This window comes from Arachis ipaensis, chromosome B5 (genome assembly GCF_059453495.1).
Source record: "Arachis ipaensis isolate K30076 ecotype BB chromosome B5, ASM5945349v1, whole genome shotgun sequence".
NCBI classification, from domain to species: domain Eukaryota; kingdom Viridiplantae; phylum Streptophyta; class Magnoliopsida; order Fabales; family Fabaceae; genus Arachis; species Arachis ipaensis.
In genome coordinates, this window is record NC_142440.1 from 57,209,597 (window position 1) to 57,281,685 (window position 72,089).

At 38.2% G+C, this 72,089-nt stretch overlaps 2 protein-coding genes and 1 non-coding gene across 3 annotated transcripts; 2 read left to right on the top strand and 1 right to left on the bottom strand.

Annotated features, from left to right (window-relative positions):
• Nucleotides 1-10,706: 10,706 nt before the first annotated feature.
• On the bottom strand, nt 10,707-11,111 carry LOC107640666 (uncharacterized). Its single transcript, XM_016344172.1, has one exon. It carries the CDS (start codon nt 11,109-11,111, stop codon nt 10,707-10,709), a length of 405 nt encoding a protein of 134 aa, XP_016199658.1.
• Nucleotides 11,112-12,862: 1,751 nt separating this feature from the next.
• Nucleotides 12,863-16,354, top strand: LOC107643665 (PLASMODESMATA CALLOSE-BINDING PROTEIN 2). Its single transcript, XM_016347374.3, has 4 exons — nt 12,863-13,182; nt 13,496-13,741; nt 13,870-13,906; nt 15,505-16,354. The coding sequence occupies exons 1-4, from the start codon at nt 13,128-13,130 to the stop codon at nt 15,860-15,862; spliced, it is 696 nt and encodes a 231-aa protein (XP_016202860.1). The 5' UTR covers nt 12,863-13,127; the 3' UTR covers nt 15,863-16,354.
• Nucleotides 16,355-56,176: 39,822 nt separating this feature from the next.
• LOC148564286 (small nucleolar RNA R71) lies at nt 56,177-56,284 on the top strand. The gene has a single exon (XR_015883875.1). It is a non-coding gene; the product is annotated as a small nucleolar RNA R71 (small nucleolar RNA).
• Nucleotides 56,285-72,089: the final 15,805 nt, after the last annotated feature.

The window sequence follows — 72,089 nt, forward strand, 5'->3', positions numbered from 1 at the left end:
AATCCACATCATCTCCCTTTCTTCATCATGGACCTAAGTAGAAATGAGCAGTCCAGAAGGTCTCTGGGGTCATATGCTAACCCCATTACAGCTACATATGGGAGTAGCATCTATATACCTCCCATCAAAGCAAGCAGTTTTGAGCTAAATCCTCAGCTCATCATTATGGTGCAGCAAAATTGACAGTATTCCGGTCTTCCACAAGAAGAACCTACTGAGTTTCTGGCACAGTTCTTACAAATTACTGACACAGTACGTGATAAAGAAGTGAATCAGGATGTCTACAGATTATTACTGTTTCCATTTGCTGTAAAAGATCAAGCTAAGAGGTGGTTAAACAACCAACCCACAGCAAGCATAAAAACATGGAGACAGTTATCAGACAAATTCCTGAATCAATTTTACCCTCCAAAATGGATGACACAGCTGAGGCTGGACATCCAAGGCTTTATATAAGAGGATCATGAATCCCTTTATAATGCCTGGGAAAGGTACAGAGGGATGCTAAGGAAATGCCCCTCTGAAATATTTTCAGAGTGGGTAACGTTAGACATCTTTTACTATGGGCTTACAGAAAGAACTCAAATGTCTCTAGACTACTCAGCTGGTGGATCTATACACATGAGAAAGACGATTGAAGAAGCTCAAGAACTCATAGATACGGTTGCTAGAAATCAACATTTGTAGTCAAGTAGTGAGTCTTCCATAAAAGAAGAGGCTAGGGCAGTAACTACTGTTCCTAATCCTCAAGAACAGATTGTTGAACTTAATCAGCAATTACTCCTTATGACAAAACAATTAGCAGAATTTAAAGAGATGCTCCAAGACACTAAAAATGCTAACAAGAATATGAAAGCATAATTGAATCAGACAAGACAGCAGCTATCTAAACAGATAACAGAAGAATGCCAAGCCGTTCAACTAAGGAGCGGGAAGACATTGAATAAATTAGCTCAAAATAGCAGAAAGCCAAGAAAGGAACAACTAACAGAGGATGACCAAACCACTGTCCAAAATCCCTCTGAGGACAGTAAGAGCCCAGAGAGGAATAATTCTGGCGTTCAAATGCCAGAAAAGGGTGAAAGATTGGCATCAAACGCCCAGTGGATGCCCACTTCTGGCGTTCAAACGCCAAAAAAGGGAGAAAAGTTGGTGTTGAACGCCCATTCCTTGCCCAGCTCTGGCGTTCAAACGCCAAAAAAGGGTGGGAAGTTGGCGCTAAACGCCCATCCAGCACCCAATCCTGGCATTCAAACACCAATGAGGGATCAGACACCTGCAAGTGGTGATAGTAACCCCTCTAAGAAGGCTTCTCCAACCACCTCTGTAGGGAATAAACTTGCAGCAACTAAGGTTGAAGAATATAAAGCCAAGATGCCTTATCCTCGGAAACTCTGCCAAGCAGAATAGGATAAATAATTTGCCTGCTTTGCAGACTATCTCAGGACTCTTGAGATAAAGATCCCGTTTGCAAAGGCACTTGAGCAAATACCCTCTTATGCTAAGTTCATGAAAGAGATCTTAAGTCATAAGAAGGATTGGAGAGATACTAAAAAGGTGTTTCTCACTGAAGAATGCAGTGTATTCATTCTAAAAAGCTTACTAGAGAAACTTAAATATCCAGGAAGCTTTATGATACCATTCACATTAGAGGGTGCTTATACCAAGACAGCTCTATGTGACCTTGGAGCAAGTATCAACCTAATACCTGCATCCACCATCAGAATGCTTGGCTTGACTGAAGAGGTCAAACCAACCCGGATATGTCTTCAACTTGTTGATGGCTCCATTAAATACCCATCAGGCATAATTGAGGACATGATTGTCAAGGTTGGGCCGTTTGCCTTTCCCACTGACGTTGTAGTGTTAGAAATGGAGGAGCACAAGAGTGCAACTCTCATTCTAGGAAGACCTTTCCTAGCAACTGGACGAACTCTTATTAATGTACAAAAAAGGGGAAGTGACCCTGAGAGTCAATGAGGATGAGTTCAAGTTAAATGCTGTCAAAGCTATGCAGCATCCAGACACATCAAATGACTGCACGAGCACTGATATTATTGACTCTTTGGTGGAAGAGATCAATATGACTAAAAGTCTCGAATCAGAGCTAGAGGACATCTTTAAAGATGTTCAGCCTGATCTGGAGAAATTAGAGGAAATAAAAGAACCTCTGAAAATTCCTCAGGAAGAGGAGAAACCTCCTAAACTCGAGCTCAAACCACTACCACCATCCCTAAAATATATATTTCTGGGAGAGGGTGACACTTTTCCAGTGATCATAAGCTCTGCTTTAAATCCACAGGAAGAGAAAGCACTAATTCAAGTGCTAAGGACACACAAGACAGCTCTTGGGTGGTCCATAAGTGATCTTAAGGGCATTAGCCCAGCAAGATGCATGCACAAGATCCTATTGGAGGATGATGCTAAGCCAGTGGTTCAACCGCAGAGGCGGCTAAATCCAGCCATGAAGGAGGTAGTGCAGAAAGAGGTCATTAAGTTACTAGAGGCTGGGATTATTTATCATATTTCTGATAGGCCCTGGGTAAGCCCTGTCCAAGTTGTACCCAAAAAGGGAGGTATAACAGTGGTTCACAATGAAAAGAATGAACTGGTTCCTACAAGAACAGTTACAGGGTGGCGTATGTGTATCGACTACAGAAGGCTCAATACAGCCACCCGAAAGGATCATTTTCCTTTACCATTCATAGACCAGATGCTAGAGAGACTAGCAGGTCATGACTATTACTGCTTTTTGGATGGCTATTCAGGTTACAACCAAATTGCAGTAGATCCTCAGAACCAAGAGAAAACAGCATTCACATGTCCTTCTGGAGTATTTGCCTACAGAAGGATGCCTTTTGGTCTGTGCAATGCACCTGCAACCTTTCAGAGGTGCATGCTCTCTATCTTCTCTGATATGGTAGAGAAATTTTTGAAAGTCTTCATGGATGACTTTTCAGTATTTGGAGACTCATTCAACTCCTGTCTTGACCATTTAGCACTTGTTCTGAAAAGATGCCAAGAGACCAACCTAGTTTTAAACTGGAAAAAATGTCACTTTATGGTGACTGAAGGAATTGTCCTTGGGCATAAAATTTCAAACAAGGGAATAGAGGTGGATCAAGCTAAAGTGGAGGTAATTGAAAAATTACCACCACCTGCCAATGTTAAAGCAATCAGAAGCTTTCTAGGGCATGCAGGATTCTATAGGAAGTTTATAAAGGATTTTTTAAAAATTGCAAAATCTCTGAGCAATCTGCTAGCTGCTGACATGCCATTTGTGTTTGACACAGAGTGTCTGTAGGTGTTTGAAACTCTGAAAGCTAAGCTGGTTACCGCACCAGTTATTTCTGCACCAGACTGGACATTACCATTTGAACTAATGTGTGATGTCAGTGACCATGCCATTGGTGCAGTATTAGGACAAAGGCATAACAAACTTCTGCACGCCATTTACTATGCCAGCCGTGTTCTAAATGACGCACAGAAAAACTACACAACCATAGAAAAAGAGTTGCTTGCAGTGGTTTATGCCATTGACAAGTTTAGATCTTATTTTGTAGGTTCAAAAGTGATTGTGTATACTGACCATGCTGCTCTTAAATATTTACTCACAAAGCAGGATTCAAAACCCAGGCTCATAAGATGGGTGTTGCTTCTGCTAGAGTTTGATATAGAAATAAGAGACCGAAAAGGGACAGAAAACCAGGTAGCTGATCACCTGTCCCGGATAGAACCAGTAGCAGGGGCGTCCCTCCCTCCTACTGAGATCTCTGAGACCTTTCTGGATGAGCTACTCTTTGCCATTCAGGAAGCACCATGGTTTGCAGACATTGCAAATTATAAAGCTGTGAGATTCATACCCAAGGAGCACAGCAGGCAGCAAACGAAAAAACTAATTTCTGATGCAAAGTACTAGTTGTGGGATGAACTGTATCTCTTCAAGAGATGTGCAGACGGAATGATCCACAGATGCGTTCCTAGAGAAGAGGCACAGAAGATCCTATGGCATTGCCATGGATCACAATATGGAAGACATTTCGGAGGTGAGCGAACAGCCACTAAGGTCCTCCAATGTGGCTTCTACTGGCCTACTCTCTATAGAGATTCCCGAGAGTTTGTGCGTAACTGTGACAGTTGCCAGAGGGCTGGTAACTTGCCTCATGGTTATGCCATGCCTCAACAAGGGATCTTAGAGATTGACTTCATGGGTCTTTTCCCACCATCATACTCAAACACTTACATTCTGGTGGCAGTAGACTACGTATCTAAATAGGTAGAAGCAATTGCCACACCCACTAATGATACTAAGACCGTGCTGAAATTCCTCCAGAAACATATCTTCAGCAGATTTGGCGTCACCAGAGTACTAATCAGTGACGGGGGCACTCATTTTTGCAATAAACAGCTTTACTCTGCTATGGTCCGATATGAAATTAGCCACAAAGTAGCAACTCCATATCATCCACAGACAAATGGGCAGGCTGAAGTCTCTAATAGAGAACTAAAAAGAATCCTGGAACGGACTGTAATTACCCGTAGAAAGGATTGGGCAAAAAGCTTGGATGATGCTCTGTGGGCATACAGAACAGCATTCAAGACTCCTATAGGAACCTCTCCATACCAGCTTGTGTATGGCAAGGCCTGTCATCTGCCCGTGGAACTGGAACATAAGGCCTACTAGGTAACCAGATTCCTAAACCTGGACGCTAAGTTAGCTGGAGAGAAAAGATTGCTCTAGCTGAATGAGCTAGAGGAATTCAGACTCAATGCTTTTGAAAATGCAAAAATTTATAAGGAGAAAGCAAAAAGGTGGCATCACAAGAAACTGTCATCTAGAGTCTTTGAACGAGGACAGAAGGTTCTGCTGTTTAACTCTAGGCTCAGACTATTCCCCGGGAAATTGAAATCCCGGTGGAGGGGACCATATGTGATTACAAGTGTGTCACCATATGGATATGTTGAGCTTCAGGATACTGACTCTGACAAAAAGTTCATTGTTAATGGACAGAGAATCAAACATTATCTTGAAAGCAATTTTGAGCAAGAATGCTCAAAACTGAGGCTTGAATAAAGCTCAGTCAAGGTCCAGCTAAAGACTATAAAGAAGCGCTTGCTGGGAGGCAACCCAGCCATTAGCAAGTTATTTGTTAATATTTAGGAGTTTGATATAAATTGCCTTCAAGGTTAATCATCAAATTGTAGGAATTCACAGAGTTACAGAAGGATTCAGTGCAAAAAGCAGAGAAAATGAGCTCACTGGCAAGAAAACGCCAGTAAAGGGTATTTTGGGCGTTAAACGCCAGAATGGATACCATTCTAGGCGTTTAACGCCAGAAAGTATACCATTTTGGGTGTTAAATGCCAGAATGGGTGCCATTCTGGGCGTTTAACGCCATACTTGCAGCATCCTGGGCGTTCAGAAAAATGCCCAATGACAAAGGGGTTTCTGGCGTTTAACACCAGCCAGGGTACCTGGCTGGGCGTTAAACGTCCACATTGGCCAATATATAAGCGTTAAACGCCAGAAAGGCAGGGGGAGAGGATCTTGTTTTCCACTTCAAAATTTTTCAAATTTTCATGTTTTGACTCATAATTTTCTGTATAAACATGTTACAAATTTTCATCATTCACCTTCAATTTTCAAAAATTCAACAATTTTCTAAATCCCCTTTCAAATTTCTTTCAAATCCTTCCCAAATCTTCTTCAAAGACTCAAGTATCTTCTCAATTTCTTTCCAAATCTTTTCTAACTCATCATATCATCTCTTAATTCTTAGATGCATCAACAAATTTTCAGATTTAACCTCTTTATATCTTTTCCATTTAAAAATCTCATCTTTTTCATATCATGGTTTTATTTTTTCACCAATCATATCTTTATGTCATATCTTTTTCAAATTTTCGAAATCCCTCCCCTCCACTTATACGGCCATCCCCATCTCTCCACCATTCGAATTTGCCTCCCCTTCTGTCTCTCTCCTTTCCTTTCTTTTTCTTGAGGGCAAGCAAACCTCTAAGTTTGGTGTGTTTTTTCGTGATCACTGAGCTAAGACTCATTAAAATCATGGCTCCTAAGGGAAAACAAACCAATTCAAGAGGCAAGAAAGAGAATACTCCAAAGAGTCTTTGGAATCAAGAGAGGTTCTTAACCAAAGAACATGCAGACCATTACCACAAAATAATGGGTCTGAGGTCAGTGATCCCAAAAGTTAAATTCGATCTGAAAGAAGACGAATATTCCGAGATCCAAGAGCAAATTCGAAACAGAGGAAGGGAAATTCTAGCTAATCCTGAGACAAAGGTTGGAAGAAACATGGTTCGGGAATTTTACTCAAATCTGTGGCTGACAGATAAGCAGAGAATAACTGGAACCGCCTTTCATACCTACAGAACTATGGTCAGAGGGAGGATTATTTACTTCCACCTGGACAAAATAAGAGAGGTCTTCAAACTGCCTTAACTACAAGATGATCCAGAATCCTTTAATAGGAGAATGGTGAGAGTAGATAAGGGGTTGGACCAAGTTCTAGAGGACATATGCCTCCCTGGAACTAAGTGGATAACCAATTCAAAAGGTGTCCCAAACCAACTCAAGAGAGGAGATCTCAAACCAGTCACAAGAGGCTGGTTGGACTTCATTGGGCATTCTATACTGCCCACTAGCAACCGCTCTGAGGTTACTGTCAAAAAAGCAGTGATGATTCATTGTATTATGCTGGAAAATGAAGTGGAGATTCATCATATGATTTCTTGTGAGATATACATAATTACAAACAAGAACTCCACTGAAGCCAAACTGGCTTACCCAAGCTTAATTTCTCTGCTATGTAAAGATGCTGGGGTGAGGATGGGGTAGATGAATTCATCCCAATCGAACACCCAATCACCAAGAAGTCAATGGAAGGACAACAAGTGCAAGATAACTCCATCAAAAGGAGAGAGCAGGAGTTCCTCCCAGAAATCCCTGAAATTGACTACTGGACCCGCCTAGAAGCATCTGTCACCAAGCTGCAAGAAGCTGTAGATCAACTTAAGAAAGAACACCAGAATCAAAACTGCATGCTCTGCAAGCTGCTTAAGGAACAGGAGAAGCAGGGGCGTGAGCTACAGGAGCTGAAGCGCCAGAAGCTCTCCCTTGAAGGACCAAATACCCCACAGATTGAAGGAGCATCCACTTCTCAAAATCAAGGTTGTTGAGTCCTAACTCTGTGATAACCTTTATTATTAGGAATCTATTTTAAGAGTCATTTAGTTTTCTGTTTTTAATTTTCTGTCTTCTATTATTATTGGTCTGCTCTTATATTTATTTTTAAGTCTTATTTTCCATGATTAATAAAATTTAAAGTTTATGTCTTAAAGCTATGAATGTCCTATGAATCCATCACCTTTGTTAAATGAAAAATGTTTTAATCATAATCTAAAAAGGTTCACCCAGTTATGTGTCTGTGGCATTTATGTATCCGGTGGTAATACTGGAAAATAAAATGCTTAGGGTCACGGCCAAGACTCATAAAGTAGTTGTGTTCAAGAATTAACATACGGAACTAGGAGAATCAATAACACTATCTGAATTCTGAGTTCCTATAGATGCCAATCATTCTGAACTTCAAAGGATAAAGTGAGATGCCAAAACTGTTCAGAAGCAAAAGGCTAAGAGCCCCGCTCATCTAATTAAGACTGATCTTCATAGATATTTTTAGAATTCATTGTATATTCTATTATTTTTATCCTACTTTGTTTTTAGTTGCTTGGGGACAAGCAACAATTTAAGTTTGGTGTTGTGATGAGCGGATAATTTATACGCTTTTTGGCATTATTTTTAGTATGTTTTTAGTATATTTTAGTTAGTTTTTATTATGTTTTTATTACTTTTTATTCAAAAATTATATTTCTGGATTTTACTATGATTTGGTGTGTTTTTCTGGGATTTCAGGTATTTTCTGGCTGAAATTTAGGGACCTGAGCAAAAATCTGATTCAGAGGCTGAAAAAGGACTACAGATGCTGTTGGATTCTGACCTCCCTGCACTCGAAGTAGATTTTCTGGAGCTACAGATACCCAATTGGCGCGCTCTCAATTGCGTTGGAAATTAGGCATCTTGGGCTTTCCAGAAATATATAATAGTACATAGTTTGTCTGAGATTTGATGGCCCAAACCGACGTTCCAAGTCAGCATAAAAATTCTGGCGTCAAAACACCAAAACTGGCATAAAAGCTGGAGTTAAACACCCAAACTGGCACAAAAGCTGGCGTTCAACTCCAAGAAAAGTCTCTACATGTGAAAGCTTTAATGCTCAGCCCAAGCACATACCAAGTGGGCCCGGAAGTGGATTCTGCATCATTTACTAATTTCTATAAACCCTAGGCTACTAGTTTTCTATAAATAGGACCTTTTGCTATTGTATTTACACACCTCATGACACTTTACACGTTTCATATTGTATCTTTGATGGCATGAGTCTCTAAACTCCATGGTTGGGGATGAGGAGCTCTGCTGTGTCTCGATGAATTAATGCAATTACTACTGTTTTCATTTCTATCACGCTTGTTTCTATTCTAAGATATTCACTCGCATTTCAACCTGATGAATGTGATGATCTATGACACTCATCATTATTCTCATCTATAAACGCGTGCCTGATAACCACCTCCGTTCTATCTGCAGTAGCTTGGGTTCATATCTCTTGGGTTTCTAATCTAAGGTTGGAACCTTCGTGGTATAGGCTAGAATTATTGGCGGCCATTTCTGAGATCCGAAAAGTCTAAACCTTATCTGTGGTATTCCGAGTAGGATCTAGGAAAGGATGACTGTGACGAGCTTCAAACTCACGAGTGTTGGGCATAGTGACAAATGCAAAAGGATCAATGGATCCTATTCCAACATGAGTGAGAACCGACAGATGATTAGCCGTGCGGTGACAGCGCATTTGGACCATTTTCACTAAGAGGACAGATGGTAGCCATTGACAACGGTGATCCACCAACATACAGCTTGCCATGGAAGGAGCCTTGCGTGTGTGAAGAAGAAGACAGTAGGAAAGCAGAGATTCAAAAGACAGAGCATCTCCAAAACCTCAACATGTTCTCCATTACTGCATAACAAGTAATTATTTCATGTTCTTTTATGTTTTACAATTAAAACTAAGAATCATTACTGATATCCTGACTAAGAATTACAAGATAACCATAGCTTGCTTCAAGCCGACAATCTCTGTGGGATCGACCCTTACTCACGTAAGGTATTACTTGGACGACCGAGTGCACTTGCTGGTTAGTTGTGCGGAATTACAAAAGTGTGATTGTAATTTCGTGCACCACCAGGTTGTAGCCTGTTTCTGACATTTAACTCTGATTCGCAACATGTTTCTGGTGTTTAACTCCAGAATAGGACAGAAAATTGGCATTTGAACACCAGTTTGCGTCATCAAAACTCGGGCAAAGTATGGATTATTATATATTGCTGGAAAGCCCTAGATGTCTACTTTCCAACGCAATTGAGAGAGCACCAATCAGGTTTCTGTAGCTCCATAAAATCCATTTAGAGTGCAGGGAGGTCAGAATCTAACAACATCTGCAGTCCTTCTTCAGCCTCTAATCAGATTTTTGCTCAAGTCCCGCAATTTCAGCCAGAAATTACCTGAAATCACAGAAAAAACACACAAACTCATAGTAAAGCCCGGAAATGTAATTTTTATTTAAAAACTAATAAAAATATACTAAAAACTAACTAAATCATACTAAAAACTATGTAAAAACAATGCCAAAAAGCGTATAAATTATCCGCTCATCAGCTGACATCGACTACAATGTAATTAATGCTTAATGTCTTTGACTTGGCACCCTTCCCAAAAGTAGTGTATAAGGAGATGTACCCGAGGGATTGGATTGGTGTGTCTCCCAGCCCAAATAGGTTGTCCGGGTAGGCCTTTAGATCTTTTGCTTCCAACCCAAGCTTATCGAAAGTGGATTTGAACAGGATATCTACCGAGCTGTCCTAGTCTATTAGGGTTCTGTGGAGGTTGGCGTTTGCTAGGATCATCGTTATCACCATGGGGTCGTCATGTCCAAGTGTTGTTCCTTTAGCATCTTCTTTGGTAAATGAGATGGTGAGCAAGTCAGGTAGTTTGGCTCCCTCCCCGACTTGGTACACCTCCTTGAGGTGCCTTTTTCGTGATGATTTCGACATCCCTCCCCCAGCGAATCCCCCGTTGATCATGTGTATGTGTCGCTCAGGGGTCTGAGGTGGATGCTCTCTTCGTCCTTCCTGTTCCTCTCTCCTTATCTTCTTCGGGTCATCCGACCTATTAGCCAAGTACCTGTCTAACTGGTCTTCTCTCACCAGTTTTTCTATAACATTCTTTAAGTTGTAACATTCATTAGTGCAATGTCCGTAGAGCTTGTGGTACTCATAGTATTCTATCCGGCTTCCTCCTTTTGTGTTTGATCAAACGAAGAGGAGGAAGTTTCTCAGTGTGGCATACTTCTCGGTAGACATCTACTAGGGAAACTCTAAGGGGAGTATAATTGTGATACTTACAGGGCTTTTCTATATTTTACTCCTCCTTCTTTTTAGGCTCCTTCTCCTCTTCCTGGGCATCGTAGAGCAGATTTGGCCGAGGGATAAGTTCCCTGAGTCAGGAATTCTCCTCCATGTTGATGTATTTTTTCTCCCTTTCTTGGACTTCATTTAGGAAAACCGGGTGTCACTTGGATATTGATTGGGAGAAGGGTCCCTCTTTGAGGCCATTGACTAGTCCCATGATCATGACTTCAGTGGGTAGACTCTGGATCTCCAAGCACAGTTTGTTGAACCCTTCTATGTAGTCGCGGAGGGTTTTTCCGACCTCTTGTTTGATTCCTAACAAGCTCGGTGCATGTTTCGCTTTATCCTTCTGGATGGAGAACCTGGTCAGGAACTTCTGGGACAGGTCATCGAAGCTAATTACCGACTTAGGGGGTAACATGTCGAACCACTTCATAGCCGCTTTGGTCAGAATGGTTGAGAATGCTTTGCAGCGGGTGGCGTCAAAGGCATTGGCCAGGTACATCCTGCTTTTGAAGTTGTTGAGGTGGTGCCTAGGGTCGGTCATTCCGTCGTTGAGGTCCATGTCGAGTGTTTTAAAGTTCCTGGGTACTTTGGCTCACATGATCTCTTCTGAGAATGGGTCTTCTTCTCCCAAAGGGCTGTCTTCCCGACTTGTTCGATTAGTTCGGTTCCGAAGATCGGTTTCCAACTTTAGGAGCTTTTCCTCTAATTCCCTCCGTTGCCTTACTTCTATTCGTAACTCTCTTTCGGCCTCTCGCTGTTGCTTAGCCTGGTATTCGAGTTGCTTTAGCCGATCTCGCTGGCCTCGGACGAGACCCAGTATTTCTGCTGTTTGTGAGGATTCTTCTTTTTTAGGGTGACAGACTTCCGAATGAATCCACTTTGGCTGTGGGTTGGCCGATGGTCCTTCCCCGTGAGGATCATGCGTCTGGTGTGGTGGAGGTAGTATATTGGCGTTGCCCTCTAGTTGGGGTTAGCTTCAGATTCAGAGGCTGTGTGGCCGTCTTCATGCTAATGGTTTGCCATTCTCAAAAGGTGAGTTCCAGGTCCCCGGCAACTGTCAATGTTCCGAGGGTTACCTGAAACGTTGATTTGGACCTGAACGTGAGGTCCAGATCCCTTAATATGGCTAAGTTTCTTGTGAGGAAGTGGGGGGTAATACTTGTAAGAGACTCCGATGCTTAAGTTAGTAAGAGGTTTAGGCAGGTTTTTAGTAGATTAGAATGTAAACTATACCTGAGGGGTGTTAGTGTATTTAGAGTAGAGCAGATGACCTCTTTGATTGTGGTAGTTCTATCTTATCTGGTGGATAACCATTCCTTATATCTTGGGAGTTTGTGGGAGCTTATCTTTTTTGGGGAAGATAGGGGTTCCAGTCGAGGCTTCTGGAGGTGGTTACTTGCTTTGGACTGGTAATGTTGAGCTCTTTGGTCGATGTCTGACCTTTTTAAAGAGGTCGGGTGTGTTTGTGAAGGCCACCTTTATTGGTGGACCTTTTTGTTTATTGGGTCTGACTTTGCTTATTGGGTTAGGATATGAACATATTATTTTTTTAAATATATAAATTTGAGGATTATATTTGTTTTTTTTTTAATTTTAGAATATACAAATCTGACTCTCATATTTGTATTTTGGTGTTCAAAAAATTTTTAAATATACTAATTGGACCATTTGATTTTTTTTTATAGTGAACAAAATTATTTCACTACAGATCGAACCTTTTGATTTGTACTCTATAAAATTTAAGAGTCTAATTTTTTATTTAAAATAAAAAATTAAAATTCATAAAAAAAAATACTAATTAACCATAGTACTAAGTTAATTTTTTTTATTTCTAAAAAAATAGCCTCTAGTTAAAGATATTTTCATCATTATATAACATGATTTAATTTATTAATAATATGATTCAGAAGCAGGTAAATACGTGCTTGACAAATTTGACGAAATCTAAATTTTAAATATATCACATAAAAAGTTTTGATATATATTAATCACAAAAGATTAATAAAAAAGAAAATAAAAAAAAAAGAAACATCCCTCGTACCAATATAGACTTGTAGAGGACAGTGGTCCATGTTCACAGGGCCAACCCTAAACCAAGTTGAGTTACCCACGAGTTTAGGACCGTTCGAAAATAATGACAAAATATTCCATTGATAAAATACATAATTTTTAATTAAAGATAAGTTAATACATACTATTATCATATTATTTACTATTAGTATAACAAAAAGCTTGTACATCATACAATTCCCAATAACACTGTTCCCCCCGTTAAGCATACATAAAGTAAATTAGTTAGCATTCAATATTAATATTAATATATCCGATTTTATTTAATGCATATAGTGCATAAATGTGCAACACATAAGATGGCTTGAAAAGTGTACCCAACACCTCACTCACCTTTTTTCTTGTCCAGAATTCTCCATTCTCAAAGCTGCTACCTGTCTTCCCCTTTCATATCTCCCTTCCTTCTTCATACTGAAATAACCCTCCTCTCTCTTCAACTTCATCCAATTTTCCTCACTTATATCTGCTTGAATATATTATCTTCATCATATACTAATAGTCACTAATGATGGCTATTTTGATGTACTTTGTGGTTTTTCTGGCCATGGCTGGTCATTCAAGTAAGCACCCTCTGGATTTTAATTTGTATTTGTTATTTAATTAATTATTACTTAATTAGTTTCAAGAAGTCTCAAATATTTTTGTTCTAAGGAAGTATTTTAATTTCTCTTTAGATGGATTGTCATTTATAAACATTATTTTCTCTTTTTCTTAATAATTTTTTTTAATTCTATAATATATAATCTTCCTATGGTTAAATACGGGAAAAAATGTATGCATCTAATTTTCCTTGAAGAAAATAAAAAGGTAGCATTTTTCATGTGACTGAACTAACTTATTATTATTATTTTCCCCAATTTTGTTTCCCCTCAGGAGGAGCTCTTTACTGTGTATGCAAAGATGGTGTTGGAGATCAAGCTCTTCAAAAAGCAATAGATTATGCATGTGGTGCTGGTGCTGATTGCACTCCTATTCTCCAAAATGGACCATGTTACCAACCCAACACTATTAAAGATCATTGCAACTATGCAGTTAATAGTTATTTCCAGAAAAAGGGTCAAGCCCAAGGAAGTTGTGATTTTTCTGGAGCTGCTACTACAAGCCCAACCGCACCTCCTAGTAAGCTATTCTACTAATTTTGCTACCAACCTATTTGCTTGATTCAATCATTTTGTTGCATCGTTTTGTTCAATTTTCACATTCTTCTAATATTTCCCCCCCTCCTGTGTGATCTTTGTCATCTACAGCTTCATCATCATCATGTGTTTTCCCCACAGGTCCTGGGTAAGTTTTAAGTTATTTTACTTTTTTTGCGTATTGTTAATATTATAGATCATTGTTAGATCTTGCTTGTTTTTCATAATGTGTTATTTAAATTTAATTTATTTTATTTCTTCCTATAATTACTACTACTGTAGATCATTAGATCTTGCTTGTTTGCCCGCCCCCCCCCCCCCCCCCTTTTTTTTTATCCCACTCTTTATTTATCGCATTTTTTTCTTTTTGGACTCGGCTTCGATTTTAGCACTTTGCAAAAGGTAGCTGCTCTTAGAAGTTAGAAGGGATTAATGTTTTGTTTCATAGCGGTGAAATATCTTGTAATTTGTTTTGTATTCTCTTTTTCTCCGTTTTTTGGTACAACTTCTCTCTCCCTTTATTGTTATCCTTTGTTTTTTTTTCTTTGTACTACACTTTTTCAGTTTACATTAGCCAAAAGGCCAGTTTCTTTTTCCATTTTTCTTTTCTGGGTGGGGTGGGCCGGGTTTTTGAGGAGTGGGGGGAGGGGTGGGTTGGTTCATGTTTTCATCCACCACCTCCGGATCAAGTTCAAGATTTACAATACAAGCCATGGCATGTTTCATGATAGCTGATTGCTCCTATTGAGATACGATGGCTGTCATGACAATGATGTCGCACAACTATTATAGGTAGCGTTTGGAATAGAGAGAGACTGAGAGACTGAAATAAGTCTCAATATTGTGTTTAGTGTAAAGTGAGAGACAAAGATCGATATAAGAATGAAAATCTAATTTAATTTGCACAAAGAATAAAGTTGGAATTAATTAATTGAAATAGAGGTATTTTTAGGTATAAAATATTATTAAAAATTCAGTCTCCATCTTTAAAAATTCTAGTCCCCTGTGTCTCCACTTTTTGGAGGTACCGACTGAAATTTTAGTATCAATTTTTAGACCAACAAATATGATACTGAATCTCAATCTCTCAGTCTCCGTTCCAATACTTTAAAACAAACGGTACCATTTTGTGCAACTGTGCTCTTCGCTTTGCTAGATGTTTTAGTATTCGAGATCTGTATGTGTCCATATAATAATGATTAATTAAACAGATCCTATGCTTAGTGCATATGATGACATAATTAACCTCTGTCCAACCATATGTTATGCCATTACATTTCTTTTCCTCTTTCTTTTTTGGTATCGAGATGCACAAATAGTTCAATTTTAGCCACATTTATATACTTAAATATTAGTATACATATTGCTTCGTAATTTGTTTTAATTCATGTCCAATTTTTCTTCTGTAAAATTGCTTCAATTAAGTATCAGTATCATACCAGTATCAGAGTTATTTGTGGACAAAGATAGAATTTATTTACTTGTATATAATTTTTTCTTTTTGTGGGTTTGCTCATATGCTATGAGACTTTACCTCTAATTTGACCCATATTTGACTATGATGGATGAGTATTCAAACAAAAATGATTACATTTACAAGGGTCTCGGGCCTTGCATTAAATATACTAAATTATACTGAACCATTTCTTACTCAGACCAACACTGTATTAGTTACCAATGTATTTAATTTTGTGCTGCATGGTAGAACATACCCACTATTGATTTTTCGTTGACTTAAATTTGCAGCAACACTGGAATAGGTACTGGTACAACTCCAACCTCCACTACACCAGGCACATCACCAACCACCATAACTCCAACCACCCCAACAAGTGCAACTCCAGGTTCAACCACTGGCACTGGCACCGGTACAGGCACTGGAACGGGAACTGGCACCGGAATTGGAACTGGCACCGGAACCGGAGCCGGGACAACCACTGGGAGCCCTAATAATGTGTTTGGAATTAGTCCATCATCATCTTCAACTGGAGCAGGTGGATACAATGACTCAAGTGATGGAGGGCTTCATTTGACAGGCACTAGTAACATTATGTTGTTACTATTAACCCTAGTTGCTGCCTTCTTGAGGGTCCAAATATCTTAATGGTACAGTGAGTTACTAGTAGAATTAAGAAAAAATGAAAAAAGTTGTGGCGGGTTTGATCTGTCGATGAGATTTCGCCACGTTAGGATTTAGTTTATGAATGTAATTCAACATTTGGGGAATGGAATCATCCAGAAGCATAAACATCCCTCCACTTTCGGCCCTCGTCTTTTTTTTTTTCCGGCCCCAGCCCCGGCCCCAGCCCTTTTTACTCAATGTGAAAAGGGTAGGAAAAAAAGGTGTAGGGAATTTGATTCCTTTTTCAATGGTGAATATATTTGATACATGACTAGTAATGGGGGTGCTTGGGGCGTCTAGACTGTAGAACCTATCAGTTTCCATATGTATATTATTATGGTATTTTCTGTTTTGTATGCCTATGAGAGGTACTTTTTTTTTTCTTTTCTTTCCTTTTCCAACATCATTGCTGGATAATGTGGTTACATGATTTACATGATATATATATATATACACACCAGTCTCTCACGAAAATTTAAAGTTCAAAGTTCAGAATCCAAATGGAACAAATTATAACACAAAACTCAATCCTCTTTGGAAAAGGTTACTCAAAATGACGAACTTTCTCCCAATCATAATTAATATCCTTATTTTTATGCGATTATTCTAAATTTTGTTTAAGTAACTAAAGATATTTTAAATTTTACCTCATAATCTTTTAAAGATAAGTGTAGCAGTGAAAGCGTTCATACGTTGGTCATCCCAGTGAGTAGGGGTGGCAAGTGGAGAAGCCCGTCACGTCTCGCCCCGCCTAACTGGGGTGGCAAGTGGAGAAGTCCGTCACGTCTCGCCCCGCCTAACTGCGGGCTGGCAGCCTGCCAAAGCTTCTCTTTTATTTTTTTTTACACTATTAATTACTAAATAATATATATAATTTCACAACCATATTAATAAATTTATAATTTCTAAAGGCATAAAAAATTATATTTTTTATATTCACAAACATTAAATTCTATGTAATTATAAATATCTAATAAACATAATGATAAACCAAGTTTTCATCTAAAACATAATTATATTTCTCTCCAAAGCAAAATAAATATAATCCAAAACATAATTATAAATATTGTCTCCAAAGCAACATAAACATAATCCAAAACATTCACTTTTTATCTTCGTACTCTTGTAAGTTGGGTTGGAAGAAGTTGGGTTTTGGCAAAAAAATTGCAAAAATACTCCCTTGCCCAAGAAAACTAAGTCCGCGGAAAAGCCCGCCCCGCCAAAGCTCGTAGTTTAAGCGGTGCGGGTTAGGCGGGCTTTTGCTCTTTGGCGGTCTCAATTTTTCAGCCCGGCTCGCATTTTTTGGCAGGTTACGCGTACCGGCACGGCGAGTTTAGACCCGTTTGCCTCCCCTACCAGTGAGCAAGCCTGGTAATAAGTCCTCCTTGAAGGTAGTAAATCTATTGGTCAACTAGGATTGTCCTGTAACATAGGTCTTTGAAAAGATATAATAGCTTGGATTTTAAAACATTTAACTGAATTAAACAGAAGAAAGAAAAGTTCAATAATAGCAAGAAGTAATGATAATGAAGCCTCCGGTTCATCATCAGAATTACAGGTAGTAAAGTTAGAAGAAAAGTTTTATAATTGGTCTGTACCCTTTATAAGTGAAAACAAAGTCTATAAAGCATTTGGAAGAGGGAAAGAGACTGATAGCCGGAGACTGAGAAACAAAGATTGGAATAAGTTTTAGTATTATGTTTGGTGTAAAGTGGACGATAAAGACTGAAATAAGAATGAAGTTCTAATTTAATTTGTACAAAGGATAAAATTAGAATTAATTAATTAAAATAAGGGTATTTTAGGTATAAAATATTATTAAAGTTTCAGTCTCCAATCCCAAAAATTTTAGTCCCACTTTTTGGAGGTATTAAAATACTGAAATTTTGGAGACAGAGAATGAAATTTTCGTACCAGTCTCTAGGCCAACAAACATGACACCGAATCTCAGTCTTCTAGTCTCCGTCCTAGTATCTTAAAACAAACGCTAAAAGACAAGCATTTTGGGAACAAAAAGATAATGAAATAGATATGTTAGAATATAGCTACCCAGAAAATAGTAAGAACCATATTATAAATATTCTAGAAGAAAAAAAACTGAAAAAACACCATGAAAAAGATTATAATTTTATTCATATAGGACTTATCCAAGTAGCCGCCAAGCCTATCTTTAGGCTAGGATTCAATATTCCTATTTGAATGATTTTACGAGATACAAAATTCAAAAAATTAGAGATTGCTAATTGTTATACTAGAAAGTAATTGTCATGATGGTCTAGTACTTTTTCATTGTTCTCCAAACTTTCCATGAGTATTAAAAATAAATATACCTCTAAAACTCTTAAATTATATATTAAGACACCCAAAGATATCATAAATAAAAAATATGTTCCTTTTGAAATAATTTATAAAATATATTATAAAATTACAAGAGTAAATTATAATTTTAGAGCTAGAAGAGAATCATCAAAAGATGAAACTATTATTATTCATGCTAATCTAAGAAGATCCTTTGTTCAAACACCTAAAAAGCTTCAACAGGAAGAACTGATGCAGAATATTCCTGAAGAATAGATTCTTGAGGATGCTTTAACAACTCTTCCCCCCCTATTTATAGCGAACAATACCTTTTATTATTTTACAAATTTATTCCTAATTTTTGCAAATCTGCTTGCCCGTTCTGTGGGTTAATTTAGGGACTTTGTCCTAGATTTAATGTCTTTTGTCGTTGTTTTTGAAAATCTGATAGCTAGTTTTATAATTCTGCTGGCATTGTATTGGTATTATATTGGTAACATTTGTTGTGTTCTGCGTGTGATGTCTTCGTTAATTTTAGAACTTCTTTGACACCTCTTCTTTTATTGTTGAATATGTATCTGATTTTCTGATTTGGGACTTTTTTTTAATTTTCAAACGGGTCTTGGGTATTTAATATGTATTGTCCTAGGCTGGAGTGAACTTCTTCATCTTCATTTGCTGGGATTGCTTTTAAAGAATTATGAATTTCTTCTTCTAAGGTAGCCGCTGCAAGGGCAGCCATCATCTGTTTTTTGTGTGCTAAGAAACGAGTCTCTTTTTCGTATGATATTTTGTCAAACCCTAAACTATGACTCGGGGATTATGATCTTTTTTGAGATATGGTCATCCGGTTATCAATGACCCTTTTACTAATTAGCTTAAGGTCAAATTTATTGCACCATTTTACTTTTATATTTCGGATTAAATATTGTACACTCGGATCTTCATATCCTGCGGAGTCATATTTTCATGTCATTATCAAACATATTTCCATAATAGGAATGAAGAAAATTAGCTTGTATCCATCTAAAAATGATGTCTTATTTTTAAAATATTCATAGGCCATGTTAGCCTTCTTAGGAAAAATAGCTTCTATCGGTCCGAATTCTTTGAACCATATTTAGAACCACCTAGAAAACTATAGAGAAATTCCCTTGCGGAGCTATATAAACCATGAATGTGGGTTTGGAGATAGATACATGATAAACCACCATGCATCTGTATAATCATTGTAAGAATAATTCTACGGGCTCGAATTTTCTGGTGAAATTTTTACAGTAGAAGGGAGATTTTTTCCATTCTAACAGAGTTATTACTTTGGTGATTTTGATTTTGGGTATATTGTCTCTTTGGTAGTTGGGTATTTATTGTGGGTTAGTTCAATTAATCCTGTATCAACCTGAATGAACTCATAGAAGGTTCGAGGTTTTTAGATATTTGCTGGTGGGTAATGGAAAGTATTTGGAAATACTCTTTGAACCATTCTTTTTCTAAGGCCATTATTTTTATGGGCATGTATTTTTGACGATAAGGATGTTCTTCAGATAGTGGTTTGGTTTTAAAAAGATCACATCATTGTAATAATGCATATCTATTAATTATGGGTACTTCATATAAGCTTTTATTTGATGCATATGATTTTTCGTCTTTAACAACCTGTAACATTGTCAAAGGTTTAATTAATTGTTTAGCTGGTAACGAAGTCATTGGTTGGTCAAGTGGTTGATCATAATCTTCACTGCTTACTTATTGCTTGCTCATTTCTTTCTTATAAAAATCTCTTGCTAGAAAACTAGGCAATGCATTTGATTCACCTTTAATATGTTCAATAATAAAACCAAAACATGATAATATAACCTGTCACCTGGTAAATATTTGTCTAGAAACTAGATTTTTAACATCATTTTTTAATACACTAGGTGAAGCTTTGCAATCAGTTTTGATTAAGAAGGACTTGTTAAAAAGATCTTCTTGAAATCGTAAAACACATAAGACAATGGCTAATATTTCTTTTTTAATAGTTGCATAATGTTTCTGAGCCGAATTCCATACTCTAGAATGATATTTAACTATTTATTCTTTTGATGAGTTTGGAAGAACCTATTTGAGTATTTCTCCATATCCTAATTCTGAGGCATCTGTCTCAACTATTAAGCTTGCCTTCGGGTCTGGTATACTTAAACAACGGATTTCCTTGACTATGGTTTTAACTTTTCGAATTATTTTGGATATGCCTTCTGTCCAAGGAGGAAATTGTTTTCTTAAGCTCCTATATAAATGTTCACATAAGGTTCTTATTCCTAGTAAAAATTCTGCTACATAATTAAGACATCCTAAAAATCCTTATAGCTGTTTTTTGTCGATAATTTCATCTGAAAATTTACTTGCAAATTCAAAAGATCCTTTGATTGGAGTGATTGTTCCTTGAAAAATTTCATATCCTAAAAATTTTACTTTTGTTATGAATATTTTCATTTTCTTTTCAGATAAGACAAGACCATTCTCTTTTATAATATTTGATAAATTTTTCTAAGTGTTGAATGTGCTGGTTAATTCTTTTAGAGTACACAAGTACATTGACTAAGTAAACTATGACAAAGTCTATATATGAGTAAAAAATATTATTCACAATTTTTTCAGACTCACTTGGTGTATTTTTTAGTCCCTAAGACATTACATTCCATTCATAGTATCCAAAAGATACTATAAAGATTGTTTTATATCTATCCTCATTTTTTACGGATATTTGATAATATCCAAATTTTAAATCAAATTTAGAAAGAAAAGTAGCATTACATAATCTTTTAATTAAGCCAATTTTGTTTGGCTGGGGATATCTTATCCATTTTAAGGCTTTATTTAGAGACTTGTAGTTAATTACTAACCTGGAAGCTCTTATTTCTATTTCTCTTTGTCTAAGTATTCTTGGATTTCTTTCTTACAGTAGTTCAAAAACTCTTTTTTTATTTAAATATGTTTTGATTTAGTGAAAATATCTTTTTCTTGAAAATTATCCTCATATGGTAAAGATACTTCATATAGTTTTCTATAATGAAAAGCTGTTGGATTAGACTACACAAATCTTTTTTAATTCTTTCTTCTAACTCTTTTATTAGAACTTGAATTTTTTGAGTTTCTAGTTGTTGTTTTATTCTTTTATATACAATCTCTTCATTTAGGAAGTTAATGTTTCTTTTTTCTTTCTATTATATTGAGAAATAGCTACCTATTGTAATAGGTTAAGTTCTCTTTCTTTAGATTTTTTGTATGAACTCAAATAAAATAGGTTAGTTTTGTATGCAATAATTGGTTACTCCATCTATATCTACCGTAAAAGGATATAGCAGCAGAGTAAAAAGGTTACCTAATATAACTTGTTGAGATATTCTTTTTTCTTGGAAAATATAGTTGAAAAGCATACTTTGTCTTTACCAATCTTTGCTCTAAAAATCTTGTAATTTATAGTCATTTTATCATTTTCTTCTTTGACAATGGTTTCGATCATTTTCTCATAATATTTGCTAGGTATTAATCCTCTTTATATATAGTTTATATCTATTTCTGAGTCTACCATGGCTATAAATTTAAACTTTTCTTTTCTGATTATTATTACTATAGGAGTATACCATGTTTGATTAACTAATAATGTCAGTTCATTAATATAGGTTTGGGGAGCTACAACTTTTTCTTCTCCAATTAATTCTAGTCATTCCTTTCTCTTTGGTAAGTTTACTATGTTTTCTCCTTCTAATTTTATTATCTTGTAGTCAAGAGAAATATCTTGTTGTTTTACCTAAAAAATTTTGATTTTTAATATTTTTATTTCTTCTTGTAGATGTTTTAAAGAGGTTTCTTCTTTAGGGATTCTAAACCTATTGTATATCTCTTTAATTTCTACTTGCCTTATCTTTTATTTAACTTGTTCTTCTTTTCTAATCAAATCATTTAATTGGAATATAAATTCGTCTTTTAAAGGTGAATCGTTTAATTTATCTATTATAGATATTAGAGTATTTGTTTATTCTCTGATTAATATATTTACTAACTTTTCTTGAGTTCTTGTGGTTATATTGAGGAATTTTACACAACTATCACAATTACATATTCTTGGTGCTAAACATGAGTTTTATTCTAATTCTGAAAAATTTGAAGATGTTATGTCTAGTTGTTGTATAAAGGTTTCTGTAACACCCTAACTATTAAAGTTCACGCTTCCAGCTGTGCCACTCTAATAGCTCGGACATTATGACGACTCTTATACTATTTAATACAAAAATATGAGTTTTTTTAAAACTTTAAACCGTAATATTGTAATACCCTAACTACCAAAGCTCCCGCTTCCGGCTGCGCGACTCTGATAGCTCAGACATTACGACGACACTTATACTATTTAATACTAAAATATGAGCCTGTTTAAAACTTTAAACCGTAATACCGCTCCCAAAAATATTTTCGCTATACAACGTACATCCATACATACCATACAACTTACAGAAACTCATAAAGAGTACATCCATATATATATATATATATATGCATAAATATATATAAATAACATTACAAGCATTAACCAATACAATTCCTATCCCTTTTACAGAATATATCAAGATAAAGGCGAGGGTACAATAAATAATCTAAAGCAACATAGAGCATTTCAACAACAATTAAATAAACTCTTCGTGACTTCTGCGCCCATATCCTGAAAGGGAAAAAATGTAGGGGGGTGAGAACATCATCCTCGAAAGGGTTCTTAGTAGAGGCTTTTTGGGAATTACTGTAATAGGATACGTGAAGATAAACCGTACCAGTGATTAATAACCGTCTTATGCCTCCTTTTCAAAAATAACGGTTTACAATAAAAGTAAAGTCTAAAAATCCTTTCCGAAAGAAGAACTGTTCAATTCTCAAAATCTCAAAAGCCTTTCAAAAAATGTTTATCTATGCTTTACCAAAATAGCCTTTCATATTTTTCCAAACCAGAAACACAAAACCGAAATCAACCATCGGTTCATCTCATTTCAACCACGGCCCTAGGCCCCAAACAGTCCTACCATCAACCAATCACCACAGTCCAACAGAGTCTCAGTAGCAAACACAAATAGGAAGATGCAAGCACAAACAAACAGTTATTGCAAGTAGAACAATTAGCAATTATTCACATAGGCAAACCAAGTATAATATGCACACCCAAACAATGTCACATAGATGCATATGATGCATGCCTGTCCCTAGTGGCTGATGATATCATCTGTCGGTTACCAAGCCAACCCGACGTGTCCAGTAGCTAACCCGGACACAGTCTCTCTGTTGCGTATTATTATCATTAGAAGGTATCTGCGCCGTGTCGCCATTAGAGGGTATCTGCACCCTGTCGCCATTAGAGGGTATCTGCGCCCTGTCGCCATTAGAGGGTATCGGTGCCCTGTCACCCTTACAACCAGAGAGAAAACACAAGCATTTTCACATACAACATTCATCTCGGCCATCCGGCTCACGGTTCAATTCAGAACCAGCCAATTTATCAATAAATACAGCCCTTCGGCTTAAACTCATAATTCATAATCAGCCATGCAGCCCATAACTCATTCGACAACCAACCATAAATCAATATCATACACAGCCATTCCGGTCCATAACAAATAGCACTTCCACCATTCAACATCATCAAATTCATAAAACCGGCATTTAAGCCATAAATCACTTTTCTCAAGCCATTTCACTTTGAAATCAAATTTCAACTCTTTTCAGCTTTGGCTTTAAAGATCTCATTTCTCAAATCATCTCAGGCTCATAAGCCAAACTTACTCAAAGTGAGTTCCCTTTTTAAAACAAAGCCGCTCTCGGCATCCTCTTTCCAAAACTTCCAAAACCATGGAAAGTTAAAGATTCACTTTGGGAACATTCAAAATCACCCATCCCACAATGGGATTTTATAACAAAGTTTCTCGGCAGAGTCCCAAGTCTTTAGGGGAGAATAACATAACTCATTTCGCCAAGTTCATTTAAATTCATTAAAAACCTTGGCTTCCTGATTTGAGTAATAAAATAGGATCTAAGCCAAACCGAGTCATATAATCTTTCACTTCTTTCAAATCCATTTCCTTTAGTTAAGCAAAACCAGCTTCAACCCCCATGATAAATTCTAGAACGTTTCAACGACTCAAAATTGTTTTAGTCTTGCAAGAATTCAGAATTCAAAGAGTACTTAAAACCTTTCTCAAAACATTTTAAAATGAAACTTGTCAATAGACATTCAGATTCTTTCAAAGTCATTGAAACTCCTTTAATTGAAACTCTCAAGTCAAATTCAAAGGCATAGCCATTGTCACAATTGAAACAGCTTTTAAAATATAAGTTTCATCTAAATAACTTTCTCCCAAAAGAGATACAATGCTTTTCTTAAGAAGCAAGGCTAAATCACAATTTCCTCTTTAATAATTCATTTCAAAAGCATGAATCATCCTTTTCTTGATAATTCAAATAAAAAAGTAGAACTCTTTAAGTCATCATTTTTCCCGACAACCTTTCAATAAAGACTCGGGTTTTATAGAAATTTTGGCAGCACCTCCCCTAAAACTTGGACTTTGCCACCCGGTTCGGGTCCCAACTAAACCGTTTCACAATCCTTTTCAACAGCTCAAAACCAGAAATCAATTCAAAAGCAAGCTAAATGCCCCAGTAAAATATCTCAAGGAAACCATTTCAAAATTAACTCAATATCAACCGATTTAACCAATTCCCAAAGTTTAAAAGGATCAGTTCAGCAATAAATCATTTATCAAAACCAAATCAATTAAAGCAACCCAGGCTGAATTTCAAGAGTATTCTATCTTTCACATCATCAAAGTAATTGACTCACTTCAAACCAATTCTCAATGGATTAAACTCATATTTCAAATCATTAAAGAATCAATTTCCAAACATTACATTTCACAAAGCCGCACAACAGTTCAGCCAAACAAACATTCATAAGCTTTCGAGACAATCAAATAATACATAAGGCTGATACAATCACCAAATACACATTTTCTCACATTAGTATCCATATGTAATAATTCCAATACATAAAGTATAGTTTTGGAAAGCACCCCTAGCTCAAAATGCAAATTCCATAATCCAAACGTCTCACAGAGTCCTTTCCGCCTCAACCCGAACTGACGGCAATCAAAACCTCAGCTCCCAGTCACGTTCGCAAAAACCATAGCAATACTAATCGCAACATACAATAATCAGGATTCAACTCCACGTAATTAAAACTCATTCATTAACCGAACACAACAGAATACTAACGCGAGGCTTTTCCGAAATATAAATACTTACTGAACTAGCAAAACAAAGCAGCTGCGATTTCGAACAGGCCCGGCAACAGCTCCGGCGGCGGCCAGAAGCTTTGGTGGATCAACTAAAAAAAACCGCACAGCATCAAAATCTTTTCGAAACCCAAAATGACAAAAACCACAAATTTAACACCCTTACCGCAAGGTCGCAACTCGCAGAAATCACTGAACATAGCAGCTCCATCAATGGCAGCTCATACCGCAGCGACCCAGGCAGCAGCATCAGCTAAACAGCAGCTCCGATGATGCTATTCCAGTGAGTTTCCTTACTTTGGCAGTAACACGGCGACTCAGAATCAGCATAGCCGTACGCAATCATCAACGGTGACTCGGTTAGCAACCACCATAGCACCCTGGCCTCAGCAGCAGCTTCCAAAGGCAATGGCGGCGGCAGGGGAATCCGGTGGCATGAATCCCTTTTCTGACGTAGCGGCTCAATGGCCGACCGGTTTCTCCCTCGCGTTCTGTTCTTCCCGCACTGCTCTCTCCTCGCCGGCGACAGTGACGGAGGCAATCCTCAACAGCGGAGGCAGCAAGGCCAACTCAACTGCAGCAGAGCTCGACACACCTCTCCCCTGATTTCTCGCTCCCTCTTCTAGCCACGGTTCACGGTGGCGATAGCAGCGCCGTTGGAAGACATGGAAGCAGCGGCGACAGCAGCGCCGTCCTCCACTCCCGCGCGTGCACTCTCGGCTCGTGGGTCACCAAGGACAGCAACGACGGTGCAACCTCAGGGAGCGACGGCGCTTCCCTCCGCGGACCCTCTCTCTCTCTCTCTCTCTCCACACGCGGGGAACTCCTTTCCTTCTCCCTCAAATTCGTTTCTTCCATCCTTCATCTTGCAGCTGCTGCTGTGGTAGTATTGGTTTGAGGAAAGGGGGAAAGCAATTGCGTTGCTGCTGCTAGGTTGGGTGAGGAGGAAACCGGTTCATGGGTTAGGGTTTTTGAGAAAATTAGGATTAGGGGTATTTTAGTAATTTCTAATAAAATTGTGGATAATATAGTAATTGAACCCTAATTTAAATCCAACACTAATTGCATATAGAAAATATTATTTTCTCATCAATCTTACAAATTATTTTCCATTAAAAGTCCAAATCAAAATAATTGGAAATAATATAATTAAACCCTTTATTTTCCAAAGTAACAGTATTAATATTTAGAATATTAATTATCTAACCCAAATCATATAAAAATTCTTATTATTTCATAACTACCAACTTTATAATATAATTATAGAAAATAATCCAATAATTGTAAAATTGGATAATAATCTCAATTTATTTCAAATTCAATAAATCAAAACTTGCTTTAATTTTCTTTAATAGAGAAGTTTCTGAAATTAAAGCTACAGAAACACTGAATTTGAAATTAGCTAATGATAGCCCTCTTTCAAAGGTTTTGGGTCTTACATTCTACCCACCTTATGAAAATTTTCGCCCTCGAAAATTGATACAAAATGAAAGAAATTTCTTAACAGTTCACCCTTGAACACATTTAAGGAATAAGCAAAAATATCTCAAAATATAAACATATATCCGGTTTCCAAATACTTGGATGGTCGTATGCATAAGGATACAAAGGTACGAGTATAGTTGCAAAGCGAACATTACAAGACAGGCTCAATGCAAAAAGGTGATATGGTTCAACATGTAGAAGAATAAGGCATCAAAGGCTATAAAACAGCATAGGGTTAAAACGATGTGCTCAACATTCGCACACTGATCTCATATCAACCTCAAAGCTTCAACTTTCCAACTCCATCAAGCACTTTTTAATCCCCATATCCGATCATAAGCCTGACAACCGCAAACCCGTTCGCAAGGAAAAAAACACCCACAACTCATAACGTTGCACACCTACCGCTTCAACTTCCGTATACCCATATCACGTCTTAAAGAACTAACGCATCACGTTACTATGTCTACAAGTCGCACGTGATATCAAAACAATTCTCAAGTCTACTCAGAAGGATACCAGATTCAGAAAGGAAAGGCATATGTCAAGAATAATACTCATAGATTTGGGAGAATGTATCCAATCCAGATAAACAAAGACACTCAACCAATGAAGTTTGCTAGAAATAAATCGATTGACAACTTCAAAGATAACCCTTGTATCAAAGAAATCCAACAGGACCAATAAGAAGAAAATTCAGCGCATTATTTTGAAACAAACTCAAGTTGAGTCGAGGAAGCATGAGGTTTACAGAAGAGAATATTTCAAACCCAAGACAAAGCTCACAGATCTCAAGAGCATGATTAAAAATACTTCTGAATACATTGTTCATGAAAGAGTCGAAAGCTTGCAAAAATCACTTTGCAGTCTGAAAGAGAAGTTGAACAACAAGCCTTCTTCAAGAGAGATAAAAGCATAAGCGTGGTTTTGCTTTAATACCATTTCATGTTGAAATAGATTATGTAGAGTTTTAAAAACAAAATGCACACAAGTTTGGCTAAGAGCTAAAATATTTTCTCAAATATTTTAGAAAGATAATTAGGTGTACAGCCTAACCAAAAGAAGTTCATAAAAACTCGGAAGTAATCAAATGCTTGTTCAAAAATCCTCAAAGTTCATATTCAAACAAGCGTGTATAACATTTATAGCAAGGACGAAAGAGGAAGTTAAACTCTTTTTAGAAAAGAAACTCCGGGGTAAAAATTTGCTTACAACTTGGTAAAGGAAATAAGTGGTGCGTTACAAACGAACCGATTTCCACTAAACAAGGAAGCTTTCCAAAACCTCATTTAAAATAGCGCATGCCAACTTTAAATTAACTTCGTCAAAATTGAACAATGGTTTCAATCTCAATCAAGCAACAGAAAATAATTTCCGTTTCGTATTTCTTCAAAGAGAATTCAAAACTTCTTTAAAAGTTCAAAACAAGACTCCAAAAGTGTTCTTGAAATCACCATCTCAGATGAACATTCAAGAAGTTTAAGATGTACTAAAAAGGAGTCAAGCCATGCAAGAAAGGATCTTAAACCAAGATAGTTCAAACAAGATCCACTAGGCATGAAACATCAAACAAGCTTTCAATTGATTCAAAAGAGTACAAAAGTCATAGGAAAATACAACCCAATCATTAGTAATTTTCCCAAGAATAAATCTTTGACTAAAAACTCTTGTAAAGACAATGAGAGGATAAATGATGCACTATTTTTGAAATGAATCAAACTAACTCATAAGAATGAGATTCACCAGAGAAAGGAAAGTTGAGATTGATTGTAGTGTTCCCAAAAGGTAGATGTATAATTAAAAACAGAATCACGTATGACATTCATAGAGGTGAAAAGCTTATGAAGGAACGAGTTCGCTCATAAGAAAGCCATGAGTCCAACATTTTCAAAAGAACAATAATGGCATAAACCATGTAGTATGCTAAACCAAATTCCAGTCAAATAAATTAGGTAAAGTTTATCAAACAAACTCAGCCGGGATAAAAGCGAAAAATCCTTTCTTTCCAGAATTTTGAAAAATACCCAAATACATAATCAAATGAAGATGTGCACTGGAGCTATAGTAGAATTACTAGAAAGTCAATTTACTTTTAAAGTAAGTGCAGTTCCGTAAACCAGTAAAAGTACAGGCGAAGTATTAGAGATAAATTGTTAAACTGTATAAGAAATCTTCAAAGTTCCACATATAGATAAGTGTATATCTAGTCAACAGCAACTTTTATAAAAATTTCAAAATTGGTTGTAATCACTGTCAAGTAAGAGAAAAACTGATCAACAATTTCTCAAAGAATGGACTCAGAACCCGGAGTTAAAAGGCACAGCGCATTAAGACAAGTTCAAAGCTATATCGAAGAATACCTAAATCAAAAAGAACTCAAATAGAGGAAGATAGACGCAACAAGGATTCCAAACAAGCATATGCAATTAAGATCAAACAAGAATGCATATGAATAGAGGAATAGAGTTGAAAAATCAAACTACTTTTCAAAAGGATTAGCAAACAAGAACTTCAAATTAGGACATGAAAGAACAGGTTGACTCGAATAGAATTCAAGACACACAACTGAATAGCCTCGAGAAATAGTTTCCAACGTTCCCAAAACTCGTGATTCGCTTTACTCAAAACTCGCATATCATCTATGATAACACATCAGTGCTTTCATATACATGATTCACTAGTATTAAGCCGGCCAAACTTAATATCAGGAATCATGCAACTCGAAACTAACGGCGTTAATCAATAGATCGTCATGTGCATAAAGCTCTAATTCTCGTCATTCGACAAGACCTATTACATGACAATTACTCAGAGTATGCAATCGAAGCATAGTCGGTCCATTCCTCAGGCTCTACAGGAAAGACCGCTTTGATACCATAATGTAATACCCTAACTACCAAAGCTCCCGCTTCCGGCTGCGCGACTCTGATAGCTCGGACATTACGACGACACTTATACTATTTAATACTAAAATATGAGCCTGTTTAAAACTTTAAACCGTAATACCGCTCCCAAAAATACTTTCGCTATACAACGTACATCCATACATACCATACAACTTACAGAAACTCATAAAAAGTACATCCATATATATATGCATAAATATATATAAATAACATTACAAGCATTAACCAATACAATTCCTATCCCTCTTACAGAATATATCAAGATAAAGGTGAGGGTACAATAAATAATCTAAAGCAACACAGAGCATTTCAACAACAATTAAATAAACTCTTCGTGACTTCTGCGCCCATATCCTGAAAGGGGAAAAATGTAGGGGGGTGAGAACATCATCCTCGAAAGGGTTCTCAGTAGAGGCTTTTTGGGAATTACTGTAATAGGATACGTGAAGATAAACCGTACCAGTGATTAATAACCGTCTTATGCCTCCTTTTCAAAAACAATGGTTTACAATAAAAGTAAAGTCTAAAAATCCTTTCTGAAAGAAGAACCGTTCAATTCTCAAAAACTCAAAAGCCTTTCAGAAAATGTTTATCTATGCTGTACCAAAATAGCTTTGCATATTTTTCCAAACTAGAAACACAAAACCGAAATCAACCATCGGTTCATCTCATTTCAACCACGGCCCTAGGCCCCAAACAGTCCGACCATCAACCAATCACCACAGTCCAACAGAATCCCAGTAGCAAACACAAATAGGAAGATGCAAGCACAAACAAACAGTTATTGCAAGTAGAACAATTAGCAATTATTCACATAGGCAAACCAAGTATAATATGCACACATAAATAATGTCACATAGATGCATATGATGCATGCTTGTCCCTAGTGGCTAATGATATCATCTGTCGGTTACCAAGCCAACCCAACGTGTCCGGTAGCTAACCCGGACACAGTCTCTCTGTTGCGTATTATTATCATTAGAGGGTATCTGCGCCCTGTCGCCATTACAACCAGAGATAAAACACAAGCATTTTCACATACAACATTCATCTCGGCCATCCGGCTCACGGTTCAATCCAGAACCAGCCAATTTATCAATAAATACAGCCCTTCGGCTTAAACTCATAATTCATAATCAGCCATGCGGCCCATAACTCATTCGACAACCAACCATAAATCAATATCATACACAGCCATTCCGGTCCATAACAAACAGCACTTCCACCATTCAACATCATCAAATTCATAAAACCGGCATTTAAGCCATAAATCACTTTTCTCAAGCCATTTCACTTTGAAATCAAATTTCAACTCTTTTCAGCTTTGGCTTTAAAGATCTCATTTCTCAAATCATCTCAGGCTCATAAGCCAAACTTACTCAAAGTGAGTTCCCTTTTTAAAACAAAGCCGCTCTCGGCATCCTCTTTCCAAAACTTCCAAAACCATGGAAAGTTAAAGATTCACTTTGGGAACATTCAAAATCACCCATCCCACAATGGGATTTTATAACAAAGTTTCTTGGCAGAGTCCCAAGTCTTTAGGGGAGAATAACATAACTCATTTCGCCAAGTTCATTTAAATTCATTAAAAACCTTGGCTTCCTGATTTGAGTAATAAAATAGGATCTAAGCCAAACCGAGTCATATAATCTTTCACTTCTTTCAAATCCGTTTCCTTTACTTAGGCAAAACCAGCTTCAACCCCCATGATAAATTCTAGAACGTTTCAACGACTCAAAATTATTTTAGTCTTGCAAGAATTCAGAATTCAAAGAGTACTTAAAACCTTTCTCAAAACATTTTAAAATGAAACTTGTCAATAGACATTCAGATTCTTTCAAAGTCATTGAAACTCCTTTAATTGAAACTCTCAAGTCAAATTCAAAGGCATAGCCATTGTCACAATTGAAACAGCTTTTAAAATATAAGTTTCATCTAAATAACTTTCTCCCAAAAGAGATACAATGCTTTTCTTAAGAAGCAAGGCTAAATCACAATTTCCTCTTTAATAATTCATTTCAAAAGCATGAATCATCCTTTTCTTGATAATTCAAATAAAAAAGTAGAACTCTTTAACTCATCATTTTTCCCGACAACCTTTCAATAAAGACTCGGGTTTTATAGAAATTTTGGCAGCACCTCCCCTAAAACTTGGACTTTGCCACCTGGTTCGGGTCCCAACTAAACCGTTTCATAATCCTTTTCAACAGCTCAAAACCATAAATCAATTCAAAAGCAAGCTAAATGCCCAGTGGCATATCTCAAGGAAACCATTTCAAAATTAACTCAATATCAACCGATTTAACCAATTCCCAAAGTTTAAAAGGATCAGTTCAGCAATAAATCATTTATTAAAACCAAATCAATTAAAGCAACCCAGGCTGAATTTCAAGAGTATTCTATCTTTCACATCATCAAAGTAATTGACTCACTTCAAACCAATCCTCAACGGATTAAACTGATATTTCAAATCTTTAAAGAATCAATTTCCAAACATTACATTTCCCAAAGCCGCACAACAATTCAGCCAAACAGACATTCATAAGCTTTCGAGATAATCAAATAATACATAAGGCCGATAGAATCACCAAATACCCATTTTCTCACATCAGTATCCATATGTAATAATTCCAATACATAAAGTATAGTTTTGGAAAGCGCCCCTACCTCAAAACACAAATTCCATAATCCAAACGTCTCACAGAGTCCTTTCCGCCTCAACCCGAACTGACGGCAACCAAAACCTCAGCTCCCAGTCACGTTCGCAATAACCATAGCAATACTAATCGCAACATACAATAATCAGGACTCAACCCCACGTTATCAAAACTCATATTCATTAACCGAACACAACAGAATACTAACGCGAGGCTTTTCCAAAATATAAATACTTACTGAACTAGCGAAACGAAGTAGCTGCGATTTCGAACAGGCCCGGCAATAGCTCTGGCGGTGGCCAGAAGCTTCGGTGGATCAACTATAAAAAACCGCGCAGCATCAAAATCTTTTCGAAACCCAAAATGACAGAAACCACAAATTTAACACCCTTACCGCAAAGTCGAAACTCGCAGAAATCACTGAACATAGCAGCTCCATCAACGGCAGCTCGTACCGCAGCGACCCAGGCAGCGGCATCAGCTAAACAGCAGCTCCGATGATGCTATTCCAGTGAGTTTCCTTACTTTGGCAGTAACACGGTGACTCAGAATCAGCATAGCCGCACGCAATCATCAACGGTGACTCGGTTAGCAACCACCATAGCACCCTGGCCTCAGCAGCGGCTTCCAAAGGCAATGGGGGCGGCAGGGGAATCCGGTGGCATGAACCCCTTTTCTGACGTAGCGGCTCAATGGCGGAACGGTTTCTCCCTCGCGTTCTGTTCTTCCCGCACTGCTCTCTCCTCCCCGGCGACAGTGACGGAGGCAATCCCCAACAGCGGAGGCAGCAAGGCTGACTCAACTGCAGCAGAGGAGTTGGAAGATCATGCTTTTCCACTGCTTCCATGTCTTCCCTGATCTCTCGCTTCCTTTTCTAGCCACGGTTCATGGTGGCGATAGCAGCGCCGTTGGAAGACATGGAAGCAGCGGCGACAGCAGTGCCGTCCTCCACTCCCGCGCGTGTGCTCTCGGCTCGTGGGTCACCAAGGACAGCGACGACGGTGCAACCTCAGGGAGTGACGGCGCTTCCCTCCGCGGACCCTCTCTCTCTCTCCATCGCATCTCTCTTCAGCTGGCGTCGATGAAGACAACGACACGATGACGGGCTCGGCGGTGACTGATGAGCGGATATTTTATACGCTTTTTGGGGATAATTCCATATAGTTTTGAGTATGTTTTAGTTAGTTTTTAGCCTACTTTAATTAGTTTTTAGGAAAAATTCATATTTCTGGACTTTACTATGAGTTGTGTGTTTTTCTGTAATTTCAGGTATTTTTCTGGTTGAAATTGAAGGAGTTGAGCAAAAATCTGATTCAGGCTGAAAAAGGACTGCTAATGCTGTTGGATTCTGACCTCCCTGCACTCAAAGTGGATTTTCTGGAGCTACAAAACTCGAAATGGCATGCTTCTAATTGCGTTGGAAAGTAGACATCCAGGGCTTTCCAGCAATATATAATAGTCCATACTTTGCACAAGGATAGACAACGTAAACTGGCGTTCAACACCAGTTCTATGCCCAATTCTGGCGTCCAGCGCCAGAAAAGGATCAAAAGCTGGAGTTGAACGCCCAAACTGGCATAAAAACTGGCGTTCAACTCCACAAATGGCCTCTGCACGTGAATTGCTTAAGTCTCAGCCCAACACACACCAAGTGGGCCCCAGAAGTGGATCTCTGAATCATCCATCATAGTCTACTCATACGTTGTAACCCTAGGCTACTAGTTTAGTATTTAAACAACTTTTAGAGACTTATTTTGGGGACCTCATGACATTTTAGATCTAAACTTTGTATTCTCTGACGGCATGAGTCTCTAAACCCCATTGTTGGGGGTGAGGAGCTCTGCTGTGTCTCGATGAATTAATGCAAGTATTTCTGTTTTCCATTCAAACACGCTTGTTCCTATCTAAGATGTTCATTCGCGCTTAACTGTGATAAAGGTGATGATCTGTGACATTCATCACCTTCCTCAAACAACGAACGTGTGCCTGACAACCACCTCCGTTCTATATCCGATTGAATGAGTATCTCTTAGATTCCTTAATCAGAATCTCCGTGGTATAAGCTAGAACTGATGGCGGCATTCATGAGAATCCGGAAAGTCTAAACCTTGTCTGTGGTATTCCGAGTAGGATTCAAGGATTGAATGACTGTGACGAGCTTCAAACTGCTGAAGGCTGGGCGTTAGTGACAGACGCAAAAGGATAGTAAATCCTATTCCAACCAGATCGAGAACCAACCGGTGATTAGCCGTGCTGTGACAGAGCGCGTGAGCGTAGTTTTCACTGGAAGGATGGAAGGTAGCCATTGACAACGGTGATCCACCAACACACAGCTTGCCATAGGAGGACGTGCGTGCGTGAATCAGAAGACAGAGGAAAGCAGAGATTCAGAAGGCAAAGCATCTCCAAAACTCCAACATATTCTCCATTACTGCATAACAAGTAACCGTTAATCCATGCTCTTTTGTTTATTCACAATTCAACTGATAAACATAATTGACTTCCTGACTAAGATTTACAAGATAACCATAGATTGCTTCAAACCAACAATCTCCGTGGGATTCGACCCTTACTCACGTGAGGTATTACTTGGACGACCCAGTGCACTTGCTGGTCAGTGGTACGAGTTGTGAAAAGTGTGATTCACAATTCGTGCACCAAGTTTTTGGCGCCGTTGCCGGGGAATTGTTCGTGTTTGAACAACTGACGGATTATTTTGTTGCTTAGATTAGGAAAAAAATTCTCTTTTTTTTTTGGTTTAGAGTCTTTTATTATTTATCCCTTGTTAAAACACTTTAAATTTATAGCTCAGTTAGTTAGAACGTGGTGTTTATGTTCATGTTAATTGGCTATCATATTTTTAAAACCTTCTTCAAAAATCATTTTTCTATTAAATCCTGTGCCAAACTTTAAGTTTGGTGTTTTCCTGTTGATTTCCTTTGATTTTCGAAAATTTTGGTTTGGTATTGATCTTAAAATTTTTAAGTTTGGTGTTCCTTGGTGTTTTCTCTCCAAATTTTTCGAGAACAAGGAGCACTAGATCTAAAAATTTTAAATCTTGTGCTATCCTATTGTTTTTCTCTTTCCTCACTAAATTCAAAAATATCTTTTCTCTCTACTTTCAAAACAAATTTTCGAAAATTAAATAAAAAAAAAAAACTTAAAATCTTTTCCAAATCATATCTTTTTCAAGACTTCCTAACCACTTTCTCTCTCCTCATTTTTTCGAAAATCTTCACCTAATTTTATTTATTTTATTTTAATTTATTTTATTTTCGAAATAAAAAAATAATAATAAATAAATAAAATAAAATAAATAAAAAGGTAAATCAATCCAAGTTATATCCCTTTATCCATCATGGACATAAGTGGAAATGAATAGTCCAGGAGGACTCTGGGGTCATATTCTAACCCCTCTACTGCTTCATATGGGAGTAGCATCTGCATACCCTCCATTGGAGTTAGTAGCTTTGAGTTGAATCCTCAGCTCATTATCATGGTGCAGCAAAGTTGCCAGTATTCCGGTCTTCCACAGGAAGAACCTACAGAGTTTCTGGCACAATTTTTACAAATTGCTGACACAGTGCATGATAAGGAAATAGATCAGGATGTCTACAGACTATTACTGTTTCCATTTGCTGTAAAAGATCAAGCTAAGAGGTGGTTAAATAACCAACCTAAGGCCAGCATAAGAACATGGAAACAGCTGACAGAAAAATTCCTGAATCAGTATTTTCCTCCAAAAAGGATGACACAGCTAAGGCTGGACATCCAAGGCTTTAAACAAGGAGATAATGAATCTCTTTATGATGCCTGGGAGAGATACAGAGAGATGCTACGAAAATGCCCCTCTAAAATATTTTCAGAGTGGGTTCAGTTAGACATCTTCTACTATGGGCTTGCAGAAGGAGCTCAGATGTCTCTAGATTACTCAGCTGGTGGATCTATCCATATGAGGAAGACAATTGAAGAGGCTCAAGAGCTCATTGATACAGTTGCCAGGAATCAGCATCTGTACCTAAGCAGCAACCCTTCCATGAATGAAGAGGTTAAAACAGTAACTGCTGAATTCAGTACTGTAAAACAAGCTGCTGAATTCAATCAGCAATTGGATTTTCTAACAAAGCAGCTAGCTGAATTCAAGGACAGGCTACAGGAGACAAGGATAGCTAATATACATATGGACGAACAGTTTAAGCAAACAAAGCAGCAGCTATCAAGGCAAATAGCAGAAGAATGCCAAGCAGTTCAATTAAGGAGTGGGAAAACATTAAAGACCCCACCTCAAGGCATCAAAAATTCAAGAAATGAGCAACCCACCAAAGATTCACCTGAGGACAGTAAGAGCCCAGGGAAAAATAATTCTAGCGCTAAAAGGCCAGAAAATGGGTGGAAGGCTGGCGCTGAACGCCCAGACCATGCCCAAAACTGGCGTTCAGCGTCAGAAACAAGGCAGGATTGGCGTTCAACGCCAGAAATGGGCAAGAATCTGGCGTTGAATGCCCAAATGGGGCAGAATCCAGCGTTGAACGCCCAAAATGGGCACATTTCTGGCGTTCAGGCGCCAGGAACAGACAGTGAGCTGGCGTCTAACGTCACTCTAGCTTCTGACTTTGGCACTCAATTGCCAGTGAGGGATCAGACACACACAAGTGCTGATAACAACCCCTCTAAAAAGGCTTCTTTAACCACTAAGGTTGAGGAATATAAAGCCAAGATACCTTATCCTCAAAAACTCCGGAAAGAGGAGCAGGATAAGCAATTTGCTCGCTTTGCAGACTATCTAAGGACTCTTGAAATAAAAATTCCATTTGCAGAAGCACTTGAGCAAATACCTTCTTATGCCAAGTTCATGAAAGAAATCTTGAGTCATAAAAAGGAGTGGAGAGAAACAGAAAGAGTTCTCCTCACTGAAGAATGCAGTGCAGTCATTCTGAAAAGCTTTCCTGAAAAGCTTAAAGACCCTGGGAGTTTTCTAATACCATGCATATTAGAAGGTGATTGCACCAAGACAGCCTTATGCGATCTTGGGGCAAGCATCAACCTGATACCTGCATCCACTATCAGGAAGCTTGGCTTAACTGAAGAAGTTAAACCAACCCGGATATGTCTCCAACTTGCTGATGGTTCCACTAAATACCCATCAGGCGTGATTGAGGACATGATTGTCAGAGTTGGGCCATTCACCTTTCCCACTGACTTTGTTGTGCTGGAAATGGAGGAGCACAAGAGTGCTACTCTCATTTTAGGAAGACCCTTCCTAGCAACTGGACGATCCCTCATTGACGTCCAACAGGGTGAAATAACCCTGAGAGTCAACGATGATGAGTTCAAGTTGAACGCTGTCAAAGCCATGCAGCATCCAGACACATCAACAGACTGCATGAAAGTTGATCTTATTGACTCTTTGGTAGAAGAGATCAACATGGCTGAGAGTCTCGAATCAGAGTTGGAAGACATCTTTAAAGATGTTCAGCCTGATTTGGAGGATTCAGGGGACATGAAAGAGCCTCTGAACTTTCTTCTGAAAGAGGAAAAACCTCCTAAACCCGAGCTCAAGCCACTACCACCATCCTTGAAATATACATTTCTGGGTGAAGGTGACACTTTTCCAGTGATCATAAGCTCTGCTTTAAATTCACAGGAAGAGGAAGCACTTATTCAAGTGCTAAGGACACACAAGACAGCTCTTGGGTGGTCCATAGGTGACCTTAAGGGCATAAGCCCAGCTAGATGCATGCACAAAATCCTACTGGAGGATAATGCCAAACCAGTGGTTCAACCACAGAGACGGCTAAATCCAGCCATGAAGGAAGTGGTGCAGAAAGAGGTCACCAAACTACTGGAGGCTGGGATTATTTATCCCATTTCTGATAGCCCCTGGGTGAGCCCTGTTCAAGTTGTCCCAAAAAAGGGAGGCATGATAGTGATTCATAATGAAAAAAATGAACTGATTCCTACAAGAACAGTCACAGGGTGGCGCATGTGTATTGACTACAGAAGGCTCAATACAGCCACCAGAAAGGATCATTTTCCTTTACCATTCATAGACCAGATGCTAGAAAGACTAGCAGGTCATGAGTACTACTGCTTTTTGGATGGCTACTCAGGCTATAACCAGATTGCAGTAGATCCCCAGGATCAAGAGAAAACAGCATTCACATGTCCATCCGGAGTGTTTGCTTATAGGAGGATGCCATTTGGGCTATGTAATGCGCCTGCAACCTTCCAGAGATGCATGCTCTCTATTTTCTCTGATATGGCGGAAAAATTTCTGGAAGTCTTCATGGATGACTTCTCAGTATATGGAGACTCATTCAGCTCCTGTCTTGATCACCTGAAACTTGTTCTGAAAAGATGCCAAGAAACCAACCTAGTTTTAAACTGGGAAAAGTGTCACTTCATGGTGACTGAAGGAATCGTTCTTGGGCATAAAATCTCAAACAAGGGAATAGAGGTGGATCAAGCAAAAATAGAGGTAATTGAAAAATTACCACCACCTGCCAATGTTAAGGCAATCAGAAGCTTTCTAGGACATGCAGGATTCTATAGGAGGTTTATAAAGGATTGTTCAAAAATCGCAAAACCTCTAAGCAATCTGCTAGCTGCTGACACGCCATTTGTGTTTGACACAGCGTGCCTGCAGGCGTTTAAAACGCTGAAAGCTAAGCTGGTCACAGCACCAGTTATTTCTGCACCAGACTGGACATTACCATTTGAGCTAATGTGTGATGCCAGTGATCATGCTATTGGTGCAGTATTGGGACAGAGGCATGACAAGCTTCTGCATGTCATTTATTATGCTAGTCGCATTTTAAATGATGCCCAGAAAAATTACACAACCACAGAAAAGGAATTACTTGCAGTGGTTTATGCCATTGACAAGTTCAGATCCTACTTAGTAGGATCAAAAGTGATTGTGTACACTGACCATGCTGCTCTTAAGTATCTACTCACAAAGCAGGATTCAAAACCCAGGCTCATCAGATAGGTATTGCTTCTGCAAGAGTTTGATATAGAAATAAGAGACAGAAAAGGGACAGAGAACCAAGTGGCTGATCATCTGTCCAGGATAGAGCCAGTGGAAGGGACGTCCCTCCCCTTTCTTGAGATCTCTGAGACGTTCCCTGATGAGCATCTGTTTGCCATTCAGGAAGCACCATGGTTTGCTGATATTGCAAACTATAAAGCTGCAAGGTTCATACCCAAGGAGTACAATAGTATACAAAAGAAGAAATTAATTACTGATGCAAAGTACTACTTGTGGGATGAACCCTATCTCTTTAAGAGATGTGCAGACGGAATTATCCGTAGGTGTGTCCCCAGAGAGGAAGCACAGAGAATCCTGTGGCATTGCCATGGATCTCAATATGGAGGCCACTTCGGAGGTGAGCGAACAGCCACCAAGGTCCTCCAATGTGGCTTCTATTGGCCCACACTCTATAAAGATTCCCGAGAGTTTGTACGTAATTGTGACAGTTGCCAAAGAGCTGGTAATCTGCCTCATGGTTACGCCATGCCTCAACAAGGAATCTTGGAAATTGAGTTGTTTGACGTATGGGGAATTGACTTCATGGGACCTTTCCCACCATCATACTCAAACACTTATATTCTGGTGGCAGTTGACTATGTATCAAAATGGGTTGAGGCTATTGCCACACCCACCAATGATACTAAAACAGTGCTAAAGTTCCTCCAGAAACATATCTTCAGCAGGTTTGGTGTCCCTAGAGTGTTAATCAGTGATGGGGGCACTCACTTCTGCAATAAACAGCTTTACTCTGCCATGGTTCGGTATGGAATTTGCCACATGGTGGCCACTCCATATCATCCACAAACCAATGGGCAAGCTGAAGTCTCTAACAGAGAATTAAAGAGAATCCTGGAACGGACAGTAAATACCCGTAGAAAGGATTGGGCACGGAGCTTGGATGATGCTCTGTGGGCTTACAGAACAGCATTCAAGACCCCTATAGGGACCTCTCCATACCAACTCGTGTATGGTAAGGCATGTCACTTGCCCGTGGAACTGGAACATAAGGCCTACTGGGCAACCAGATTCCTAAACTTTGATGCCAAATTAGCAGGAGAAAAACGATTGCTCCAGCTAAATGAGCTAGAGGAATTCAGATTCACAGCTTTCGAAAATGCCAAACTTTATAAAGAAAAATAAAAAAAATGGCATGACAGAAAGCTGTCATCTAGAATCTTTGAACCAGGACAGAAGGTTCTGTTGTTTAACTCTAGACTCAGGCTATTCCCCGGGAAACTGAAATCCGGGTGGAAGGGACCATACGTGATTACAAGTGTATCACCATATGGTTATGTGGAGCTTCAAGATATTGATTCTGATAAGAAGTTCATTGTCAATGGACAGAGAATCAAGCATTATCTTGAAGGCAACATCGAGCAAGAATGCTCAAGGCTGAAGCTAGATTAAAAGCTCAGCAAGGTCCAGCTAAAGACAATAAAGAAGCGCTTGCTGGGAGGCAACCCAGCCATGGGGCAACAATCCTCTAAACATTTTGCCCTATCTCTATTTTTATTTTTATTTGTTTATATAGAATTCATTGACAAAAAGGTAAATAATCATTTACAGAAGACCCCGGCACACAAAACAGAGTAAAAGAGCTCAATGGCAAGAAAACGCCAGTAAAGGGGCATTTTGGGCGTTCAGCACCCAAAATGGGCATCCACTGGGCGTTGAACGCCAGTAATGGTAGCAATCTGGGCGTTCAATGCCAGAAATGGCCACCCACTGGGCGTTGAACGCCAGTAATGGCAGCAACTGGGCGCTGAACGCCCAGGAGATCAGCATTTGGGCGCTGAACGCCCAAAACAAGCAGTGTTTGGGCGTTCAAACGCCAGGAAGACAGGGAGGAGCCAATTCCATTTATCCCACACGTATTTCCATTTTAATTTCAAATTTTATGCTTCAATGCATGATTTTCTACATGAACATGTCAAGAACCCTGATTTCTAAAATCCTTAATTTCTAAAAATCCATCTTTCCAAATTCAATCCAACTCTTTTCAAAATCTTTTCTGAAAACAAATCTATCTTTTTCACTCAAAAATCTATTCAACTAATCCATATCTTTTTCAAATATCCATATTATCTTTTTCAAAATTCAGAGTTATCTTTTTCAAAAATCTATCATATCTTTTCAAAATTAAACTCTATCTTCTATCTTATCTTTTTCAAATCAATCTTTTTATCTTATCTCTTCTAATTTTTCGAAAACCCACCCCCCCACCCCTTTAAAATTGGGTTCGGCCTCCCCCCTCCTCCATCAACAAGTGCACCTCGATCTCCTTCTATCCCTCTCCTTTCTTTTCTTTTGCTTGAGGACAAGCAAACCTCTAAGTTTGGTGTGTTTATCCGAGATCACTAAGATCATGGCTCCCAAAGGAAAATAATCCACTCCAAGAGGCAAGAAAGAGAGCGTTCCAAAACCACTTTAGAACCAAGGGAAGTTCTTATCTAAAGAACATTCAGACCATTACCTTAAAGTAATGGGTCTGAGATCAGTGATCCCGGAAGTTAGATTCGATCTGAAAGAAGATGAATATCCGGAGATCCAGGAACAAATTCGAATCAGGAACTGGGAAGTCCTGGCTAATCCTGAAACGAAAGTAGGAAGGAACATGGTCCAGGAGTTCTATGCTAATATGTGGCAGACTGATAAGCAAAGACTATCTGGAACTGCCTGCTACGAATTTCGGACCATGGTCAGGGGAAAGATTGTTCATACCACCCCTGACAAGATCAGAGAGATATTAAAGCTACCTCAGCTAAAGGATGATCCAGACTCCTTCAACAGGAGGATGATGAGAGCAGACATTGGCCTGGATAAGATTCTAGAGGACATATGTATCCCTGGAGCCAGGTGGACCACCAACACAAAGGGCGTCCCAAATCAACTCAAGAGAGAGGATCTCAAACCAGTTGCCAGAGGATGGCTGGACTTCATTGGGCGTTTTCTGTTGCCCACTAGCAACCGTTCTGAAGTCACAGTTAAAAGAGCAGTGATGATTCATTGCATCATGACGGGGAAGGAAGTGGAGGTTCATCAGCTGATCTCCACTGAACTCTACAAGATTGCTAATAAAAATTCAAAAGAGGCCAGGTTGGCTTATCCAAGCGTGATTTCTCTGCTCTGCAAGGACGCTGGAGTAAAGATGGGAATAACTGAATATATCCTAATTGAAAAGTCAATCACCAAAGCATCAATGGAGAGACAACAAGCACAGGAGGATCCCATCAAGAAGAGAGCACAGGAATTCCTCCCAGAGATACCTCAAGCTGAATACTGGGAATATCTTGAGACGTCCATCACCAAGATACAGGAAGCTATGGAGCAAATAGTAAAAGAACAGAAGGAACACAGTCAAATGCTGACCTATATGTTTAAAGAACAAGAGGAGCAGGAGCGTGACTTAAGGGAACTGAAGCGCCAAAAGTCTTCTCTTGTAGGACCAAACACCCCAAGGATCAGAGGAACCCCCGTGCCCCCAGAATAAAGGTTGTTAATTTTCAATTTCTGCCTTAACTCTGTGACAGTGTCCTTATAAAAGTTTACCTTAGAAGTCATATAATAGTAATTAGTATCCATTTGATTTTATCTCCAATTAAGCTATAGTTTATTTTTCTCATCATCATTAAACATGAATAAAATAGTAGATCTTTTGAATAAGAAGCAATAAAATTTCGAGTTTTAATAAGAAAAATTCTAATTAGTAACATGTGGTGGCAATGCTTTCTATCTTCTGAATGAATGCTTGAACAGTGCATATGTCTTTTGAATTTGTTGTTCAAGACTGTTAAATATGTTGGCTCTTGAAAGAATGATGAACATGAGACATGTTATTGATAATCTGAAAAATCATAAAAATGATTCTTGAAGCAAGAAAAAGCAGCAAAGAACAAAGCTTTCAAAAAAAAAAAAAAAGAGAGAGAAAGCAAGCAGAAAAAGCCAAGAGCCCTTAAACCCAAAAGGCAAGGGTAATAAAAAGGATCCCAAGGCTTTGAGCATCAGTGGATAGGAGGGCTTAAGGGAATAAAACCCCGGCCTAAGCGGCTAAACCAAGCTGTCCCTAACCATGTGCTTGTGGCGTGAAGGTGTCAAGTGAAAACTTGAGACTGAGCGGTTAAAGTCAAGGTCCAAAGCAAAAAGAAGAGTGTGCCTAAGAACTCTGGATACCTCTAATTGGGGACTTTAGCAAAGCTGAGTCACAATCTAAAAAGGTTCACCCAATTATGTGTCTGTGGCATTTATGTATCCGGTGGTAACACTAGAAAACAAAGTGCTTAGGGCCACGGCCAAGACTCATAAAATAGCTGTGTTCAAGAATCATCATACTGAAATAGGATACTCAATAACACTATCTGAATTCTAAGTTCCTATAGATGCCAATCACTCTGAGCTTCAATGAAGAAAGTGAGATGCCAAAACTGTTCAGAAGCAAAAAGCTATTAGTCCCGCTCATCTAATTAGAATCTGAGCTTCACTCAAAAACTCTGAGATATTATTGCTTCTCAACTTATTAGTCTTCTATTTTATTTGTCTAAGTTGCTTGAGGACAAGCAACAGTTTAAGTTTGGTGTTGTGATAAGCGGATATTTTATACGCTTTTTGGGGATAATTCCATATAGTTTTGAGTATGTTTTAGTTAGTTTTTAGCCTACTTTTATTAGTTTTTAGGAAAAATTCATATTTCTGGACTTTACTATGAGTTGTGTGTTTTTCTGTAATTTCAGGTATTTTTCTGGCTGAAATTGAAGGAACTGAGCAAAAATCTGATTCAGGCTGAAAAAGGACTGCTGATGCTGTTGGATTCTGACCTCCCTGCACTCAAAGTGGATTTTCTGGAGCTACAGAACACGAAATGACATGCTTCCAATTGAGTTGGAGAGTAGACATCCAGGGCTTTCCAGAAATATATAATAGTCCATACTTTGCACAAGGATAGACGACGTAAACTGGCGTTCAACGCCAGTTCTATGCCCAATTCTGGCGTCCAGCGCCAGAAAAGGATCAAAAGCTGGAGTTGAACGCCCAAACTGGCATAAAAACTGGCATTCAACTCCACAAATGGCCTCTGCACGTGAATTGCTTAAGTCTCAGCCCAGCACATACCAAGTGGGCCCCAGAAGTGGATCTCTGCATCATCCATCATAGTCTACTCATACGTTGTAACCCTAGGCTACTAGTTTAGTATTTAAACAACTTTTGGAGACTTATTTTGGGGACCTCATGACATTTTAGATCTAAACTTTGTATTCTCTGACAGCATGAGTCTCTAAACCCCATTGTTGGGGGTGAGGAGCTCTGCTGTGTCTCGATGAATTAATGCAAGTATTTCTGTTTTCCATTCAAACACGCTTGTTCCTATCTAAGATGTTCATTCGCGCTTAACTGTGATAAAGGTGATGATCTGTGACATTCATCACCTTCCTCAAACAACGAACGTGTGCCTGACAACCACCTCCGTTCTATATCCGATTGAATGAGTATCTCTTAGATTCCTTAATCAGAATCTCCGTGGTATAAGTTAGAACTGATGGCGGCATTCATGAGAATCCGGAAAGTCTAAACCTTGTCTGTGGTATTCCGAGTAGGATTCAAGGATTGAATGACTGTGACGAGCTTCAAACTCCTGAAAGCTGGGCGTTAGTGACAGACGCAAAAGGATAGTAAATCCTATTCCAACCGGATCGAGAACCAACCGGTGATTAGCCGTGCTGTGACAGAGCGCGTGAGCGTAGTTTTCACTGGAAGGATGGAAGGTAGCCATTGACAACGGTGATCCACCAACACACAGCTTGCCATAGGAGGACGTGCGTGCGTGAATCAGAAGACAGAGGAAAGCAAAGATTCAGAAGGCAAAGCATCTCCAAAACTCCAACATATTCTCCATTACTGCATAACAAGTAACCATTAATCCATGCTCTTTTGTTTATTCACAATTCAACTGATAAACATAATTGACTTCCTGACTAAGATTTACAAGATAACCATAGATTGCTTCAAACCAACAATCTCCGTGGGATTCGACCCTTACTCACGTGAGGTATTACTTGGACGACCCAGTACACTTGCTGGTCAGTGGTACGAGTTGTGAAAAGTGTGATTCACAATTCGTGCACCAGTGACGCTCCTCGCGGTTCTGGCGACTCTCTCTCTCTCTCTCTACACGCGGGGAACTCCTTTCCTTCTCCCTCAAATTCGTTTCTTCCTTCCTTCATCTTGCAACTACTACTGTGGTAGTATTGGTTTGAGGAAAGGGAGAAAGCAATTGTGTTGCTGCTGCTAGGTTGGGTGAGGAGGAAACCGGGTCATGGGTTAGGGTTTTTGAGAAAATTAGGGCTAGGGGCATTTTAGTAATTTCTAATAAAATTATGGATAATATAGTAATTGAACCCCAATTTAAATCCAACACTAATTTCATATAGAAAATATTATTTGCTCATCAATCTTACAAATTATTTTCCATTAAAAGCCCAAATCAAAATAATTGGAAATAATATAATTAAACCCTTTATTTTCCAAAGTAACAGTATTAATATTTAGAATATTAATTATCAAACCCAAATCATATAAAAATCCTTATTATTTTATAACTACCAACTTTATAATATAATTATAGAAAATAATCCAATAATTGTAAAATTGGATAATAATCTCAATTTATTTCAAATTCAATAAATCAAAACTTGCTTTAATTTTCTTTAATAGAGAAGTTTCTGAAATTAAAGCTACAGAAATACTGAATTTGAAATTAGCTAATGATAGCCCTCTTTCAAAGGTTTTGGGTCTTACAAATATCGCTCAAAAAAATACCTTTGCTATGTAACATATATCCATACATACCATACAACTTACAAAAACTCTCAAAGAGTACATACATATATATATATATATATATATATATATATATATATATATATATATATATAACTTTACAAGCATTAACCAATAAAATTCTTATCCCTCTTACATAAAGTATAAAGATAAAGGCGAGGGAACAATAAATAGTAACTAAAGCAATACAACACATCTCTAGATAAACTCTTCGTGACTTCTGCGTCCATATCCTGAAAGGGAAAAATGTAGGGGGTGAGAACATCATCCTCGAAAGGGTTCCCTGATAGATGAAAATTGCTCGATGGTCTAGATTTTCTTCTTATAGAAAAGAATTACTTCGTTGTAAGCATAGCTCCAAACTAACAAACAATTCTCACATAAAAAATTTTGGTTGTCACAAAGAACAAACCCCAAATAAGAATTAACCGAAGTATTTAGACTCCGGGTCATCTCACGAGAAATTGCAATGAAGTGTATGCTTATTGGCTATGAAGGAACAAGGGGGTTTGATTTATAAGGGGCGGAAAATAAATGGCAAGAAAAGTAAATCAAACAAGCAATTAAAGAAAGAAAAATAAAGAAAAGCAATTAATAAAGAGAGACATTTGATGAACTTGATTCTTGCTAGTAGAGAAATTCACAAAAATAATCGCATTGTAAGTATAGTTTCTAAACCAGCAGAGAATCCTTTCGTACAAAAGTTTTGGTTGTCATTTAAGCAAACCCAACAAAATTTATAACCGAAGTATTTAAACCTCGGGTCGTATCTCAAGGAATTGCAGGGAAGTATGATTTATTATTGGTTATGGACAAATGGATATTTTTGAGTTTTTGAAATAAGGAACAAGTAATTTAAATGGCAGAAAAAATAAATTAATAATTAGAAAAACTCTTGGCAAGATATGAGAACTGGAAATCCCATCCTAGTTATTCTTATCAGGTGTGATGAGAATTGTTGTTGCTCCCACGTAGTTAACCCTTACTAAATAAAGGAAAGTCAAGTGGACTAATCAACTTGATTCCTCAAGTCCTAGCAACTCCTATGGAAAGACTAGCTTTAGAGGGATCCAAATCAATAAGCAATTTCCAATTTTCAATCAACTGATGAGTTTGACAACTCAAGTGTCACCAATTACTTAATCGAAGCCAAAAGGGAAAAATCCAAATTATTTATATCATGAATAGAATAAAACAATCATAAATCTGAAATACCTCAAATTGTATTAAATAGAATATTCAAATCTAACATGAAGAGTTCATAAGCCAATTTGGCAACATAAGTAATTAACAAGTAAATGCATTAGAATAAATAAAGATAGAAGAGAACATAAAGTAAAGGAACATTGAACCTGATATGAATAATGGTGCGTGGCAGAAGTTAGGCCAATTAAGAGATTTTAAATAAGAGAACAACGTTGCAAGTATAGCCCTTAACCAGCTAAAATCCGCCTCACTAATTTAGAAAGGTGTCACAAAAATTTAGAATAAAAATACTGGGAGTATGAATCCCAGGTCGTCTCCCAACGAGTTGCGAGAAAGGATGCTAATTTATTAATTAGAAATTTTCTGAGAGAGTTTGAGTTTGGTTGATAAGCAATTAAATAATTGTAAATTAAAGCAATAAAAACTAAGAATGATTATTAATATTCTAGATAAAAAGCCTTGACTGGGGGAATGATTAATTGGAAGTTCTATCCTTGTTGGGGTCTCTTAAGTGTAGTATTAAAAAGGTTGCTGTTTTCACTTAGTTAACCCTTACTAAATAAAGAAAAGTCAAGTGATTTAGCTAACTCTTATTCGCAAATCCTAGTCCTCTCCCTTGGGAAGGTCTAGCATTAGTAAATACAGAACTAGCCAACAACTTCCAGTTAATCAGCACTTAAGTCTTCCAACTCAAGTGTCTCCTTTTAATCAACCCCCATGTCAAGTATGCAGTCTACTCCATTGACATGAATATAATGCTCATAAAAATATAAGAAGACATGATGAATTAAATAAAATAGGGATTCAAAATTAATTAAAAATAAAAGTAATTTTCTGCATTAACAATTGATGAAAATAATCCAATTACTACTCTAAGCAAGAATTAAGAATATAGAATAAATAAAAGAGTAAGTAAAGAAACAAACTAGAATAATGTCTTCAACAGAGGTAATGACTCTTCAATATCCGAAAGCAAAAGCAATGAATGTAAAGTGAACCTAGAGGGAAAGTAACCCTCTCTAAATTCAGAACTAAAAACCTAAAAACTATCCTAATGTATCTAAAACTGTATGTCTATTGTGTCTCAGATGTGTGTTGAGTCTCTGCATGTTCCCTGGCTTTATTCTGTGTTTCTGGGCCAAAAACTGGGTTAAAATGCGGCCCGAAATCGCCCCCAGCATTTTCTGTTAATTTTGCAGATCGTGCAGGTCACACGTATGCGTCAGTCATGCGTTCGCGTCATTCAGCGATTTTCCTTGTCACGCGTATGCGTCGTCCACGCATTCGCGTCATTCGTGCAGACTCCAATCCGCGCATACGCGTCAGGCACGCGCACGCGTCGCTGCAATTTTTTCCATTCCGCACGCACGCGTGATCCATGTGTGCGCGTCAGTGTTCGCTGGTCATCTCCTTAGTTTCTTATGTTCCTTCTATTTTTGGAAGCTTCCTCTTCATTCTCTAAGCCATTTGATGAGCGGATAATTTATACGGTTTTTGGCATTGTTTTTAGTATGTTTTTAGTAGGGTCTAGTTACTTTTAGGGATGTTTTTATTAGTTTTTATGTTAAATTCACATTTCTGGATTTTACTATGAGTTTGTGTGTTTTTTGTGATTTCAGGTATTTTCTGGCTGAAATTGAGGGATTTGAGCAAAAATCAGATTCAGAGGTTGAAGAAGGACTGCTGATGCTGTTGGATTCTGACCTCCCTGCACTCAAAGTAGATTTTCTGGAGCTACAGAAATCCAAATGGCGCGCTCTTAACGGTGTTGGAAAGTAGACATCCAGGGCTTTCCAGCAATATATAATAGTCTATACTTTGCCCAAGTTTAGACGAGCCTCTACACGTGTAAACTTCAAGCTCAGCCCAAGCACACACCAAGTGGGCCCCGGAAGTGGATTTATGCATCAATTACTTACTTCTGTAAACCCTTGTAACTAGTTTAGTATAAATAGGACTTTTTACTATTGTATTTACATCTTCGGATCATCTTTGGATTATCTTTTGATCTATTGATCACGTTTGGGGGCTGGCCATTCGGCCATGCCTGAACCTTCATTACTTATGTATTTACAACGGTATAGTTTCTGCACTCTATAGATTAAGGTGTGGAGCTCTGCTGTTCCTCATGATTTAATGCAAAGTACTACTGTTTTTCTATTCAATTCAACTTATTCCGCTTCTAAGATATCCATTCGCACCCAAGAACATGATGAATGTGATGATTATGTGACGCTCATCATCATTCTCACTTATGAACGCGTGCCTGACAAACACTTTTGTTCTACATGCAAACAAGCAAGAATGAAGATATCTTGGATATCTAATACAGGGGACCGAGTCCGAGTTATTAGTGTCTTCGTGGTATAAGTTAGAACCCGTAGATGGCCATTCCTGAGTTCCAGAAAGTCTAAACCTTGTCTGTGGTATTTCGAGTAGGATCTGGGAAGGGATGGCTGTGGCGAACTTCAAACTCGCGAGTGCTGGGCATAGTGACAGACGCAAAAGGAGGGTGAATCCTATTCCAGTATGATCGAGAACCTCCAGATGATTAGCCGTGCCGTGACAGAGCATTTGGACCTTTTTCACAGAGAAGATGGGATGTAGCCATTGACAACGGTGATGCCTTATAGAAAGCTTGCCATGGAAAGGAGTAGGACTGATTGGATGAAGACAGCAGGAAAGCAGAGGGTCAGAGGAACGAAAGCATCTCTATACGCTTATCTGAAATTCTCACCAATGAATTACATAAGTATTTCTATCTTTATTTTTTGTTTATTTATTATTATTATTCGAAAACTCCATAACCATTTGATATCCGCCTGACTGAGATTTACAAGATGACCATAGCTTGCTTCATACCAACAATCTCCGTGGGATCGACCCTTACTCACGTAAGGTTTTATTACTTGGACGACCCAGTGCACTTGCTGGTTAGTTGTATCAAAGTTGTGACAAATTATGAATTAAGATTAGAGCACCAAGTTTTTGGAGCCATTACCAGGGATCACAATTTTGTGCACCAAGTTTTTGGCGCCGTTGCCGGGGATTGTTCGAGTTTGGACAACTGACGGTTCATCTTGTTGCTCAGATTAGGTAATTTTCTTTTTGTTTTATTTTCAAAAATTTTTCAAAAATCTTTCAAAAATTTCTCATCTGTTTTTGAAAATTATTCTAAATTTTTAAGAATGAATTCTAGTGTTTCATGAAGCATGTTGAAGCCTGGTTGGCTATAAAGCCATGTCTAATTCTTTTGGACTGTGGCTTCCAACCATCAGCATAGAGGCAAGTTAATTGGAATATCAGCTGTTGCATGCCTGATTTATATCCTAAAGCTGGCTGGCTATTAAGCCATGCCCAACCCTTGGATTAGAGCTTTAGGCCAACATTGAAAGATTCCTGGGATTCTTATTAAAAATTTTGAATTTCTTATTTTCTTTTTCCTATATGTTTTTCGAAAAAAAATTTAAAAGAAAATACAAAAAAAATCATAAAATCATAAAATCAAAAATATTTTGTGTTTCTTGTTTGAGTCTTGAGTCAATTTCAAGTTTGGTGTCAATTGCATTTTTTCTAAAAATTTATGCATTTTTTCGAAAATTCATACATTCATAATGTTCTTCATGATCTTCAAGTTGTTCTTAGTAAGTCTTCTTGTTTGATCTTTAAATTTTCTTGTTTTGTGTCTTTTCTTGTTTTTCATATGCATTTTTCGTTTGTTAGAGTCCAAGCATTAAAGATTTCTAAGTTTGGTGTCTTGCATGTTTTCTTTGCATCAAAAATTTTTCAAAAATATGTTCTTGATGTTCATCATGATCTTCAAAGTATTCTTGGTGTTCATCTTGACATTCATAGTGTTCTTGCATGCATCATGTGTTTTGATTCATAATTTTCATGTTGTGAGTCATTTTTTTGTTTTTCTCTTTCATCATTAAAAATTCAAAAATAAAAAAAATATCTTTCCTTTTTTCTCTCATAAATTTCGAAAATTTGGATTGACTTTTTCAAAAATTTTCAAAATTCAATTGTTTCTTATGAGTCAAATCAAATTTTCAATTTAAAAATCTTATCTTTTTCAAAAATGAAATCTTTTTCATTTTTCTTATTTATTTTCAAAAATTTTAAAAATATTTTTCAAAAATCTTCTTCTTAATTTTATCTCATAATTTTCGAAAATATTATCAACAATTAATGTTTTGATTCAAAAATTTCAAGTTTGTTACTTACTTGTTAAGAAAGATTCAAACTTTAAGTTCTAGAATCATATCTTGTGATTTCTTGTGGGTCAAGTCATTAATTGTGATTTTAAAAATAAAATCTTTTTCAAAACTAATTTTAATCATATCTTTTCAAAAATATATTTTTATCTTATCTTTTTCAAAATCATATCTTTTTAATCATACCTCTTCATATCATATCTTTTTCAAATATATTTTCTAACTTCTTATTTTCTTATCTTTTAAAAAACTGATTTTCAAAATTTTTTTCAACTAACTAATTAACTTTTTGTTTGTTTCTTATCTCTTTCAAAACCACCTAACTACTCTTCCCTCTCTAATTTTCAAAAATACCTCCCTCTTTTTCAAAAAATTCTTTTTAATTAATTAATTGTTTTAAATTTTAATTTTAATTTTATTTTCCCTTTAATTTTCGAAAATCATCAACTCCTTTTCAAAAATTATTTTCGAAAACTTCTATCTCATCTTCTTCTATTTATTTAATTACTTACTAACACTTCTCTTCATCTCATATCTCTGCTCTCCTCACCCTTGTGTTTGGATTCTCCTCCCTTCTCTTTCCTTACATTACATTCTTTTCTTCTTCTACTCACACAAAGGAATCTCTATACTGTGACATAGAGGATTCCATATTTTCTTTGTTATTCCCTTCTTTATCATATGAGCAGGAGCAAGGACAAGAACATTCTTGTTGAAGCAGATCCTGAACCTGAAAAGACTCTAAAAAGGAAACTAAGAGAAGCTAAAATACAACAATCCAGAGACAACCTTACAGGAATTTTCGAACAGGAAGAGGAGATGACAGCCGAAAATAATAATAATGCAAGGAGGATGCTTGGTGACTTTACTGCACCTAATTCCAATTTACATGGAAGAAGCATCTCAATTCCTACCATTGGAGCAAACAACTTTGAGCTGAAACCTCAATTAGTTTCTCTGATGCAGCAGAACTGCAAGTGTCATGGACTTCGATCTGAAGATCCTTTTCAGTTCTTAACTGAATTCTTGCAGATATGTAATACTGTTAAGACCAATGGGGTTGATCCCGAGTTCTACAGGCTTATGCTTTTCCCGTTTACTGTAAGAGACAGAGCTAGAGTGTGGTTGGACTCTCAACTCAAAGATAGCCTGAACTCTTGGGATAAGCTGGTCACGGCTTTCTTAGCCAAGTTCTTTCCTCCTCAAAAGCTCAGTAAGCTTAGAGTGGATGTTCAAACCTTCAGACAAAAAGAAGGTGAATCCCTCTATGAAGCTTGGAAGAGATACAAGCAACTGACCAAAAAATACCCTTCTGACATGCTTTCAGAATGGACTATCCTGGATATATTCTATGATGGTCTGTCTGAATTAGCTAAGATGTCATTGGATACTTCTACAGGTGGATCCATTCACCTAAAGAAAACGCCTGCAGAAGCTTAAGAACTTATTGACATGGTTGCTAACAACCAGTTTATGTACACTTCTGAGAGGAATCCTGTGAGTAATGGGACGCCTCAGAAGAAGGGAGTTCTTGAAATTGATACTCTGAATGCCATATTGGCTCAGAATAAAATATTGACTCAGCAAGTCAATATAATTTCTCAGAGTCTGAATGGAATGCAAGCTGCATCCAACAGTACTCAAGAGGCATCTTCTGAAAAAGAAGCTTATGATCTTGAAAACCCTACAATAGCAGAGGTGAATTACATGGGTGAACCCTATGGAAACACCTATAATCCCTCATGGAGAAATCACCCAAATCTCGCATGGAAAGATCAACAAAAGCCTCAACAAGGCTTTAATAATGGTGGAAGAAACAGGTTTAGCAATAGTAAGCCTTTTCCATCATCCACTCAGCAACAGACAGAGAACTCTGAACAAAATACCTCTAATTTAGCAAACTTAGTCTCTGATCTATCTAAGGCCACTCTGAGTTTCATGAATGAAACAAGGTCCTCCATTAGAAATTTAGAAGCACAAGTGGACCAGCTGAGTAAAAGGATCACTGAAACCCCTCCTAGTACTTTCCCAAGCAATACAGAAGAAAATCCAAAAGGAGAGTGCAAAGCCATTGAAATGACCATCATGGCCGAAACCACAAAAGAGGAGGAGGACGTGAATCCCACTGAGGAAGACCTCCTAGGATGTCCAGTGATCAACAAGGAGTTTCCCTTTGAGGAACCAAAAGAATCTGAGGCTCATCTAGAGACCATAGAGATTCCATTAAACCTCCTTACGCCCTTCATGAGCTCTGATGAGTATTCCTCTTCTGAAGAGAATGAAGATGTTATTGAAGAGCAAGTTGCCAAGTTCCTTGGTGCAATCATGAAGCTGAATGCCAATTTATTTGGTAATGAGACTTGGAAAGATGAACCTCCCCTGTTCACCAATAAACTAAATGCATTGGATCAACTGAGATTGCCTCAGAAGAAACAGGATCCTAGAAAGTTCCTAATACCTTGTACCATAGGCACCATGACCTTTGAGAAGGCTCTATGTGACCTTGGGTCAAGAATAAACCTCATGCCACTCTCTGTAATGGAGAAACTGGGAATCTTTGAGGTGCAAGCTACTAGAATCTCATTAGAGATGGCAGACAATTCCAGAAAACAGGCTTTTGGACAAGTAGAGGAAATGTTAGTAAAGGTTGAAGACTGGTGCACGAAATTCTGATGTCCAGGCTCGAACAATCCCTGGCAACGTGAGCAACTTGGTACACGTAATCGTGATTACACTTTGATTATGGAAAATTCATGGCTCTTTCTTTCCATGGCAATGGCGCCAAGAACATGGTACCAATACCATGGTTCACAACTTCGATACAACTAACCAGCAAGTGCACTGGGTCGTCCAAGTAATACCTTACGTGAGTAAGGGTCGAATTCCACGGAGATTGTTGGTATGAAGCAAGCTATGGTCACCTTGTAAATCTCAGTCAGGCGGATATAAAACAGTTATGTAGTTTTCGAAATTAATTAATAAGATAGGGATAGAGATACTTATGTAAATCACTGGTGAGAATTTCAGATAAGTGAATGGAGATAACACGTCCTCTACTTGTCCATAAGCCTGTTTTCTTGAACTGTCTGCCATCTTTAATGAGATTTTAGCAGCTTGCACCCCATAGATTCCCAGTTTCTCTATTACAGAGAGGGGCATGAGGTTTATCCCTGAACCAAGGTCACACAGAGCCTTAAAGATCATGGTGCCTATGGTACAAGGTATTATGAACTTTCCAGGATCCTGTCTCTTCTGAGGCAATGTCAGTTGATCCAGATCACTTAGTTCATTGATGAACAAGGGAGGTTCAACTTCCCAAGTATCAATGCCAAATAATTTGGCATTCAGCTTCATGATTGCACCAAGAAACTTTGCTGTTTGCTCTTCAGTAACATCCTCATTCTCTTCAGAAGAGGAATACTCATCAGAGCTCATGAATGGCATAAGGAGGTTTAATAGGATCTCTATGGTCTCTAGATGAGCCTCAGAGTCCTTTGGTCCCTCAGAGGGAAGCTCCTTATTGATCACTGGACGTCCCAGGAGGTCTTCCTCTTTGGGATTCACGTCCTTCTCTCCTTCTTTGGGTTCGGCCATGGTGCTTATATCAATGGCCTTGCACTCTCCTTTTGGATTATCTTCTGTATTGCTTGGGAGAGTACTAGGAGGGATTTCAGTGATTCTTTTACTCAGCTGGCCCACTTGTGCTTCCAGATTTCTAATGGAAGACCTTGTTTCATTCATGAAACTTACAGTGGCCTTAGATAGATCAGAGACTAAGTTTGCTAAATTAGAAGTATTTTGTTCAGAGTTCTCTGTCTGTTGCTGAGTGGATGATGGAAAAGGCTTGCTATTGCTAAACCTGTTTCTTCCACCATTATTAAAGCCTTGTTGAGGCTTTTGATCCTTCCATAAGAAATTTGGATGATTTCTCCATGATGAGTCATAGGTGTTTCCATAAGGTTCACCTAAATAATTTACCTCTGCTATTGCAGGGTTTTCAAGATCATAAGCTTCTTCTTCAGAGGATGCCTCTTGAGTACTATTGGATGCAGCTTGCATTCCATGCAGACTCTGAGAGATCATATTGACTTGCTGAGTCAATATTTTATTCTGAGCCAATATGGCATTCAGAGTATCAACTTCAAGAACTCCCTTCTTCATAGGCGTCCCATTGCTCACAGGATTCCTTTCAGAAGTGTACATGAACTGTTTATTAGCAACCATGTCAATGAGTTCTTGAGCTTCTGTAGGCATTTTCTTTAGGTGAATGGATCCACCTGTAGAAGTGTCCAGTGACATCTTTGATAGCTCAGATAAACCATCATAGAATATATCCAGGATGGTCCATTCTGAAAGCATGTCAGAAGGACACTTTTTGGTCAACTGTTTGTATCTTTCCCAAGCTTCATAGAGGGATTCACCTTCTTTCTGTTTGAAAGTTTGAACATCCACTCTAAGCTTGCTCAGCTTTTGAGGAGGAAAGAACTTGGCTAAGAAAGCCGTGACCAGCTTATCCCAAGAGTTCAGGCTATCTTTAGGTTGAGAGTCCAACCATATTCTAGCTCTGTCTCTTATAGCAAAAGGGAAAAGCATGAGCCTGTAGACTTCAGGATCTACTCCATTAGTCTTAAAAGTATCACATATCTGCAAGAATTCAGTTAAGAACTGAAAAGGATCTTCAGATGGAAGTCCATGAAACTTGCAGTTCTGCTACATCAGGGAAACTAATTGAGGTTTAAGCTCAAAGTTGTTTGCTCCAATGGCAGGAATGGAGATGCTTCTTCCATGTAAATTGGAATTAGGTGCAGTAAAGTCACCAAGCATTCTCCTTGCATTATTATTATTTTCAGCTGCCATCTTCTTTTCCTGTTTGATAATTTCTGACAGGTGCTTGCTGGTTTGTTGTAATTCAGACATGACAAGCCTAACATGCTCTATCCAAAACAATTAGACATGGCTTTACAGCCAGCCATGCTTCACATGCTTCATGAAACACTAGAATTCTTGGTGCACGAAATTGTGATGTCCAGGCTCGAACAATCCCTGGCAACGTGAGCAACTTGGTACGCGTAATCGTGATTACACTTTGATTATAGAAAATTCATGGCTCTTTCTTTCCATGGCAATGGCGCCAAGAACATGGTACCAATACCATGGTTCACAACTTCGATACAACTAACCAGCAAGTGCACTGGGTCGTCCAAGTAATACCTTACGTGAGTAAGGGTCGAATCCCACGGAGATTGTTGGTATGAAGCAAGCTATGGTCACCTTGTAAATCTCAGTCAGGCGGATATAAAACAGTTATGTAGTTTTCGAAATTAATTAATAAGATAGGGATAGAGATACTTATGTAAATCACTTGTGAGAATTTCAGATAAGCGAATGGAGATGCTTTTCGTTCCTCTGAACCTCTGCTTTCCTGCTATCTTCATCCAGTCAGTCTTACTTCTTTCCATGGCTGGCTTTATGTGATACATCACTATTGTCAACGGCTACTTTCGGTCATCTCTCGGGAAAATGATCGAATGCCCTGTCACGGCACGGCTAATCGTCTGGAGGCATCACCCTTGTCAATGACTTCATCTTATCCTCTCAGTGAAAATGATCAACGCACCCTGTCACGGCACGGCTATTCATCTATCGGTTCTCGATCATGCTGGAATAGGATTTACTATCCTTTTGCGTCTGTCACTAACGCCCCGCAATCGCGAGTTTGAAGCTCGTCACAGTCATTCAATCATTGAATCCTACTCGGAATACCACAGACAAGGTTTAGACTTTCTGGATTCTCTTGAATGCCGCCATCATTCTAGCTTATGCCACGAAGATTCTGATTAAGAGATCTAAGAGATACTCATTCAATCTAATGTAGAACGGAGGTGGTTGTCAGGCACGCGTTCATAGGGAATGATGATGATTGTCATGTTCATCACATTCAGGTTGAGGTGCGAATGAATATCTTAGAAGCGAAATAAGATGAATTGAATAGAAAACAGTAGTACTTGCATTAATCTTTGAGGAACAGTAGAGCTCCACACCTAAATTTATGGAGTGTAGAAACTCTACCGTTGAAAATACATAAGTGAAAGGTCCAGGCATGGCCGAGATGGCCAGCCCCCAAAACGTGATCACAGGATCAAAATTCAATCCAGGATGTCTAATACAATAGTAGGAGGTCCTATTTATAATAAACTAGCTACTAGGGTTTACAGAAGTAAGTAATTGATGCATAAATCTACTTCCGGGGCCCACCTGGTGTGTGCTTGGGCTGAGCTTGAGTGTTGTACGTGTAGAGGTCCTTCTTGGAGTTGAACGCCAGTTTTTGTGCCAGTTTGGGCGTTCAACTCTGGTTTTGGATCTTTTTCTGGCGCTGGACGCCAGATTTGGGCAGAGAGCTGGCATTGAACGCCAGTTTGCGTCGTCTAAACTTGGCCAAAATATGGACTATTATACATTGCTGGAAAGCCCTGGATGTCTACTTTCCAACGCAATTGGAAGCGCGCCATTTCGAGTTCTGTAGCTCCAGAAAATCCACTTTGAGTGCAGGGAAGTCAGAATCCAACAGCATCAGCAGTCCTTCTTCAACCTCTGAATCTGATTTTTGCTCAAGTCCCTCAATTTCAGCCAGAAAATACCTGAAATCATAGAAAAACACACAAACTCATAGTAAAGTCCAGAAATGTGAATTTAACATAAAAACTAATGAAAACATCCCTAAAAGTAACTAGATTCCACTAAAAACATACTAAAAACAATGCCAAAAAGCGTATAAATTATCCGCTCATCAAAGACCTTTACATCCCTGCTGATTTCATAATCCTAGACACTGAGAAGGAAGAGGATGAATCCATCATCCTTGGAAGACCCTTCCTAGCCACAACAAGAGCTGTGATTGATGCAGACAGAGGAGAATTGATCCTTCAAGTAAATAAGGATAACCTTGTGTTTAAAACTCAAGGATCTCCTTCTGTAACCATGGAGAGGAAGCATGAAAAGCTTCTCTCACTGCAGAGTCAACCAAAGCCCCCACAGTCAAACTCCAAGTTTGGTGTTGGGAGGCCTCAGCCAAACTCTATGTTTGGTGTTGAACTCCAATATCCAAACTCTAAGTTTGGTGTTGAGAGTCTATAAAATTGACTTGATCACCTGTGCGGCTCCATGAGAGCCCACTGTCAAGCTATTGACATTAAAGAAGCGCTTATTGGGAGGCAACCCAATTTTTATTTATCTATTTTTATTTTTATTTTTATTGTTCTCTCATGTTTTATTATGTTCATGATCATGTGGAGTCACAAAATAAATAGAAAAATCAAAAACAGAATCAAAAACAGTAGAAGAAAAATCACACCCTGGAGGAAGGGCTTACTGGCGTTTAAACTCCAGTAAGGAGCATCTGGCTGGTGTTCAACGCCAGAACAGAGCATGGATCTGGCGTTGAACGCCCAAAACAAGCAGCATCCTGGCGTTCAGACGCCAGGAATGCACACTGAGGAAAGTTGGCGCTGAACGCCAGAAACAAGCACCAATTCGGCGTTTAAACGCCAGAATTGCATGCAAAGGCATTTTACATGCCTAATTGGTGCAGGGATGCAATTCCTTGACACCTCAGGATATGTGGACCCCACAGGATCATCTCAGCATCTGTGGACCCCACAGGATCCCCACATACCTCCACTCACCTTCCCTCCTCATAATCCTATATCACCCTCTCTCTCTCCATTCACAGTCATCCCTTCTGTTTTCCATTCACCACTCACATCCATACACCCCACCTACTTTCAAAATTCAAAATCTCTTTCCCACCCAAGCCCACCCATATAGCCGAATACACACACCCCTCCATCTCCTCCATATCTTCTTCTTCTTCTACTATTCTTTCTTCTTTTGCTCGAGGGCGAGCAACATTCTAAGTTTGGTGTGGTAAAAGCATAGTTTTTTTGTTTTTCCATAACCATTGATGGCACCTAAGGCAAGAGAAACCTCTAGAAAGAGGAAAGGAAAGACAAAAGCTTCCACCTCCAAGTCATAGGAGATGGAGAGATTCATCTCAAGGGTCTATAGCTCAGTGGTAGAACATTTGACTGCAAATCAAGAGATCCCTGAGATACCTCAGGGGATACATTTTCCTCCACACAATTATTGGGGACAACTAAGGGTGGAACATCAAGAGCACTCCATCATCCTCCATGAAATTAGAGAAGATCAAAGAGCAATGAGGGAGGAGCAACAAAGACAAGGAAGAGACATAGAAGAGCTCAAGGACATCATTGGTTCCTCAAGAAGAAAACGCCACCATCACTAAGGTGCACTCATTCCTTATTCTTAAATTTTCTATTTTTCGTTTTCTTATGTTAAATGTTTATCTATGTTTGTGTCTTTATTACATGATCATTAGTGTCTAAGTGTCTATGCCTTAAAGTAGTGAATATGAATCCATCACCTCTCTTAAATGAAAAATGTTTTAAAAACAAAAGAACAAGAAGTACATGAGTTTCGAATTTATCCTTGAACTTAGTTTAATTATATTGGTGTGGCAACACTTTTTGTTTTCTGAATGAATGCTTGAACAGTGCATATGTCTTTTGAAGTTGTTGTTTATGAATGTTAAATATGTTGGCTCTTGAAAGAATGATGAAAAGGAGACATGTTATTTGATAATATGAAAAATCATAAAAATGATTCTTGAAGCAAGAAAAAGAAGTGAATACAAAGCTTTCAGAAAAAAAAAATAGCGAAAAAAAAAAGAGAAAAAGCAAGCAGAAAAAGCCAAAAGCTCTTAAAACCAAAAGGCAAGAGCAAAAAGCCAGTAGCCCTTAAAACCAAAAGGCAAGGGTAATAAAAAGGATCCCAAGGCTTTGAGCATCAGTGGATAGGACGGCCTAAAGGAATAAAATCCTGGTCTAAGCGGCTAAACCAAGCTGTCCCTAACCATGTGCTTGTGGCGTGAAGGTGTCAAGTGAAAACTTGAGACTGAGCGGTTAAAGTCAAGGTCCAAAGAAAAAATAGAGTGTGCTTAAGAACCCTGGACACCTCTAATTGGGGACTTTAGCAAAGCTGAGTCACAATCTGAAAAGGTTCACCCAATTATGTGTCTGTGGCATTTATGTATCCGGTGGTAATACTGGAAAACAAAGTGCTTAGGGCCACGGCCAAGACTCATAAAGTAGCTGTGTTCAAGGATCAACATATGGAACTAGGAGAATCAATAACACTATCTGAACTTTGAGTTCCTATAGATGCCAATCATTCTGAACCTCAATGGATAAAGTGAGATGCCAAAACTATTCAAGAGGCAAAAAGCTACAAGTCCCGCTCATCTGATTGGAGCTATGTTTCATTGATAGTTTAGAATTTATAGTATATTCTCTTCTTTTTATCCTATTTGATTTTCATTTGCTTGGGGACAAGCAACAATTTAAGTTTAGTGTTGTGATGAGCGGATAATTTATACGCTTTTTGGCATTGTTTTTAGTATGTTTTTAGTAGGATCTAGTTACTTTTAGGGATGTTTTTTATTAGTTTTTATGTTAAATTCACATTTCTGGACTTTACTATGAGTTTGTGTGTTTTTCTGTGATTTCAGGTATTTTCTGGCTGAAATTGAGGGACTTGAGCAAAAATCAGATTCAGAGGTTGAAGAAGGACTGCTGATGCTGTTGGATTCTGACCTCCTTGCACTCAAAGTGGATTTTCTGGAGCTACAGAAATCCAAATGGCGCTCTCTCAACGGCGTTAGAAAGTAGACATCCAGGGCTTTCCAGAAATATATAATAGTTCATACTTTGCCCAAGTTTAGAAGACGCAAAAGGGCATTGAACGCCAGTTCTACGCTGCAGTCTGGAGTTAAACGCCAGAAACACGTCACGAACCAGAGTTGAACGCCAAAAACACGTTACAACTTGGCGTTCAACTCCAAAAGAAGCCTCTGCACGTGTAAACTTCAAGCTCAGCCCAATCACACACCAAGTGGGCCCCGAAAGTGGATTTATGCATCAATTACTTACTTCTGTAAACCCTAGTAACTAGTTTAGTATAAATAGGACTTTTTACTATTGTATTTACATCTTCAGATCATCTTTGGATTATCTTTTGATCTATTGATCACGTTTGGGGGCTGGCCATTCGGCCATGCCTGAACCTTCATTACTTATGTATTTACAACGGTAGAGTTTCTGCACTCCATAGATTAATGTGTGGAGCTCTGATGTTCCTCATGATTTAATGCAAAGTACTACTGTTTTTCTATTCAATTCAACTTATTCCGCTTCTAAGATATCCATTCGCACCCAAGAACATGATGAATGTGATGATTATGTGACGCTCATCATCATTCTCACTTATGAATGCGTGCCTGACAAACACTTCCGTTCTACATGCAAACAAGCTAGAATGAATATCTCTTGGATATCTAATACAGGGAACCGAGTCCGAGTTATTAGTGTCTTCGTGGTATAAGTTAGAACCCGTGGATGGCCATTCCTGAGATCTAGAAAGTCTAAACCTTGTCTGTGGTATTTCGAGTAGGATCTGGGAAGGGATGGCTTTGACGAACTTCAAACTCGCGAGTGCTGGGCGTAGTGACAGACGGAAAAGGAGGGTGAATCCTATTCCAGTATGATCGAGAACCTCCAGATGATTAGCCGTGCCGTGACAGAGTATTTAGACCTATTTCACAGAGAGGATGGGATGTAGCCATTGACAACGGTGATGCCTTACAGAAAGCTTGCCATGGAAAGGAGTAGGACTGATTGGATGAAGACAGCAGAAAAGCAGAGGTTCAGAGGAACGAAAGCATCTCTATACGCTTATCTGAAATTCTCACCAATGAATTACATAAGTATTTCTATCTTTATTTTCTATTTATTTATTATTATTATTGATGTGTGGAAAATGATTCAACACGAAACTAACTTGCAAGTGCACCGGGTCGCATCAAGTAATAATAACTCACGTGAGTGAGGTCGATCCCACAGGGATTGAAGGATTGAGCAATTTTAGTTTAGTGGTTGATTTAGTCAAGCGAATCAAGATTTGGTTGAGTGATTTGTGATTAACAGAATTTAAATTGCATGGAAAATAAAGAGAATAGGTAATTTGCATGAAATTAAAGAGAACAGAAAATTAAAGTGCTGAATCTTAAAGAACAAGAAATTAAATGGCAGAAACTTAGAACGCAAGAAATGTAAATTGCAGAATCTTAAAGTGCAAGAAATGTAAATGGCTTGAATTGTAAATGGAATTGGGAATTGGATTTGTAGAAATTAAGCAAGGAAAAGTAAATTGCACTAAATTGAAAAGTAGAAGAAGAATTGAATTGAACCGGATCTAAAACGGAAATGTAAATGAACATGAAAAGCGTTAAACAGAGAAAGTAAAATGATAATTCAGATCTCAGGGGTTAAGAGACTAGAAAACTAAGTCTAGATCTCACTACCTTCCTTGATCCAACAAGAGCAGTTGCAAAGGGAATAGAGAAAAGCAAATTGCAGAAAGAGTAGAAGAAGAAGCAATTAACAGAAATGGAAATTCAATTATGCAGAAAATTAAACAAGATCTCAAGGTGAGATTGAAACAGAAGTTCTTCAATTCTCCACCCAAGATCCAAAGCAAGAAAAGTAAAGAGTGCTGAGCAAGAACAAGGAAGAAGAGAGATCAATTCTCCTTCCTAATTCTCTTGAATTCTAAAGACAACAACTAAAATGTAAAGGTGAGCTCTCTCTCTAAGTGTTCTAAGAATTCTAAAAGAAAAAGCTCTCCGGAAAACTTAAATCCTAAGCTATTTATACACTTTCTTCAAATGGTCTTCAAGCCTTGAATTGGACCTTTGCTCTTGATGGATTTGGGTTGATAAAAGCCTCTGTTGATTGCACTTGGAGTTGGAGAGAAACCCATTGTGAATCGGGACATAAAGCACAAAAGCTTGAGTCAAAGTTTGAGGTAAACTTTGGCTCAATCTTTTTATACCAGCCACCCCCTTTTGCTGCTATCCACGTTTGAGCTAAAGTTTGAGGTCAAACTTTAAGCCAAACGTTGATCACCTTGTATGCATGTGTGGCGCCAACGTTTGCCAAAAAGCTTGAGGCAAACGTTGGCGCAAGCTTTTTCTCTCCTGGGTATGTTGGTGTGGCGCCAACGTTTGCCAAAAAGCTTGAGGCAAACGTTGGCGCAAGCTTTTTCCTCCAAGGTGTTTGTTTTGTGGTGCCAACGTTTGCCAAAAAGCTTGAGGCAAACGTTGGCGCAAGCTTTTGCTCAAGCTTTTTGTTCTCTCTTGCTCCTTGCCATTTCTTCTTTCTTCAACCTTCTTCAAAGCTCTTTTCACCTATCATCAATCAACCAAGCACATCAAAGCTATGCTCAAAATCATGAGATTGTTATTCTTTCATAATATATGACAATTTTAGCACAAAATCTCATGAAATTGCATTAATTTATCCATGGTTAATTGAATCAAAGGAAACATGAAATTCTACCCAATTGGCTTACTTATGGCTCAAGAAAGTGCATAAATTCAATTGAAAACACAAGAAAAAGATTAGTGAAACTAGGCTAAGATGACTTGTCATCACAACACCAAACTTAAAGCTTGCTTGTCCCCAAGCAAGAAAAGAATTTTTGAGAAGAAAGAATGAAATGGAAGAAGATGTTCATGCTAGCAGCGTATTTTTGGTAGCTCATGGGGTTTCATGTAGATTTGTAAACACTCACTTCTTATTGATATTTAGGCCTAGAAAGTCTCCTCCAAGCATCAAGCAACACACTGCTATGACCTCTCATTATTCCTTTGTCCCTGACCATTATTATTTTTTTTTATAAGCTTTAGTTTAGTGTCATGTGTAACAAGCTCTTTTCTTTCTTTATGCTTGACACATTATTCACTATAGACACTTGGCTCACATTCCTTCTTAGAACATTGATGCCCAGCACCTCTTTGGGTTACTAAATGTATTGTAGTTAGGTTGCTCTTGATAGTGGACTTTCAGTTGATGATCCCGGGTTAGTTAACCCAAGTCACCAAGTGTTGATGCACTCCAAAGAACTTAATAATCCAAGCAGATCCTAGTACAAAGACACCACAGGCATATATTCTAAGGTTCAAGCTATTGGTGTCTAGCTTTTTTTCTTTTTATTTTTCTTTTGTTCTGTTGCCATTTTTGGCTTTTTCTTTTCTCTTTTTGTTTTTCTTTTTAACCTAGGACTTTTATTTTATTGAGATTCATAGACAGTGAGCTACCTTCTACTTAAAAGGGGACAGTCTAGTTCTTTTATTCACTAAAAGTGAGCTATCATACAATCACACATACATACCACCACTTACTTTTATTGTACTTCCAGTTAACAAAGAACTATCTCATTTCACATTCCAAACATTTATTTTATTAAATTAAAGATGCAGGGGACAAAGCATACTTTTAGTTAAGTGAAAGTAAACACACAAGCACACACTTAGACTAGCTTACTTATTTTAAAGAGTGATTTTTGCCTATACTAGATGAACACTTTAGCAAGTCATAAATCGAAGCATTTCTCAACCGCAAGAGTTAAGTATAGATACAACCTATTGGTTCGCTGTTCTTTTTGTTCTTCCTTCTGTTGTGCCCCTATTGAGTTATGGTGCATGATGTCTTCATTAGGTGGTTAGTTCCCTGCACAATTCTCAAAAGTTGCTTGCTTCTCAAGCCCTTAAGTGACTGGTCAGTATGTATGAATTGAGTGTGGTTTTTGGATTTAATTTGGTGTGGGAACACCAAACTTAATTCCTTGCCACTTCCTCTGATGCAACAGGTTGACTATATGTAAAATCTTGTGTCCTTGCTAAAGGTTATGGAGTTAAAACTAGAAAGCAGTTAAGTAGTTGAATAATCTGTATGATTGCTTAGAGCTAGTATTGTGCAGGAGGTGAGAATGTGCTTTTAAATGAGGTTTTGGTGGAACACCAAACTTAGAATCCTTCATTCTCCCTTAAATTGTTTTGGTGTGCAACACCAAACTTAGCTCCTTGCAATGCATACCAATTATTCAACATTTTTATTGAAAAGACTATGAAAAGAAAACTACCTCAGGTTGGGTTGCCTCCCAACAAGCGCTTCTTTATTGTCACTAGCTTGACATCTTGTTCTTTGATCATGGAGGCTGATAAGCATAGTGCCTTAGCTTTTCTCCTCTTACTGTGAACTTCCTTCCGGTCTCCTCTTTGATGATTTCTAGGTGTTCAAGTGAAAGGATCCGGTTCACAGTATAGCATTCAGATGATTGTGGGGACACCTTCATTGGTTGGGTGTTTAACACTACTTTATCCCCTGGTGAAAAGCCTGTAGGGATCTTCTTGTTTCTCCACCCTCTTGGCCTCTTCTTCTTTTCTTTCTCAAAAGATACTCCCTGCCTTGGTGGTTCCTTATCTGAGATGTTGAATTTCTCATCTGGAGGTTTTGGATCTAGTTCCTCCTTGATTTCTTTGGTCTATTGCACCATCTCTACTTCTTTCAAGCATGGATTTGGAAATCTTGGAGTTAACTCATTGACTACATCCTTCAAACTTTGATCTCTGGCCTTATCCTCCGTACAATCTTCTTCTTGAGTGGGCTCATGTAGGGTTTTAAAAACATGGAATGCTAGGTGCTTATCATGCACTCTCAGCAATAATTCCCCTTTTTCAACATCTATCAATGCTCTGCCCGTAGCAAGAAAAGGCCTCCCCAGGATGATGGGAGTGTTAGGGTCCTCCTCCATATCCAGGATGACAAAATCAGTTGGGAGAAGGAATTTCCCCACTTTTACCAGCACATTCTCTACAACTCCGAGTGCTTGCTGAATGGACTTGTCAGCCATTTAAAGAGCTATTCGAGTGGGTTTCAGTTCAAAAATTTGAAGCTTCCTCATAAGAGATAGAGGCATCAAGTTTATGCTTGCACCAAGGTCACAGAATGATTTCTCAATAGTTATGTCTCCTATGATACAAGGTATATAAAACCTTCCAGGATCATCCTTCTTCTCTGGTAGACCTCTTTGGAGAATAGCACTACACTCCATTGTCATTTCAACAATTTGTCCTTCCTTCAAGGGTCTTTTCTTTGTTAGCACTTCTTTCATAAATTTGGCATATAATGGCATCTGTTCAAGTGCTTCTAAGAAAGGAATATTGATGCTAAGTGTCTTGAATATGTCCAGGAACTTTGAATATTGCTTATCCTCATTTTCTTTTTTGAACCTCTGAGGGTACGGAAGTTTGGGGACATCTGGCTTCACCCCTTCCTTCTTCTCCTGTAGCTGTGTTTCAAGGATGTTCTTGTCTCTCTTTGAGCTTTTTGCATTCTTGGTCCTTCTATCCTTTTCTCTTCTCTCTTCTGTCTCTTCTTGTGAAACTTCTCTGTTGTGTTCTTCCTGATTGATGACTTCTTTCCCTCCAGTCTTCTTACTTCCCACTATGATTACCTTGCACTCCTCCCACTTTGTAGCTTTTCTTTTGTCCCTTGGGTGGTCTTGAGTGGCACTAGGGGATGCATTTGATTGCTTCTCACCCATCTCTACAATTTGTTTAGCCATTTGCTCCATATGCCTCTCAAGATTTCTGATTGAAGCTTCTTGGTTTTTACTTGTTGTGGCTTGATCTTTTCTTGCTGCTTCTTGATCTTTTCTTGCTGCTTCTTGATCTTTTCTTGCTGCTTCTTGATTTTTCATGAGTTTCTCCATCATTATCTCTAGACTAGAGATTCTTTGGGAGTCTGGATTTGGTTGTGGTTGTGTAAAATGAGATGGTTGTTGCTGGAAGTTGTTTGAACTATTTGTGGGATTATTTTGTGGGTGGAATGTGGATGTGGAAGGTGGATGATGGTTATTTTGGGGTTTTCCATATGGATTGTGGGTTATGTTTTGCTGGGTGTTGTTCTGGTTATTTCTTGAGTTGTTTTGGTTTGAATTTCTTTGCCATGGTTGTTGGTTTTGAGTGTGGTTATCTCCCCATCTGAGATTTGGATGGTTCTTCCAGGATGGATTGTAGGTGTCACCATAAACATCATTTTGGCCGCAGCTTTGGTTGTGCACATATTGAGGTTGTTCCTGCTGCTGATCTTCTTGGTTTTCTTCATTTTGCCCCCATTTGGTTGATGATTGGCTTGTGTCGATTGCTGCAACTTGGAGACTATCAATCCTCTTGGCCGTTTGATCAAATTATTGTTGAATTTGCTGCTGCATCATTTTGTTTTAAGCCAGAATTGAGTCCACTCCTTCTAGCTCCATTACTCCTCTCCTTTGTGATGGTTGGCGTTGCCTTTGATGCATAAAGAAATACTAATTATTAGCCACCATGTCAATAAGATTTTGAGCTTCTTCTGCAGTTGTCATCAGTTGCAATGATCCTCCAGCTGAGTGATCAAGTGCCTCTTGAGCCTTTAGAGTGAGTCCTTCATAGAAGTTCTGTAGCTTGTCCCACTCAGTGAACATTTCTGGTGGACATTTCCTCAGCAGAGCCTTATATCTCTCCCATGCCTCATACAGATTTTCAGCATCCAATTGTGTGAATGTCTGCACCTCAGTCTTCAACCTGATGATCCTTTGAGGGGGGGGTAAAACTTGGCAAGAAACTTGCTCACCAAATCATCCCAAGTGTTAATGCTTTCCTTCGGAAATGTTTCTAGCCATTGAGTGGCCTTGTCCCTGAGAGAGAATGGGAATAACAACAGCTTGTATATGTCAGGATGCACTCCATTGCTTTTAACTGTGTCACAAATTCTCAAGAAAGTGGATAAATGTTGGTTTGGATCCTCCAATGGTCCTCCTCCAAACGAGCAGTTGTTTTGGACCAATGTGATGAGTTGTGGCTTCAGTTCAAAGTTATTTGCATTGACATTAGGGGTGAGAATGCTGCTTCCACAATGTCTAGCATTTGCAAAAGTATAGGAGGCCAGTACTCTCCTCTGTTGTGGGTTATTGTTAACCCCTCCTCCTGGATTAGATGGATCTCCTTCCATCTCATGATATTCTTCCTCAGATTCTTCCTCTCCAACAATATATTTCCCTCTTTCAGCTCTTCTTAACCTTCTAAGAGTTCTCTGGTCAGTTTCAGATAAAACAGGAGTGGCTCTCCCTGTACCTGACATACAAACAAAACAAAAGAAACACCACCAGCAACACTTCAATCTATTGCTAGAATGAAGTTTTAGTTAGCTTAAGCAAAATTTCAAACATTTAGTGTGTCAGTCAAAAATTAGAGAAACAGAAAAGAAAAAGTGCTTGATCTAGACTACCACCTCACTTAATCATTGTCAATCTATTCAATCCCCAGCAACGGCGCCAAAAACTTGATGAGTATTTTTTGAAAACGAAATTCCAACACCCAAATCTCTCCGGCAAGTATACCGGGTCGCATCAAGTAATAAAACTCACGGGAGTGAGGTCGATCCCACAGGGATTGAAAGATTGAGCAATTTTAGTTTAGTGGTTGATTTAGTCAAGCGAATCAAGAGTTGATTTGAGTGGTTTGTATTTGACAGAAGCTAAATTGCATGAAATTAAAAAGGAGAGGGATAATTGGCAAGAATTTAAAGTGCAGAGAAATTAAAGAGGCTGAATCTTAAAGTGCAAGTAATATAAATTGCTTGAATTGTAAAGGGAATTGGGAATTGGATTTGCAGAAATTAAGCAAGGAAAAGTAAATTGCACTAAACTAAAAAGTAGTATAAGAATTGAATTGAACTGGATCTAAAACGGAAATGTAAATGAACATGAAAAGTGTTAAACAGAGAAAGTAAAATGATAATTCAGATCTCAGGGGTCAAGAGACTAGAAAACTAAGTCTAGATCTCACTACCTTCCTTTATCCAACAAGAGCAGCTGCAAAGGGAATAGAGAAAAGCAAATTGCAGAAAGAGTAGAAGAAGAAGCAATTAACAGAAATGGAAATTCAATTATGCAGAAAATTAAACAAGATCTCAAGGTGAGATTGAAACAGAAGTTCTTCAATTCTCCACCCAAGATCCAAAGAAAGAAAAGTAAAGAGTGCTGAGCAAGAACAAGGAAGAAGAGAGATCAATTCTCCTTCTTAATTCTCTTGAAATCTAAAGACAACAACTAAAATGTAAAGGTGAGCTCTCTCTCTAAGTGTTCTAAGAATTCTAAAAGAAAAAGCTCTCCGGAAAACTTAAATCCTAAGCTATTTATACACTTTCTTCAAATGGTCTTCAAGCCTTGAATTGGGCCTTTGCTCTTGATGGATTTGGGTTGATAAAAGCCTCTGTTGATTGCACTTGGAGTTGGAGAGAAACCCATTGTGAATCGGGACATAAAGCACAAAAGCTTGAGTCAAAGTTTGAGGTAAACTTTGGCTCAAGCTTTTTATACCAGCCACCCCTTTTTGCTGCTATCCACGTTTGAGCTAAAGTTTGAGGTCAAACTTTAAGCCAAACGTGGATCACCTTGTATGCATGTGTGGCACCAATGTTTGCCAAAAAGCTTGAGGCAAACGTTGGCGCAAGCTTTTTCTCCCCTGGGTATGTTGGTGTGGCGCCAACGTTTGCCAAAAATCTTGAGGCAAACGTTGGCGCAAGCTTTTTCCTCCAAGGTGTTTGTTTTGTGGTGCCAACGTTTGCCAAAAAGCTTGAGGCAAACGTTGGCGCAAGCTTTTGCTCCATCCAGGGTGTTTTCAACTCTTCCAAAAGTTTGAGCTAAAGCTTGAGGCAAGCTTTTGCTCAAGCTTTTTGTTCTCTCTTGCTCCTTGCCATTTCTTCTTTCTTCAACCTTCTTCAAAGCTCTTTTCACCTATCATCAATCAACCAAGCACATCAAAGCTATGCTCAAAATTATGAGATTGTTATTCTTTCATAATATATGACAATTTTAGCACAAAATCTCATGAAATTGTATTAATTTATCCATGGTTAATTGAATCAAACGAAACATAAAATTCTACCCAATTGGCTTACTTATGGCTCAAGAAAGTGCATAAATTCAATTGAAAACACAAGAAAAAGATTAGTGAAACTAGGCTAAGATGACTTGTCATCAATTATTCGAAAACCTTATAACCATTTGATATCCGCCTGACTGAGATTTACAAGATGACCATAGCTTGGTTTATACCAACAATCTCCGTGGGATCGACCCTTACTCACGTAAGATTTTATTACTTGGACGACCCAGTGCACTTGCTGATTAGTTGTATCGATGTTGTGACAAATTATGAATTAAGATTAGAGCACCAAGTTTTTGGAGCCATTACTAGGGATCACAATTTTGTGCACCACCATTCCTGCCCTATAAATCCTGAAACACTTAACACACGGATCACGGCATCGAATGGTATAAAGGAGAATTAAAATATTCTAATTAAAGATCTCTAGGAAGCAAGTTTTCAAACATAAAACAATACTAGGAAGGAATTATAAAATCATGCAATTAGTATGAATAAGTGGGTGAAGACTTGATGAAACCATTCAATTAAACACAAGATAAACCATAAAATAGTGGTTTATCAAAGAAATAACCATAAAATAAGAGAAATCCTAATTCTAAAACCTAAGAGAGAGGAGAGAGCCTCTCTCTCCAGAGAACTACATCTAAAACCTAAAATTGTGAATAATGAATGTTCTCCCTTTGATTCCTCTATTCTCCAGCCTCTATTCTGTGTTTCTGGGCTTGGATCTGGGCTGAAAGAGGGCCCAGAAATCGCTGAAGGCGTTTTCTACAGATTCCTGCACGTGGCGTCCATCACGCGTGTGCGTCAATTGGAGATTTTCCCTGTCACGCGTACGCGTGGGTCACACGTAGGCGTCGCTCGTGTTTTGTGCTAGGCACGCGTCCGCGTCGTCTATGCGTGCGCGTCGCTGCCATTTTCTTCAAAACTCCTTTTTGTGCGTTCCTTCTATTTTTGCATGTTTCCTTTCTATCCTCTAAGCCATTCCTGCCCTATAAAGCCTGAAATTACTTAACACACAGATCATAGCATCGAATGGTAATAAAGGACAATTAAAATTAATATTTTTAAGGCATAGGAGACATGTTTTTACATATATCATAGAATAAGGAAGGAATTATAAAATCATGCAAATCTTATGAATAAGTGGGTAAAAAATTGATAAAAACACTCAATTGAGCAAAAGATAAATCATAAAATGGTGGTTTATCAACATTCATGGCAAGAATTGAGATTATAGGCCTTCCATCCTAGTCATTAATAACAATAATTAACACGAATTTATCTTATTACGTCATCCCCAATGATGGAAGAAGATATAGGTTATCTTCCATGAGAGAAAGTCTAACAAGACTAGCT

Coding starts and splice junctions, on each gene's coding strand:
- LOC107640666 (XM_016344172.1), bottom strand. CDS start 11,111: ATGGACCTCAACGACGGAATGACCGACCCTAGGCACCACCTCAACAAC.
- LOC107643665 (XM_016347374.3), top strand. CDS start 13,128: ATGATGGCTATTTTGATGTACTTTGTGGTTTTTCTGGCCATGGCTGGT. Junction 13,183..13,495: donor GGCCATGGCTGGTCATTCAA/GTAAGCACCCTC, acceptor GTTTCCCCTCAG/GAGGAGCTCTTTACTGTGTA. Junction 13,742..13,869: donor AAGCCCAACCGCACCTCCTA/GTAAGCTATTCT, acceptor TGTCATCTACAG/CTTCATCATCATCATGTGTT.